Below are 72,089 nucleotides of genomic sequence, written 5' to 3'. Positions count from 1 at the left end.
GCTGTAAAAATGTGTAGAATAAATATTAAATGTAATGCTCATTATGTATTTGTAGCCTACTTAGTCATTTTGACTGTAGGCTAATATAGACTTCTCACTGTCGGGCAGAAACCTTGTATCTCCATTCTCCAAGTTTCAAATTTGTATGTTTTTTAGTAAAGTCCTGCTTCATCATACGAGACTGACGCACAAAACTAGTGAAAACAGTTTATCCCGTTTCCATCCTACAGAACATAAAACTCGCGTCCTGGAACTGTTGTCACACATATCCATACAAGTACAGATACAATGAAATGCTTGTGCCAAGAGCACTCTCCGCCTTATTACACACAGACATAGTCACAATGACCGACAAGAGTGTGGACCCACACATACCATGCAGGCCACACAAAACAAGTCCCAACAAACACCACATACAACACCATACAGTGATATGGGTCGTCGGGGGCGCGCGACCCAAGACTATGGCAACACTGGTCTTCACAATCCTCTGCAGCAGTCTACAGTCCTGGGCAGTAGGTTACCAAACCACACTGTGATACAACCTGTCAGAACAGAGAACACTTTCTATAGTGCGACGATAGAAATTCACAAGAGTCTTGGTGCTCAAGCCAAATCTCTTGAGGCGCCTCAGAGAGTACAGTCGCTGCTGTGCTTTCTTGAGGATACATTTGGTGTTTTTTTACAGTCTATAGTCGTCACAATCGACAGTCCCCATACACTACATTTAGGTGTTATATTAAATAATCTCTTTAACCAATATACACCCTTTGTAAATTAAACTTGTCTGAGTGTAAATGACCTCTGGTCTCCCTGTGTGCAGCTTCCGTCTGTTTGATGAACAGAAGGACGTGTTGATCCTGGTGTTTCTGGAGGACATTCCAACCCACCAGTTGTCTCCCTACTATCACATGAGGAGGCTGGTGAAGAGACACACCTACCTGAGCTGGTCCCAGGCTGGACAGCACCCTGGACTGTTCTGGGAAAACCTACGCAGAGCGCTTAATACTAACCTGGAAATGAATAACCTATAATTACGAATGATGGAACATTTTTTGTCAAGTGACCCAAATAGTTTAATGATAAGAAACTCAGAGGTTCAGTGCCCAGATAACCTCGCCTACCAGGCTTTCTGGGGGAAAGCCTGGTGTTCGTTCACAACAGGCCGTTTGGTTTCCGCCTAAAGCGCGGAAACCACTAGAAGCGACGTCGCTTTGATTTGGTTCCCCCCGTTTGTTTCCCCAATCCCTATTAAAATGCTTGAGTAGTCTAGTGTAGTCTTGCCAGTCGCTAACAGTTGGACTAAAAGATGCATATACCAAACAAATTTTTCAAAAGCAAAACTACTCCACATCAAGGAGTTTATTAGGTAGGCCCTAGAAGTATGTCCTTGAGCGCAGGGGAATATTTTGGGTTAAAGCTGAATCCAGTTTGAAATTTCTGGCAAATTGTAGTCCTTTGAGTACTACACCATGACGTGTTGTGGTTTCCGCTCCAGACCGGCTACAAGTTAAAACCCAGAAAAGTGAAGTGATCCCAGACTAGTGCCCAGATACCAACTACTTATAGACTGTTCTGGCAGAACCTCAGAGCTCTGGACACACCACTGACCAGGCTGAATGAATAATCTGCTGTTTCATGTAATTATGTTGCGGTGAATGTGAACTAAATGGGAATCTGGAGAGGAATTTTAATAGATATTTAAGGGTGAAATCGTCCTGTTGGGGATGGGAGGGGGGAGCGCTTGTTTTGTTGTCTGTTAACATTAACATTTATTCAATGTGAACCTTTAAAGCACTTCGTAAGTCTCACCTCTTGAAGTAATTGTTTGTTTCTTTAAGTAACCCTATTTATATTATAATTGATTTTTTTTTTATCTGACTTCATATTTTACCCTTGATTGGATTTTATAATTTTGTTGTACTCTGTATTAATTACATTGTGGGTAAAAAGTGGATTCATTCAAAGGTTGTACTCCAGAATACAACCTCTCACTGAGGTTCTATTCTCCATAACTTTACATGTACTTTCATGTCTTTCTTCATTACTCATTACCATATTAATCAGCTTTGATATGCATGCATGATATATCATTTTAATTAATGGAATTATTTGCTCATGTAAAGCATGCATTATTTTCATTATACTCTTTTATATATATTTTACAGATCATGTTCTTTTACTATCATATACAATTTGCATTGAATATATGTCTTTGGTCATTAAGGTGAGACATGGCAGGTGAAAACATGTAAAAATTAAAAAATATATTTTGCTTCCTAAACATGTCGTTCAAACGTTCAAAATACACATATAGATGTTCATTTCATACGTTAAGGTGCCGAGTTAACAGCATTTGTTTCCATACATTTTTTATAAAATATAGATAGCCCCCTCATGTATTAGCCTAATTCACGGCCCGCCCACCTACTTCCGTTTCTCAGTTTTCCCCGGGTGCTGACTTCAATTTAGAAGGGGAAACTATACTGGACTTAAAGCCAACAAATCATTATTTCTAACAGTAAAGTAAATTATAGTGCATTGTGCCGTTTAGTATCTTGTGTTCTTGATCATGCTAGCCGTATTTTATACTTTACTATTCGGAAATTGCATTAAATTTGCGATTTCTGTGCCAACTCCATAGGCTATGGTAGGATTTACCCCTTCAAAACGGGACTTCAGCACCCGTGGGATGCTGAGTGGGCGGGTCGTGAATTAGGCTAATTAGGAGGGCAGTATGAGTCACCAGAACCGAAGACAGGTGTTTTGATGAATCTATCATGATTAAAATTGAGTTTGAAGTTACAATTGGTTTGTATAGGCCATATATCGGCCACACCACACTAACAGAATCCATCCTGTATCTGTGTGGTTCTACGGACAGGGATCTCCATGTATGGTCATAAAAGGGATTGTATGTATGATGTCAGATGTCATAGACGTCATAACAAATATAGGCCTAACTGTAAGCATGTTTGGGCTCTCACAGCATATCTCCATATATAGTACATGGATCTCCATATATGGGTAACAGGGGTCTCCATATATCGGTAACTGGTCCGATATACAGTACAGTACATCACTGGCCAGATGGCCAAGACATGGCGTGACCTCTGGGTCGCTTGACCTCTGGGTCGCTTGTTACCCTGAGGCGTCTTACTAGGTATTTGTTTTACTGTGGTTAAGGTTAGGAATAAGGTTAGGTCATGACTGTGGGATGAATATAGATGACTTTAGGATGACTATGGGATGACTATATGGGATGACTTTAGCATGACTTTAAGATAGGCTGACTATGGTGTGACGGGGATGGCTTTAGGATGTCTATAGGCTGACTATGGGATGACTATAGGAGGTTAGGTTGGGTATTCTAGGGTTAGGTTTAGGCATATTATGGTTAGGTTTAGGAGTAGTTTTACTGAGATTAAGTTTAGGAATACCTGGTGATGACCATTCCGACGTTGCCGGATTTGACCCGAGCACTCTGGAAGCAACATGTACACAAGTTGGGACAGTCACTGAAATCCAGGAATGCAGATTTGTTATCTTAGTCCACTAGACCAAATCATCTTGCCATCTCCACAACCACAAATGTATAGATAACATCGGCCGCGGTGGAGCTGAATTATTCATTAACTTTATATTTGGATGAAGAGGGCACTTTATGATATTGTTATTGACAATTATAGATATATTATTTTCTTCTAAATATCCACAAATGGACAAATGCTATATAGTTTTCTGGTTATAGGCTAATCCTCATATTTATCCTCCCTTCAAGTCTCATGGTTCAGATATTTCTAAACAAGGCTAGCCTGGCTCCAGCCAATAGACCCGCCCACTCTCTGAGTGAACTGCATCTCTTGGTCTGGATATGTCATATGACGAGTCTCTTGATTCGGTTCAAAGCCGTATCTTGGCGAACCGACCAATGAATTCAAAGCAAGACGGAAAAAAATCTACAGAAACAGTGGAGGGAGGGGTGGCTGCGTGGCTCACCAGAGTTCTTAATTGCTCCCTTTGAACTTCAAAAGGACTCCGAACTTCAGGCATTGATTGAGCCATACAAGTGTCGAGTAGCTCGTTAGTGATTCTCTCTAATCAGTGAAACATCAAAGACACTGACCTGTTGGGTGCATGTCATTGAGGGGAGGGGGAGGAGGGATTGTTTTGTGTGCAAAAGTCAAACACAACCCTCCCACCAGATCGCTTGTGATTGGGAATTTCAAATTTTAAATCCCCTCCCCTTTGAAATCTCAACACAATGGCTCAGGCTCAGACTCTTAAGCTCCAGCGCAGAGTCTGAAATCAGGCTAAAACAAGGCTGCCCTCTATGGGTGACATTACAGTATGGACAAAAACAGTCTCCATGCACTGAATGGATGCAAGATGATAGGCCAGGGGTCTTCAACAGGGGGTGGGAGAGCTGAAGAGTTGTAGGCTACATACATTAATTAATTACTTAATTACTCGACTGAGCTATATATTTAAAAAAAACATAAAACTAGAGACCATGCCATGGTGGCTGTTTCTGTAAGACAAATACACAGATGAATGTATATCATTTTGTGTTTATATCTAATATCTACTATATACACACAGTATATATATATATATATATATATATATATATATACGTACACACACACACACACACACACACACACACACACACACACACACACACACACACACACACACACACACACACACACACACTGTATAGGCTATATGCTGTCAGGCATCCATGCTAACTCCAAAATAACTATATTTTCCTTCCTTCACCTCATGTGAACTTTGACCTCTGAGAGGAGTCTTTAAAACCTTGAAATAGAGGCAGTTAAAAGTATACTACATTAGTTCTATTGATCCAGTCCAGAACGCAATTGATTGACTGATCGTTACAAATCTAGTTCAACCCAGATTTGGCTCAAACAAGAGGTTACATTTGTTCTCCACCATGCCACAACAATGTGGACCGCTGTTTACTGTGTATGTTTCCTTTTGATTTCTAACTGTTTATATGATGTTTGTGTGGGTCACAGACCAATTTTTATCGGGCACGCCTTTGTACCTGTATGTGTTTTAGACTTGTTTGTACTGGTCTTGTAATTGTCTGTAGTGTATTGTAGTTTGTCTGTATTTGTCTTGTGGTTGTCAGTGCCTGTCTGTACCTGTCCTATGTTTATCTGTGTTGGTCTGTGTGTGTCTAGTGCCTGTTTGTATTGATCTGCATGTATTTCTTTTATTTTTTTATTTTACTTTTTTCTTTGTCTTGTTTTTGTTTTGAGTTGGGTCACTATATGGTGTTTGTACCTGCATGCAGTTTCTGTGGGTTCATTGTATTGCTTGCTTCGTATGTACTTTGTTGTGCCTGTGCATGTATGTATATGCATGTATGTAGATCTATAGATATGTATATACTGTGTATACAGTATATTCATGTATGTTTTCGTCTGTTTTCATATCCTTGTTGTCCCTATATGGCCACTTTACTCTGCTGTATTGTTGTTTTCCTTAAAAATAAATACAACCCTTGTCACACTGTTTACACACAAAGGGTTTTTGTCCAGTGTGGACACGCTGGTGTGTCTTCAGGTTAGCTAACTGCCTGAAACCCTTGTGGCACTGTTTACACACAAACGGTTTTTCTCCACTGTGGATACGCTGATGCCTCTTCAGACTCTCTAACACACTGAAACCCTTGTCACACTGTTTACACACAAAGGGTTTTTCTCCACTGTGGATACGCTGATGCCTCTTCAGGGAACCTAACTCACTGAAACCCTTGTCACAATGTTTACAGAGAAAGGGTTTTTCACCAGTGTGGATACGCTGGTGCTTCTTCAGACTCCCTAACACACTGAAACCCTTGTCACACTGTTTACACACAAAGGGTTTTTGTCCAGTGTGGACACGCTGGTGTACCTTCAGGTTACCTAACTGATAGAAACTCTTGTCACACTGTTTACACACAAAGGGTTTTTCTCCACTGTGGACACGTTGATGAGTCTTCAGGTGACTTAACCGACTGAAACCCCTGTCACACTGTTCACACTGGAAACGTATTTCTTTGGTGTGGACATGCTGGACAAGCTGTGTCGATACCTCAATGAAACTCTTATCGCATAAGACGTTTTCTTTCCTGTGTAGGTCATCAAATGTTTCTTTACTTCTCCTGGCTGCGTTTAAGTCCTCGCAAGATCTCGGTTGGTCTGTGTCTCCTTGTTGCTGGCCGGTTACACAGCTTGTGATTGTCCGACAGGAAGATGAGGGCAGCTGTCCAGTGCTCATCGTTTGACCGTAGAGGTTGTTGTGACTCCTCGTCATGTCTTCATGGAGGGTGACCCGAGACGTGAAGGTATATGGACACTCCACTTCTGCTACTTGGACTGTAAATTGGGAGGCTTTCTTTGTCTCTTGCAGGCTGGAAAGACTAATATATTCTCTGACAATCTTTTTCTCCCCACTATCTCTGACTCTCACAGTAGACTCTGTCTGAAAATACCTTCTCTTGGTGGTACCCTGACTAAATGTGACGTCTAGAAACTGCACCACTTTTTATTCAGGTCGACCAGAGCTCTGGTCTGACGTCACACAACACAAACCATTGACATCATTCCAAATAACACCGATTTGCACATCTGACAGTTGCAAATCATCCATCTGTGAAGTTAGTTGAATCATTGAATCTAGTTGATGACCAAACCCGTAAGTAAAGGCAGCTGGCAGTCTAAAAAAAAATCACACCCAATATGAAGTGAGCGGTGGTCGTGCTTGCATAACGTCTTCAGATTAGGATTTGAGTCTAGGATGTACAGGGTATGCTTATGCTACACACAAACGTTTTGCTATGGCAAAACGCTGAGGAAAAAGGCTACAGACAAACGACATATGACATCACTAGACAAACATGATGCTACGTACACACATTTTACTATGGCAAAACACTGAGGAAAAAGGCTACAGACAGACGCACAGCCACGTATAGGAGCGGTTTACCACCGTTAAATAATAACTACAACTGCACTCTGTCGAGGTGCCAACTTGCGGCTTGTGCACAAGTAGGCACGAGTATGGCCTACTTGTGTGCCAGCAGAGCGTGCCATGAGGTGCGCTCACCACTGGCATCACCACTGGCATCACCAGGAATACTGGTCCCTCCTTGGCTGTTAATGATGACGTTGCCAGAAATGCTGGCCCCTGATTGGGCTACGGGCTTAAACACTGGCAGACATCGACATACGTACATACGTACATATGCAGCCGAACGCAGTACTTGCTCTCTCTGCTGGCACAAGTAATACAAGAAAAATCGCACCCGTGCGAAGTGAGCGGTGCAAACTAATTCCTGCAAGGGCGCCTGCGCGAATCAGTGTTGATAGGCATGCATGGCAATATTCTTTTTGTTGTGTATGATGTCATTCTAGAGGTCTGCTCAGACTATATAAGGTTTTCGTGTGTCCTGACCTTTACACCGGCTCAAATTGAACAAAACCCAGGATTCGAAACAGCAACCATAGTCTGCGAGGGTAATGTAGCGTGGTCGCTGTCTTGAATCCTGGGTGGTGGTCGATTTGTGCCAGAAAGGTCCAGGATATGTGGTTGGTCAGACTTTTCCCTCTATCTTTGACTGACGGCCAACGCGAAGAAGTGCTGGGTTGCCTCTTGGAAACAGATTATGTCGGTTACACCATCAGGAGTATATTATGCGCAACATACCAGCCAGGTATGTGGAAGCATCCAGTAATGTAGACATCCCTTTTGAACCTGTTATGTCACTGCAAAGGGTGGAGACCAAGTCTGGTGAGGAGGATGAGGAGTTCCTCTTCAAAGATCAGACCAATCACTGGGACCGGGACAATCAGTGGACAATCAGTGGAATGGGCAAAATCTGAATTCTCTTTCACCCTGTCAAACACTTCTACCACATCCTGATGAGGCGTGAGCAGGTGCTGAAGGTGTGTGAGATCATCAGCCAAAACCTTGGTCTGGACCGCCAAAGACTACTCAGAGGGCGAGGGCCAAGTAGAACAGCTGTCAACTATGTTCAAGACCACTGACTTGACTGAATCTTTCAAGAAGACCTTCTGTAAGTGCCCGAAGAGCATGGACCAGCAGGCTCCGGAAACACAGACCCTGGGCAAGAATACAAAAGAACCACAGACCCTTGTCGAGGAGATTCCAGAACCACAGACCTTGAGTCAGGATGTTCTAGAAAAAAGATCCTTCTTCAAGATGGTGCAGAACGACAGAGGCCAGAAGATGAATATTTTAGTTTGTCAAGATCTGTTCGTCAACAAATTCAATGGCCTAAAGGGTGAACCAATCAGGTGCCTCCGTGTCTATGACATTACTTTGTTATAACGTATTTTCTGCTGCCTAAACGCGTTCTAAATCAGAGTGAAGCATCATTTTTTTTTCAAAAGCTGTTTATTTGTATTTTAAACTTGTATTAGTTGGCTATCATTTATAACCTGTAAGATTTTCCACAGTCTGTCTAAAAGTGTGGTTATTTTATCGCTTATCAATGATATTCATCTAATACAATTTTGAAATTCAAAGTCAATGGCCTAAAGTGTGAACCAATTGGGTGCCTCCGTGTCTGTGACATAATATTTTCTGCGGCCTAAACGCATTCTAAATCAGGGTGAACCAATTGGGTGCCTCTGTGACTATGACATCATGGACAAATCAACAGAATCGAAGTGTTTCATTGGTCTAGTTAATTCATGTTATCTTCATTAGTGACATCATCATTTTTTTCAAAAGCTGTTTATTTGTATTTCAAACTTGTATTAGTTGCCTATCATTTATAACCTGTAAGATTTTCCACAGTCTGTCTAAAAGTGTGGTTATTTTATCGCTTATAAGGGATATTCATCTAATACAATTTTGAAATTCAAGGTTAGCACCGCTCAATCATTTTTTATGACGTATTTTACGCTGCCTAAACGCGTTCTAAATCAGGGTGAACCAATCGGGTGCCTCTGTGACTATGACATCATGGACAGATCAACAGAATCGAAGTGTTTCATTGGTCTAGTGAACTCATGTCATCATCATTTGTGACATCATAGTTTTGGTAAAAAAGCGGTCTATAGGAGCGGTTATCACCGCTCAAAAATTTCCCTTTTATACCAGCTTGCACCTTGTGGAGCAGTTTAGTGGAATAAACTGGGAACTGAATTCCGTCTTACCATTTATATTATAATAATATCTATCTATAACTAGAAATACTATTCCTAAGAAACAGTGTCGGCTCGCATGTATAGGCACAAAGATCTACTCTTTGGCTCGTTGGCACCTCAATTGCAAGTATGGTTACCAACGTGACTATATTATGCAGCGTGCTAACTGTCATGTGAAACTCAACCAATACTCCAGCTAACACCAGGTGCAATTTCCAATTGCATCTCATTGGCTAAGGGCCCTGCCTTTGTACTGTCGTGGCAGAACTTGGTAAATAAATAATGAAGATAACATAGTGTTCTCGCCTTTCCTGGCGAGCCCACAACAAGAAATGCATTTTGGGGGTGAACTACTCCTTTAAGTTCAGGAATAAGGTTAGGTTATGACTGTGGGATGAATATAGATGACTTTAGGATGACTATGGGATGACTATATGGAAAGACTTTAGCATGACTTTAAGATAGGCTGGGTTATGGCATGACTGGGATGGCTTTAGGATGTCTATAGGCTGACTATGGGATGACTATAGGAGGTTAGGTTGGGTATTCTATGGTTAGGTTTAGGCATAAGGTTAGGTTTAGGAATAGTTTTACTGAGGTTAAGTTTAGGAATACCTGGTGACTTATATTTGAATGAACATGGCACTTTATGATATTGTTATTGACAATTATATTATTTTCTTCTAAATATCCACAAATAGACAAACTAGAGGTAATGCTAGAGTTTTCTGGTTATAGGCTAAACCCCATATTTATCCTCCCTTCAAGTCTCATGGTTCAGATATTTCTTAAACAAGGCTGCCCTCTATGGGTGACATTACAGTATGGACCAAAAAAGTCTCCATGTACTGAATGGATGCTAGATGGATGTACATTACAAATACTGTAGGCTAGGGGTCTTCAATGGGGGTCATCAGATTTACTACCAAATAACCCTAGCATCCCTATTCTGAGGAGCTCCCTGCTTCATCTCTCTCTCAGCTAAGGAGTCCTTGGCCTGAAAATACATTCTCTGTGTGTGTGTGTGTGTGTGTGTGTGTGTGTGTGTGTGTGTGTGTGTGTGTGTGTGTGTGTGTGTGTGTGTGTGTGTGTGTGTGTGTGTGTGTGTGTGTGTGTGTGTGTGTGTGTGTATACGTATATATGCTGTCGGGCAGAAATCCATGCTAACTCCAAAATAACCATCTTTTCCTTCCTTCACCTCATGTGAACTTTGACCTCTGAGAGGAGGTCAGGCTATATAGCTTGTCTTTAAAATCTTGAGATATAGGCAGTTAAAAGTATACTACGTTAGTTCTATTGATCCAATCTGGAAAACAATCGATTGATTGATCATTACAAATCAAGTTCACCCCAGATTGGGCTCAAACAATGTGTTCTCCACTATGCTACCCACAACCATGTGGAACACTGTATACTGTACATACTGTCTTTCTAGCTGTTTAAATTGTGTTTTTAAATGGTATTGTATATTGTCTGTCCTTAGATGTTTAATTGAGTACAAAGGACCCAAACAGAGCAGACTTTGTATTGAACTGAACCTTCCTGTGCTTCTTCCTGAAAACTGCTAATAATCAATCAATCAATCAATCAATCAATCAATCAATCAAAATTAACATGCTCTGAAAATACAGCCCACATATCTGTGTTAAGTGGTCAGATGGGTGGGCCTTTTAGAGCACCATTTCCCAAACAGCGGGTCGGAACGCATTTTGTGGGTCACAGGATTTGATATTTCAAAAGTAAAAATGATTGTATACATTTTAAAATAAACAAGCATAATTGTATACATTTTAAAACAAACAAGCAAATCTAATCTGCAATTAAGTAATCTGCTATTTTCACAAGTTTGGGTCCAAGGGCAAACGTCTAATCTCTCTTTTGGGTCTCGACCTGAAAGGTTTGGGAAACACTGTTTTAGAGATAGACAAGTGGGCCCTGAACCTGAACCAGTAATGGTCGGGAGGCACTGGTCTGTGCCGATGTGGTGAACTTTGACTGCCGTCCCTCTGTGCATCACATTCACCCAGGGGCGTCACAAGGGAGGGGGGAAAGTGGGACTGAGTTACTAGGGCCCAATCTGGAGGGGCCTTAATTATTTTATGCTTTAACTATTGAAAAATAGCAGATATACAAGCTCACAGTGCGGCACCGAGTGCCCCTCCCCCTATGAAGAACATTCATGGGGGGCCCGCTGTCAATCCTTGTACCCAGGGCCCAGAATTTGGTGCGACACCCCTGCATTCACCCACTTTGTTTACTGGTTCTCTGACACGTTCTCTGCGTCACTCATTCTTCATTCTTCTTAGTAGTCTGTTGTCAAACAGACGTAACATACACACTCGACCCCCCCACCCCTTCAACAGAGTTGAGGCCAATTCTACAAATGTCTTCTAAATCCAGTTTTCTGAGAAAAAAAAAAAAAAAAAAAAAAAAAAAAAAAAAAAGTATGTTTCAATATCAGTGGTGCTCAAACTTTTTAATGTCATGGACCCCCAGAATTGTGCGTGTGTGTGTGTGTGTGTGTGTGTGTGTGTGTGTGTGTGTGTGTGTGTGTGTGTGTGTGTGTGTGTGTGTGTGTGTGTGTGTGTGTGTGTGTGTGTATAAAAAGGACCATAAAGGGCTATAATTGCCATGGTACCATAGTATAGATTGTATTGTATTGCGTTGCAGCTAGGAGATATTTGTTGTGTAGGCTACAGTAACAACCATTCATTTGTTAAAATGAATGTTGTGGCACCGTACACTAAAGATAGAGGCAATGTACACTGCCTCAGATTTCTCCATATCTTTGCCTTTTCTTTTCAATCACCCATTATAACTTTAAAGCTTGAAGAGAAGCTGCTCTGCACATGAAATCGTCCCAAAGACTGTTTCTGAGTAATTGTAATATTGCACTCATCAGGAATGTGCTGAGAGTTCAAAATGGACCGCAATAACAGTGTCCCCAAGCCAGCTGCTGTAGTCCCTCTGACCCTTCTTCACGCCTGCCATGTGCTACTACGGTATGCTTGTGTGTGTGTGTGTGTGTGTGTGTGTGTGTGTGTGTGTGTGTGTGTGTGTGTGTGTGTGTGTGTGTGTGTGTGTGTGTGTGTGTGTGTGTGTGTGTGTGTGTGTGTGTGTTCATGTATGTACATGCGTGCCTGTACTGCATTTACACGTCATCACAATTTTGCCATGGTGAATGATCCATGGCAAAAGATAATTATGTGCATGAGTTCTGGAGAAAGAAACATGCAAAGATCATGATGATGATTGATTGATTGATTGATTGATTGATTGATTGATTGATTGATTGATTGATTTAATTATTCATTAGAAGTTTGGAAAAGGTACAGTTTCATGACAGTATACACTTCACTGGTACACGGTCAACTAAAAGGATATAAGCTCAAGTAAGCACATGACTTATTTAAATTGAGATTCTTTTTTAAACTCATATAACAATGAATGACAGACAGATAGAACACAGTACTATGCAGAGAAAATAATTAAAAAATAGGATGCAAAAATCAAATGGTCAGGGAGGCAAGGTTAGGCTAAGTTTACTGTTTACTGATGATGATGATGGTGATTATAATAATAATTATTATTATTATTAAGAAATCATATAGTGCCAACTGCATCTGAGCATATATCTTTCTTTATCTTTATGTCTGTATTATCTGTGTTGTCATGGCTGTCAGCTATAAACATCACTTCTACCACACACAATTCAGTCCGGCTTTCAGCTGAGGGGTTCAAGTTAGGTCTTAGTATGGAGACTATGTGCCGTTTCTGGTTTTCACACAAAATCAATCATAATAAGCAGGCACGCACACACACACAAGCACACTGACACATAAACACACAACAGCAAACCTACTGTATTACCAACAGCATTGTGTTGTGTTGTTTTTCTGTGTGGTGCGGGGACGGGGAGTGTGTCAGACCTGCAGCGGCCAATCGGAATGCCGGCCTCGTACCCCACCTACCGCTTGGCGCTCACGGGAGCAGCCATTGGTCGATGCGCCACACTCCCTCTTTGGCGAAGCGGGCCAATCGGGGGGCTTGGTGGGAAGTAGAAAAAGGGAACGGAGCCAAATAAGCCACAAAACTAGTGCTTCATGGAATCTGTTGATTAAATGTTCTCTGGGCAAAGTGGAGTCTGCACGGATATCTCTTATTTAACTAAATAAAGCAAATAGCAGATATGTAGTTCAGGGTAAATGTGCTCTAGTGAGCAGTTCTGCAATCACCAGGGAAGCAGGGAGCTGCAGGTTTTACAGCTCATGCTCATAGAACATTGTAAAAAAACAAACACACACATGCAGGCACATGCACACATACATCAAAGGGCGCTCGAGCTCCCTGCCCCTTTATCCGTCTGTAAAAAGTGCCCTATCCAGACCATGAATGCAGTTTTTAACCATGGCGAAAGAAATGCAAATGCGCTCTTTCCATGCCATACCTGAAGGCAGCATTCAAGAGAACCGCCTTGTCCAAACTCTCATGAACTTGAATGCAGCATCTTTTGTTGAAAGAATTGCCCTCTCTGTGTGGAAATCCTTGCTTGTACACAACCATCTCCAGTGTCGACTTGATTATATTTAGTTCAGTGTGGTATCAAGCACCGAAAATAGCCGACCTCCAAGCTCACAACACGCCGCAGCGCGACAGCGCGTTGTGAGCTTGGAGGTCTGCTATTTTCGCTATTTTCACCAAAAGGCCCCATTAGAAATGTCAGCCCCTGCCTCTCTAACATTCTCTGCATGTGCCTGCACACATACACAAAGTCTATCCATACAACTACACATTACGTATTTTCCTGAGCCTTCATCCAAAGTGCTTTGGCTACATTTCTCACATCGACACCAGAGGAAACCATGCAAGACATTGGAGGTTCAGTGTCTCAGTGTATTGTTGTGCAGAGTTGCTTGCATGACTAAGCAACACATGCCAAACTATAATCTCTCCGCAAACAGCAGCCCCTCCCCCCTCCCACACACTCACACTCACACGCACGCACGCACGCACGCACACACACACACACACACACACACACACACACACACACACACACACACACACACACACACACACACACACACACACACACACACACACCTGCTCTCCTCCAACATTTGCGATAAAAAAGGGCCATAAGTGGGACTGGCACGTTCCAGCTTCATCTGCCTGCTGCCATCCGGATGGGACTAGTTAGTAACCACACACACACACACACACACACACACACACACACTGTGAGGGGAAGGGGGAGGGGAGGGGGGCCACAGGTCCTTGAACCTGAGGAAAAACAAACAGGTGTTACTAGTCTGTCCCCGACGTTCAATAACTGTCCTGTTCGTTCAGGTTTGTGTGTGACCGACCCATGACTGCAGGACTGACCGATCCTCAAAGAGCTCAGCCGCTCCGTTTGGGGTGGGGTGGGGGCGGGGGCGAAAGGGCTGCTTTTTATCCGTCCAATCAGCTAGAAGGAGTGTCCTTCCTGATCAGGTCACAGTACGTGATTATGGGATGGAAGTCGGACACAGCGGTGATCTCCGTCTGAATAGTGTTGGTACTGTGGTGGAATTCAGATCAATCAATAATCATGAGAAAATGAGGAGACAAGACTATTATATTAGGTGGTGGTGGTGGTCAAGTTTATGTAACATGATATCATGGACAGAAGTGCAAATTAACACTCTGGGCAGTGGTAAGGTTCTGCCCCGAGGTGTTGTGAGACACAGGTGTTATACTGTGTAGCCAAGGCCTCTGGGACGAGCTGTATCATAACAAGATAAGCTTTACCAAAACAATAAGTTACTGAGGCCTACTGAAGGCCTCTCGACTCCCAACTATCAAGTATTAGTATCATCATAAAGACCTAGATATTAACATAATCAATGAATACATGATCTACTCTATAACGTCACACATGATCAATCATGATAATCTCTAATCTACTACAGTTCCTACCAGGGAGAGACCCTCCCATACAAGATTTGTGTCATTTTAATTTATTCCAAGATTTTCAAACATTTAGGGTTATAGTGGTTAAAGTAACTAATTCTGATGGGGACCCCCTCAAGGACCCCCAGGGGGATGCATTGCATTAATGAACTCTCTCTCTCTCTCTCTCTCTCTCTCTCTCTCTCTCTCTCTCTGTCTCTCTCTCTCTCTCTCTCTCTCTCTCTCTCTCCTATTGATGCACACTCTTGCACACACATGCGCACGCACGGTGCACGCACACAGATGAATGCACCATGCACACAAATCGTAACCATTTATTTGTTTGCCCGGAGTCCCCAAGTGGTCAATTCATGGGTTGCATTTGTAGTCCTACACCAGCCATCTTGAGGACCAACACAGGTGTTTTGATTAACGTAGAACATTGGTTCTATGCCAATCAGACAAATTGAACACCTGTGTTGGTCCTCAATATGGCCGGTTTAGGACTACAAAATAATGCAACCTATGAATACTGGGCCCTGTACTTTTTTCCTCTTCTACACCAAACATCGTTTTACAAAATGGCCAATCTACAAGCTCAAAAGCACACATTGTGAGCTTGTAGATCTGCCATGAGTTCATATAACGTTCAGGACCCTATATGCTTCAGGTTATTAATCCCCGCTGAGGCTTGGTTGGACTCTTTGTAATTACGTTGCTACTTTGTCCCAGTTAGATTAGGAATGTCAAGCAACCTTGCCCTCCGCCCCGTGTCACTGCTCGGGCTGTCACAATCATCATCGTTTACTTGACGATTGACTGCCTCACGATGAATTGAAATTAACAATTGGTTTGTGTTTTCTTTTGGCATTGAACCGTTTCTGTTGACCCTTTAGGGTTGCGAACACGCGGGGCCCATATGACAAATGTACAAAGAAACGACTGACAACGACTGATGCCAATAAATAAAGTCACCAAAATAGATCACATATCGTCACTGTCGGGCAGAAACCTTGTATCTCCAAGTTTCAAATTTGTAATTTTTTTCGCAAAGTAAAGCACTGCTTCATCACACAAGGCCGTCGCACAGAAGTAATGAAAACAGCTGATCTACAAGCACACAACACCTCGTGGTGCGAGGCGTTGTGTGCTTGTAGATCGGCTGTTTTCACTAGTTTAAGTCATTTTAAAAATGATAAATACAAAACCATCGGTTTTGGACATACAAGGTTTCCACCCGACAACGACGATATAATAATTGCACACTTTCAAATGTCTTTAAAAATAGCAGAAAGAGCTGATCAGCTGTGAGCTTTTTTGCAGCAAGAGCCGCTGATACAAACGACCTACGGCCTGGTCGCGACTTAGGCCACGACTTGGAGGTCGTAGGTCCCGGTTCTGGAGGTTTTGCGCGATCTCGGTCGTAATTCAGCGACCTGGGAAGTCCGCGATCGAAACTCTACGCTTGCTAAGGGAAGGGACGCGAGTTTAGAAACTCTACGCTTGCTAAGGGAAGGAGCGCCGCGATCGAAACTCTACGCTTGCTAAGGGAAGGGACGCGAGTTTAGAAACTCTACGCTTGCTAAGGGAAGGAGCGCTCGTTTTCAACAGCGTCGGCAGGTTAGCTACTCAGTGTCGGCAGGTTAGGGTTAGGGTTAGGGTTAGGGTTAGAGTTGGGGTTAGGGTTAAGGATAGGTTTTGGTGCACCTCGCGCGGTCCAAGTGACTACAATGGAGCGCTTCCTACCTCCGGTTCAGCCAATCACAAGCTTCAAAAGGTTGAATAGCGCTGCTGCTCTAGAATATTCTGCAAAAAGACCTTTTAAATACGACCGCGGACTTCCCAGGTCGCTGAACAACGGCCCGATCGCGCAACAACGGCCCGGGGACGACCGAGGTGGCGCAACCACGGCCGGGGGTCGCGAAACTAGACCGGCCGCGACCTAACAAGTATGTACCGCGAACTACGACCTCCAGAACCGGGACCTACGACCTCCAGGTCGTGGCCTAGGTCGCGACCAGGCCGTAGGTCGTTCGTATCAGCGGCTGTCTCTCCTTTTTTGCCTCAATTTTTCTACATTTCGATAATGTTCGACATGGAAACCATTATGACGATTACACAAAATCATTGAGATCATCTCAAATAACTGCGATGATAAGGCGATTATGTAATAATTGTGAGTGAGGTATCCCTTCAACCCCATGTTGTTGAGTCTTCTGACATAACCAGAGGATGGACGTTGGCTGGTGTACTGTCATGGTTAAACAGTTGTGCTTGCGCCATCACAAAGGTCACAATGCCAAACTCTGTCAGCAGCCCCCAACCTCCTGGAATGAGTTTAAAAAAACCTTGTCATTTATGTTTGTGATCGCAGCTGTTTTAATTAAGTTATTTCGCTTTTTGCGACCATATAGTCACTATTTAGTAAGAAAACCTCCAGCTCATGTCCGTCTGTCTGTCCGTCGGTCTGTCACACCTCATGCTCTTCTGACATCACAATGATGTTGCAATTGAATGGCCAAGACAGAATTCATTTGCACTGACCTGTTCTGACATCACAACGCCCTGGGAATGCCCATATATGCACATAGCCAATCTGGGAATGCCCATATATGGAAGTATTCTGTCCAGACTCCAGTCTCATGTGGTCTATGATGTCAGACATCAGTCATCACCATATTTGGGAAAATATGGCCACATTTTGTCCAAACATGTCTGTGCATTTTTTTGGGTCAAAGTCGATCCCTTGCCAAAGCACCAGCGCTTGCCCAGCAGTCTGCTGTCACCCAGGCGGATGCGTGCACGTGCCCATGCCCTTCAGGGCGAGGTCGCTTCTCGCCCTTAGGGCGTCTTACTGGTAGTTGACTTGTTTATGTACTGTTTAAGTTATTTTATTTTGTAACTGTAGCCTACTCTACTGTGTCTATTATTGTGACCTCACCTGAGCTCCCGAGTCTAAAGAAAGTTTGGGCCTTCATCATTCTTTGTGGTTAGCGCCGCTTCTTCTTCCTCAGTGGGGTCCACTGGCTCTAGGTGGACATTTCAGTCGGGTTTGAACTTTGAACTTCATTCATGGCCGCACTGAGTAACCCGTGGGTTTCATAAACCCACCGCCTCACAATGGACCCTCTGAACTGATAAGAAGAACGCTTGTGGAGGGCCTGAGATAAATTACTGATGAATAAAGATAAAATATTATGTCAAAACAAAAGCGGATTCTACCCTCCAACTCAGGTCCAGTTTACTAAAAGTCTAGACATTAGCCATTCACTCCATGGTGGCCTGTATGTAGTGATATATTAAGTAGGCCACTTACAGATGTTAAACTGAGTTCACTGTAAGTCACCATCGGGTTGAATGTATGTACAGCTCTGAAGCAATGTTTCACATCTATTCATGAAAAATAAGAAAGAAAGAAAGAAAGAAAGAAAGAAAGAAAAAGAGAAGCAAACAATTCCAATACATTAATGGAGATGTTAAAAAGATAATCAAAAATAGTTATATTGGTTGATAGTGTAACGACCCTGCAAGAGATAGGGCCGTAACTCGCCATGCCAAGCGAGCTAGCTCTCTTGGCGTTGCGGGTTGCTTGCCTTGTCTGCTGAGTGGGGGGCTGGGGTTCTCTCCCCGAAAACAAGCCAATTAACCCCAATCCCACCCTACTTTTTACTTTTGCAAAACTAAGCATGTGTGCATCATCAAAGCTTAACCTAATAGTTAAATGTATGTATGACCGACCGACCGACCGACCGACTGACTGACTGACTGACTGACTGACTGACTGACTGACTGACCATGCACAGGGAATGTACATTTGACAATCAGGTTAGACCCATTTGATGATGCAGTTCAGTGTATTTATTTCGGCCCCAGGCCCGCATCATGCAACTGACTGGGTTCTTTAGAAACAGAATAATATGCACAAACATACGATGAACACATTTCATTGAAAGCAGAGATCACACCAATTTGATATGGTACATGCAAAATGTTTACTTTTACTTGTAACGGAGTATTTCTATATTGCAGTATTGATACTTTTTACTTAAGTAAAAAAAACAGGGTACTTTTCACACCACTTGGTTGCTGACTGAAAGGAGAATGACAGGTTAGAGAGGCAGGGATATTTGATTGAAAGGAGCACAATCGCTGATTGGCTGGCCGCAGATTGGTTGTAGAATTCGATTGGCTAGTAGTAGTAGTGCTCACGTTCAGATTTGTGAATGAAAGGATTCTGACAGCGTGGGAAAACGGAAGTGACGCTTAGCCAAGTGCTGCCAACATTGAACGCATGAGAGTTTAGATCTTCCGTATTGAATTCACGCTTAGAGCTATATTTGTAGTGTGTAAGCTGTGAGGCTTATGAATGACCTTTCAGGGTTTGACACGTCGTCAAAGCGTTGACACACGGCCCCTCATCGTGCGATAGCACTTATCTTAAGACTTGACACCAGGCCTGGTGTATCTTGGGTGATGATTACTGGACACACACACCGACCTCTGCCTTTTCCTCCCCCAGCTCTGTGACAGTCCAGTATGGTCTTTGTGCGGAGCTAACTGCTCCTACATCAGGCCTTGTCTGTTTGTATTTACATACTTACGTATGTACATTGGTCAAGCTTTGTGGGACGTCTAATGAAATGAATTCATAAAAAGCACAGCTCACTTCACACTGGGTGCGATTTTATTTATATTAGTGTGGTTGCTATAGGCAACCAGACTATACATTTTTTGTTAACCTTTCTGTAACCCCAAAAGTCCATTGAGTTCAATGGACTGCTGGCTGCTACATGCACAAACATACGATACGATTAACACATTTGTGAGGGTTGTGAATTGGTTATATATAGCTTATACAAGAATGCACTATTCACCAGTAGAATCTACCAACAGATGATGCTACAGTACCTGACAGCCTCTCTGATGGACAGCTACAGAGAAGACAGGCAATCAACCCGACGGCTTTCCAGCACCTAGGACATGGACACCGACTGGTTGTTGGACGGTGTCGACAACTTGGGATGGCCAAAGACAAGGCAGAAAGGCTGGCACAGTATTGTGCCGCCTCTGCTGCCATATATGGCAGTAGAGGCGGCACAATACAATGTAAATTTGAAAACCAGGTTAGACCTATTTGATAATACAGTTCAGTGTATTTCAGTGTACTTTTCAAGTTTTGAAAGTTTTCGTCAACGCGGTGACACGCAGCCCCTCGTCATACGATGGCACTTCCCTTAAGACTCGATACAACTCCTATTGTGGTTGTCAGTTGTATACACTTAAACTCCATAATCAGTTGACCGGAGGTCATAGATAGATAGATACCTTTATTATCCCAAGGGGGAAAATCAGTTGCCCAGAGGCAGCACAGCAGTATAAGGTTATTTACAAAGTTACAGAGAAGTATGAAAAAGATAAAAAGAAAAAAACAAGAACAGAGTACAGAGTACAGTAAGTACAGTAAGAGCAAGGTACATCAAGAAAGGGAACGAATAATATATATATATAAATAAATATACATAAAGTGTCCTAAAGCACAACTATCAATATAATACAGTGCCCAAATCAAAGTGACCATAACAGTCAATGCTAGTTAGTGCAACAAGTATCTCAACATCATGTGAAACACAAGCAGAAATACAAAAAAAAACTACTAACACAACCTAATATAGTGCAGTGTCCAAAGGTCAGAGCGATAAAAACAACTAGCAAAAGAAAAAAAAAACAAGAAAGGGTGGAGTGCCCCAGGGCAGTATACTAGGGACCCTGATGTTCTCGCTCTACACTGAATATCTTCGATGAATATAGAAAATAGAAGCTCACAATGTGTTGTTCCCTCTAGCACAGGGACACAAGTATTCCTGTGGTTAAAGTAAGTTTAGTCACCGCACTCTCCAAAAGGCCTTCCTCAGTGTTCTACTTTGCCACTTTCCCAAACTTTTTAGCTCGAGACCGGAAAGCGAAATTTGAGATGTTTGTCCAGGAAAGACAAGTTTGCCCCTGACCCAAACTAGTGAAAACAGCAGATCTACAAGCTTACAACGCGGCGCGATGCGTTGTGAGCTTGTAGATCGTCTATTTTCACTACATAAACATTTGTGGAATTTCTTCTGGTTTTCTTTGATTTATTGATGAAATGATTGAAAAGATTGTCGAATTTTGTTTTTAATTCATGAAAAAATGTTGCTTCTTTGAGAATGTTTATTGAAAATGTGTGACTACGTAGGTGGTGCACCTCTTTCTGAAGTTCCCTGATTTTGCAAGCATGTGTTAACAAAATCAGGGAACCCGAAAGCGCAGCCCTTTAACTGTTTTTGTGCAAATTTGGTTAAATCTACTTTGACGTCAGTGTTCCTGACTAAACTGAGGAATAGCCATAACTCCATCACCTGTAAAACAGCGATGAAACCGATTTTCTCCACAGCTGGTGTCTTTCTAATGGCATCGTGCTTATGCTGGTCCCAAGCCGTCAGGGAAAGAAATGTTTTACTCCATGCTAAAAGCTGGAAGCCACCTCAAACCCAAATGAGAAGCAGATGGGAAAGATGATATGTGCCAGCCCCAGAGCCCCAGTTTGTGTTACAGTGAATAAAAGATTTGCTCTATTAAACGGTGCATTTATATAGCGCTTTTATCCAAGGGACCTTATATAGAATGTGCATTACATTCACCCATTCACACACATTCATACACAGATGGCAGAGGAAACCATGCACTCATCGGGAACAACTAGGGATTCAGAGTCTTGCTCAAGGACTCTTCGACGCTAAAGCCCTTTGCACACAGGACCGTTGCGTTTTTTCCGTTTGCCGTATGAATAAAACGCATTGGATTTGGTGTGCAAGGCTGTGCGGAATCCACACTGCGGATCCGAAAAGGAGTCATAAAATGAGTCAAGGAGTTTTTACCGCATGCGACAAGACGCACGAATCAAACTGGTTTAGATCTAGAAAAGAACGCATGGCCGCAGCCACTTGTCGCACGGCAAATTCGGAACCAGTGTGCATGAGGTCGTAGAGAATCATTGTTTTCTTAAAAAAAAATGCAATAGTCTGTTTTGTCCGTGCGAAAGAATGTGTCTGTGTGCAAAGCCCTTAACTCTGGGGAAGCCCGGGATCGAACTGGGAACCCTTCGGGAACTTCTGTGTTCTAGGACGGCAACTCTACCCCTGAGCCACTGCCGCCTCTGTTACACCATGTTGAAGTACTGTATACAGTGTGTGGTGTTAATCTGAAGCTGATAATGGATCACAGAGTAGCTGCGAAGACGTCAATGTTTTGCCAAAACGGATTCCACATTTTGTGCATGTCCTTAGATGGCCCCTCCTCCGGTTGTGTGCACGTGTTTATGTATGTGTGTATATGTGTGTGGCTTTATTTGTTTATTCTTGTTTTATTTCAACTTTATTCTACCAGGAACAGTCCCATTGGGAGTCCTATATGGCCAAAACAGCAGCACACATTTACCGTTGTTCCCTATTGAGCTTGGCACATTTCCTGGGGCAAGCTGCCCAGATCACACATGTCACACGTGTCTTCTTATTTTTTCACTCTCAAAAAGCGCCTGCATTGTAGTGCATTTGAAACTACATTGCAGTGCACTGCACACCATGGGGTGATCACTGCTTGCCTCCTGTGAATTGTTTTATTTAAATTTTTGTTTATTTTCTGTTTATTTCGTTGCTGAGTGAGGTCAGCAGACGAAGTGACGCGAGTGAGATGAGAAAAACCTGGGTGAAATGTGCCAATCTCAACAGGAAACAATGGTAGGTCTACGTTTCACGTAAAAATAAACACGCACCAAAAAACCAGAGGCCCCCCTCACTTTGTAGAACATACCATTTATTGCTAAATCAGTCTATTTGAGCTGTACACAACAAACCAATAAAGTAAGCCATTTACCATGAGAGGGAGTGGATTGTTGGCTGATTTACCACTGTTTCAAACAACCATATAAATGAAAGAATATAAATGAAAGAAAACACAGTTGTAACTTGCAAGGTGACTTAGTTACAATCAACTGCAACACAACAGTGGGCGGGGTCCATGAGCCAACTCAAGGTTGTTGACTGATTTACCACTCTTTTAAGCCAATCAGAATCCAGTATCTGAACATGTGACCACAAAAAGTGGTAGAATGCTGAGTATTGGTCTGCACCTGGTGACAGTAGCATTTGTTTAAGGGTGCAACAGTCAATCGAACTAATCAATTCAATTGCCATACCTTAGCTTTTTACTGAACTGACGCCACTGCACAACACAACCCCACTACTGGGGATGCTGCTGTGTCAGTCACCCTGTCAGCGTGCACACAAGGGGTTAAACTGGGAGTATTCAAAGAGGGAAAAGCCCTCCCATCAACAACACCCCCCTGGAATGGTCTATCCCCCACACACACACACACACACACCAGTTCACATGACGCATGTGCTTGTGTGTGTGTGTGTGTGTGTGTGTGTGTGTGTGTGTGTGTGTGTGTGTGTGTGTGTGTGTGTGTGTGTGTGTGTGTGTGTGTGTGTGTGTGTGTGTGTGTGTGCGTGCGTGCGCATGTCTTGGCCATATATAGGACCATGTGCACATAGACGTGCAGTTTTTGTAGGATAGATTTTGTATTGCAGCAGGGAGTGCTGCAACTCTCTCTCTCTCTCTCTGTTTTGTCTACCTCTCTCTCTCTCTCTCTCTCTCTCTCTCTCTCTAAATCCTTCCAGACACCAGTAGGATTACTGTACCAGAAAGCTGCCTCCACTCAACTCCCTGGGCTGCAAGTTTGTGTGAACCGAGGACAGTTTATCTACTTCTCCCTCGGAGTGTTTTATTTTTTTTGCGAGCCGTCCAGTGTAACCTGGTGGTGTTAGAAGATGAGTGACTGCCTGGAGGATGGGTCTTTCATGTTCACGTCAGAGTCTGTGGGAGAGGGGCACCCAGGTGAGGCTACAACAACAACAACAAACAACACAGAGAAGCGCTTACTCAAACCACTTTTCATGTCAAGGAGTGTGTATTTGGACCACGGACCTACCTATCTGAATAGTTGGTGTGCCAAGGAACTTTAGAAATGTCAAAAATATTCAAGCATTTTCAAAAGAATGACAAGTTTTTAAATAGCTGGGGCATACAAGGGCCCTGGGGGTCACCAGAAACCCTCTTTGAGAAGCGCCAATGTAAAGAAGTGGCTCTTTTTTCCAATTTCAAGGACATGCATCTCTAAACTCAAAGGGCGCTTTTCGACCGGCAAAGAACCGGTTCTGGTTCTTTCTCCCGCCTATGGGATGAACCAGAGGTGAGCTTTTCCACCGAGAACCGAGTTGGTTGCGAACCGTAAAAGTTGGAACCACAAAATCCTTGGTTCCTCTGGTTCAATCTGGTTCAATCTGGTGGAAACGCAAGCCGGTTCGCGTCCGGTTCGCAAGAACGAACCAAGGTTCCAAGAAAGTTGAACGGCACTGGTTCTTGAACCAAGGTTCTTTTGGTGGAAAAGGCCCCACAGAGTCACAGCCCCGTAAAGGAGGGTCCATTTGGAACCCCCTCAACTTAAGGACCCCTTCCTGGACCCCACTTTGGGGCCTTTTCCACCAAAAGAACCTTGGTTCAAGAACCAGTGCCGTTCAACTTTCTTGAAACCGTGGTTCGTCCTTGCGAACCGTCCGCGAACCGGCTTGTGTTTACACCAGATTGAACCAGAGGAACCAAGGATTTTGTGGCTCCCGTTCCGGTTCGGAACCAACTCGGTTCTCGGTGGAAAAGCTCACCTCTGGTTCATCCCATAGGCGGGAGAAAGAACCAGAACCGGTTCTTTGACGGTCGAAAAGAACCCCAAGTGAACCACTTCTGTAGAGAAAGTTCCAGTGTTATTTAGTTCTCTGATGAGCGACAGTCACTGTCAAAGAGTTCAGTTGACGTGACTTTTGTGACAAAACTCTATGTTTCCCTCTCTAAACCAAATCGAAAAGAAAAGACCTACAAGCTCAACAACGCTTGGAGGTCTGCACCAAGAATAGGGATCATATGGTTTCAAACCAAACACTTTCAATATGGTTTCAAACCAAACACTGCACTGTACTGCCTAAATTACACATGCAGTCTCCTAGGCTAAACTCCATTCACTATCCAGGCTTGAATGAACGGTATTCCATTGATATACGACTCTTACTCAACATGTGTTTACTACAACCCCCCCACCCCTTTCTTCATGGGCAGTAAGGAGGAGGGGGGGTATAGGGTTGCGTGCTTAAAAAAGAAAAAAAGGAAAAGTCAGCCGAGGAACCATAGCGTCAAGATGACATGCGGTCTGTGTTGAAAATAGCGAGCCAGTAGTGGCATGCTCACATTTTGCACACAGTTGCACTCAGCTCCCGGCACTGTGTACACATATACAGTAGGTTTTCGGAGCTTAATCGAAGTTCTATTACAAATCCAAACATGTGTAAGGCATAATAAATTATCTGTCACAGCAACAATACAAAGCTTGTAATTACGCTACAGACTTAGAGCCACAATTATGGACTATAAAAATGTCCTCCTTGAAGAATGATGAATTGTGACTCTGCTGTGTGTGTGTGTGTGTGTGTGTGTGTGTGTGTGTGTGTGTGTGTGTGTGTGTGTGTGCGTGTGCGTGTGCATGTGTGTGTGTGTGTGTGTGTGTGTACATAGTTCTTTTTTTCCTTTTTTGTGGCCTCCTGTCTCCTGAAACCACGTTGAGTTTCCTAGTTTGTTTCAACCGTCCAATGAGAAATGTTAAAATGCACTCTGCCCTCTCTCCGCTGTTTTTGGACTAAACAGTGTTGTAACACTCCTGGAAATATGTAACCTTATTCAAAGCCCTGCCGGGTCAAAATGATAATCTGTTAGATTTTAATCACGGCACGCGGCTGGACAGTTAAGATTTGGACGTTTACTATAAGTAGTAGTGAAACATTCATGACATGTTATGAAGATTCGTAACCTTTTAACAGTAAAATAAAATATTACAATCAGAGAGGTTCACAACTACAAGTTTACAGATACAGCAGAAAAAGACCTTTAGGGCTTTTAATAATCATAATTGTTCCATTTCCACAAAAAGCAACACTAATGTTGTGCCCTGTTAATACCATGTGCACAACATTGCATGTATGGTGTCACCGTATCCCTTGCAGACAAACCTACAGTATTAAAATATTTTATTTTAATATATTGTCACTGTCGGGTGGAAACCTTGTATGTCCAAGACCGTTCGTTTTGTATTTATCATTTTAAAAATGAAAAAAAAAAATAAAAAAAATAGCAGATCTAAAAGCACACAACACCTCGCACCGCGAGGCGTTATGTGATTGTAGACCGTCTCTTTTCACTACTTTTGTGCGACGTCCTTTTCTGATAAAGCAGGGCTTTACTTCGCGAAAAAACCTACAAATTTGAAACTTTGGAGATACAAGGTTTCTGCCCGACAGTGACCATATACAGTATATTTCTGTTATGTGATTGCCATTATGTGAACATGGAGTCCAAGTGAACCCACATCTAATGATAAGATTCCATGGGCCCCTTAGTCTGTCCCTAACGTTGGTGATGGGACCAGAAGCTGCTGGGTCAGCTGCAGGCGGTCTGGCACATGGCAGCGTGGCCTTGGCTGAAGGCCACCGCCAACAGGTTCACACCTGATAACAAACCTTTGAGGTCTGGACTGTTTCCCACAGACAACTGGGACGCTTTCTTGGGACTGTATGGAAATAGCATTAAATACTCAGTGTTTGTTTTCAGTATGAAAATGACAGAGAAAAGATATCGGAACATAAAACATATCGTCGTTGTCGGGTGGAAACCTCGTATCTCCAAGTTTCAAATGTGTACGTTCTTTTGCAAAATAAAGCCTTGCTTCATCATACAAGGCCATCGCACAAAAGTTGTGAAAACAGCAGATCTACAAGCACACACCGCCTCGCGGAGCGAGGCTGTAGATCGGCTGTTTCACTAGTTTAAATCATTTTTAAAATGATAAATGCAAAACGAACGGTTTTGGACATACAAGGTTTTCACCCGACAACGACGATATGATCTGGGAGAGGTACGTGGCCCGACAGCAAGTGACATCTGTTGCAACATTGCATCGGACGACGCACAGTGATATTTACTCAGATAGTGTAGAGATTACCAGTAAGAGTTTGTTTCATTTGTAATATAAATGATCCCGTGTTCAAATCTGTATTTGCAAAGCAGCTCATGCGGACGAGCAAATAGTCGGCGAAGAGCAAATAACTGATGTTTCTGATGTAACCTTTGCATTGCATTGCTTCAGCTGCGTGGCAGAGAGAGAAAAGAGATAGAGAGAGACAGAAAGAGAGAGACAGACAGAAAGAGAGGGATGAATGGAGGGGGTATTGTCTGGTTGCTACCCTGTTGTCCCACAATGGAATCCAACTGAGGGGGACAACAAAACAAAACTCTCCCCTGTTCAAAAAACAAACCCAAATTTCCATAATTTTAGAAGTAATCACCAGCAAATGCTCGCATCCAGGCAGGGGCGTCAATTGGGTATGGCAGGGGTATGCATCTGCCATACCCTGGGTCCAGAGGAGAGAATAAAAGTTACTTTTAAATATAAATCCACGAATGTCTCTTTTTCTATCTGTGCTGGTTATTATGTTGTTAAATTACAGTAAAATAACTACAAATGCAAAATGGTCACTTTAACAATATTATAATATTCTCCCCATCTTGACAGGACGGTATATTCCCAGGTTCCGCCGGTCAGCTGCACAGGTGCAATGCCATTATTGTTAATTGTGGCACGTTTACTAACATGCCAAGTTTAGCTGCACTTGAACAACCGTTCCAGGCTGCCATATCCAGCCCAAGAAACCGTAGAAGCCTGTGTAAAAAGCTGACAAAAATCATTTTTTTTCAGACATTGTGAAAATAGCCGATCTACATGCTCACAACGCCTCGCAGCGCGAGGCGTTGTGAGCATGTAGATCTGCTATTTTCACAATAGAACCGTGTTATACAAAATGTAATGCCTCTTTTCCATGAGGACTCCCATCTTTGCCATACCCTAGCTTTTGCTGAACTGACGCCACCGCATCCAGGCCTCCAGGGGTGTCACACCAAATTCTGGGCCCTGGGTTCAAGGATTCACTCACATTTTGCGAGCTTGTAGATCTGCTATATTTTGAAAGATTTGTGCAAGTCTTTGAATATTTCAAATCCTTTTTGAAAAACCTATGTTTCTATGTCAGTGGTGCTCAAACTTTTTCATGTGAAGGACTCCCAAAAATGTATTTGGCTACGGACCCTCATCCTCAAAATATTTAGTTCCAGGGACCCCCCAGAAACAAAATTTGAGTTACAAAAGTTCGCTTAAAAAATATATATATATTCAAAGATTTGCACACATTTTCAAAAACAGCACAGCACTCTGTGCCGCACTGTGAGCTTGTATATCTGCTATTTTTCAATAGCTAAAGTATATAAAATAATGAAGGCCCCTTCCACCTTGGGCCCTAGTAACTCAGTCCCACTCCCCCCACCCCGCTTGTGACGCCCCTGCTCGCGTCACTTTAAGCATTTAGCAGAAGCTGTTGTCCAGAAGAGACATTACAAAGTGCAAGATCAGATTAAATGCCATGATGAACCCTCACCTGGTCAACAAACAGAAGGGTAAAGTAAATAACACGTGCAAAGAGAAGGGATTCAGTCAGGGACGTGCTGGCCATTGGGAAAAGCGGGACAACTCCCGAACGGCCGGTTCATTCCCGGCCGGTCCAGGCCGGCCATCAGGAAAAAATTAAACTGTTTGCACAAAAGTAAAAATTAAACTGTTTGCACAAAAGTAGTGAAAACAGCCGATCTACAAGCACACAACGCCTCGCACCGCGAGGCGTTGTGTGCTTGTAGATCTGCTGTTTTCACTAGTTTAAATCATTTTTTAAATGATAAATACAAAACAAACGGTTTTGGACATACAAGGTTTCCACCCGACAATGACGAAATATAACTACCTGTAATGTAATTGGCCCACTGGCTTGTCACTTGTCATGATCTGAAATGGCAAATCTTTGAGTAGCAGCAGCTACTATATCTCTCTCTATAGCGCTTAATGAGGGCCTCTCCAATTCTTTTTCCCGGGCTGAATCAGGGGCCCAGCACGTCCCTGGATTCAGTGCTGCAAAGACACGAAGACACCAGGTTAAAATCAAACCTATTAGTTCATCTGTCTGAACAACATGCTATCACCATCCGACCCTTACGCAGCTTCACTAGGTCGGATTTTGATTCGGAAACTTTCTGTGTGGCGCCTGTATACGTTCCGGTGCCCATACCGATGGTGGTTTTAGACGATCAAGCACGAATTGAACAGGATTGAGCTCAGATGGCGACCCGTGGGGCTCCTACTTTGAGTCAATGGAGCGACGTCACTTTCCCATCCTTTACACATGGCTTTATACATGACTTCTTCTACAGTCTATGGTTTTAGTGTTACGATGGCACACTCTAGTGGTCTTTTTGTGGTATGGTATATCATCATGGCGTTGAAAACAATGAAATTAGACCCCATCATGATGATAAAATATAGCTATTTCCTGGCGTTATTAGCGCACATTCATATTTTAAGTTGGCTGGCAAAGGGTTTTAAAGTACCAAAAGTACTCATTAGGCAGAATGTCCTATTTCAAGTTATCAAATGTATAAAAATCTTTTGAAAATAGATGCGACGCATTGTGGTGAGCTTGTAGATCTGCTATCTTCAAATGGTTGAAATGTATATTTGGTTAATGTATATTTTGTGATAATAATCAGAATCTACAAAGTAGGCCTAACTAGTAACTAAAGTTTTCAAATAAATACGTATTGGACATCGGAAATACTCAAGTACAAATACCTCAAAATTGTACAGAACTTAAGTAAATGTACTTAATTACTTTACGCCGCTGGTCAAGAAAACTAAGTCTAAGTGACAAATGTAAACGAACGGACGAAGCAATGTCATGCTGTGAAAAGAACCACAAGCTCGTACATGCGCTACTATTATCTTTTTATTTGATTTTTCGCCTAAACGTGGGGGGAAAAAGTGCTTAATTAATGTTCATGAACATGTGAAGAATGAATGCAGTCTTAAAATGTTTGCTTTGGCCGTGGCACCGTTAAGCCAGGATTATACTGGCTGCAAAAGTGCAGCTCAAAGATTTACTGGCCTACAAAATCATGGTGTGACTGTGCACGCAAGCACGCATGCATGCACCCACACACACACACCCACGCACCCACGCACACATACACACACACACACCACACGCTGCAACCGTTTTGTTCAACTGCTGCTTATATAACCCAAATCCAACCGGTCGATACGTGGTCTTTAAAGATGAAGTGCCATGATTTTTCACTCCCCTATAAAACATGATTATCAGGTATTGTGATTATACCATGAAGGAAGATTTTTCCCAAAGGTTTTTATGTGGCCACACCCACCAGTTCATCAAGTATGCCTGGTTGTTCACGTGGGTGGTGACCCAGCTGAAGTTAGCCACACCCACAGTGTTGGGTGAATGGTAAAAGGGGAGGGGATGATTATATGATGTCATTATATCTGTGTTTTTGGATTGGCACTTTTGACCTATACAAGGTGTCAGTCAGCCTCCAGGAAGAAACCCCAAATACAAAGGGAATACATAATTGCTCATAACAACCACAGCAGGGGGTCTAATGAAGTACTGTCAACCTCCTAGACACAAGGAAACCAGAAAAAGTACAAAACTATGGCACCGCCTCTTTAACCTTGGCTTCTCTGTCTGTCCTTCTATTCTCCACAGACAAGATCTGTGACCAGATCAGCGATGCGGTCCTGGACGCCCATCTGAGGCAAGACCCCGACGCCAAGGTGGCCTGTGGTGAGTGGCACTCTGTCACGCTCACCTAAACACACCTATAAAGCAGTGGTTCTCAACCTGTGGGTCGGGACCCCCAGGGGGGTCGCCAAATTATTTTGGGGGGTCCCCAGATGATTAACTTAATGTGCAACATTGTTTTCTCACTCAGCAGTAAACAAACCAACATAAAGCATAAGACAAATGACAATTTGAGGACTTTTTAATGCATCTTAAATGACAAATTTAACCTTGGCCAAACTGTCAAATATTAGAGACATCATTTGTGAAAATAGCCGATCTACAAGCATGTAGATCTGCTATTTTCACAATAGAACCATGTTATACAAAATGTAACGCCTTAACTCTAAGTGCTTGTCAGGGTGGAGGGGTCCCCAGTTAAAATATGACTATTTTGGGGGTCGCGGCCTGAAAAGGTTGAGAACCACTGCTATAAAGGACCCCCCAAATTGATTTGTATTTAGCCACGGACCCCCATTTTGAAAAGATTTTCTTGCCAGGGACAACTTTCAAGATTATATACAGGTATATATTTTTTTCTTTCAATTCAATATCTTTATGGCCCCTGGGGCCCTTGGGGGTCTCCGGAATCCACTTTGAGAACCACGGCCAAAGACGATCAGAGATCATCATCTCATTCTCCGCCTACTGACTAACAAACCTACGTCCTACAATAATGACACCATACCAACATGAAGGACCAGCCTAATGTTTCCGCGTTGGTACTGCAGTGCAGTTACATTATTTTCCACCTGTTTTATCCCATTTTATAGAAATTGAGTTGAGTTGAATTCAATTGAATTGAATTGAATTGAATTGAATTGAATTGAATTGAGTAGTGATATACCAATAAATACAAATAAAATGAAGGGGAACACATCTATTAGAGTCAAATAGACGTCTAATAATTAGGCAGTTCACCTATAAGTAAAAAAAAAGACAGGCAATGTAACATTCTACAGCATTCTACTTTTCACTGACATGCCCAAAATAGGGTAGATTATTAATAATTTCTATTAAATTATATATTTATATATTTTTGAATTAACTGTTGCACCCCTAATCACAAGACACTCATGAATCCGTTGGATGGTGCACGATGCCACACGTACAGTAGAGTACAGTACAGTGACATACACTAACCAGGCTCATGGCTTGGCCCACAGAGACGGTGTGTAAGACGGGCATGGTGCTGCTGTGCGGTGAGATCACCTCTCGTGCCAACGTGGACTACCAGAAGGTCGTCCGAGACGCCATCAAACACATCGGCTACGACAACTCTGACAAAGGTGAGAGGATAACTGAGACGCAAAACATCCGCTCTCTGCATCAGTATTTCATTTAGCTTTTATAAATATGCCTACAAATGTGATCGTCAGTGTGATTGGCCAATGGGACCCCTGGCCGTACAACAAACTTTGAGCCGTTTGTGCCAAGATGTAGGCCATATCTAGGCCAGATGTAGGCCATATCTAGGCCAGATGTAGGCCATATCTAGGCCAGATGTAGTAGGCCATATCTAGGCCAGATGTAGTAGGCCATATCTAGGCCAGATGTAGGCCATATCTAGGCCAGATGTAGTAGGCCATATCTAGGCCAGATGTAGTAGGCCATATCTAGGCCAGATGTAGGCCATATCTAGGCCAGATGTAGTAGGCCATATCTAGGCCAGATGTAGGCCATATCTAGGCCAGATGTAGGCCATATCTAGGCCAGATGTAGTAGGCCATATCCAGGCCAGATGTAGGCCATATCTAGGTCAGATGTAGGCCATATCTAGGCCAGATGTAGTAGGCCATATCTAGGCCAGATGTAGGCCATATCTAGGCCAGATGTAGGCCATATCTAGGCCAGATGTAGTAGGCCATATCCAGGCCAGATGTAGGCCATATCTAGGTCAGATGTAGGCCATATCTAGGCCAGATGTAGTAGGCCATATCTAGGCCAGATGTAGGCCATATCTAGGCCAGATGTAGGCCATATCTAGGCCAGATGTAGTAGGCCATATCTAGGCCAGATGTAGGCCATATCTAGGCCAGATGTAGACCACGCTGCAGAGTCTGGACATTTTTGGGGGCCGGAGATTTTCTGGGAACCAGACAAAGCCAGATGTTGGAGCTTATCTCCTTCCAGGAGCACCACTCAAAAAGAACATTAAAGGGGAGAACCACCCATTTTCAATATTGAACTATGTCATTAATATACCTTTGAGTTGTTATGTGGAAATAAGAAAAAGGTCCCCCCCTGCAGGCTTCGACTACAAGACGTGTAACGTGCTGGTGGCACTGGAGCAGCAGAGTCCCGACATCGCCCAGGGCGTCCACATCGACAGACTGGAGGAGGACATAGGAGCTGGAGACCAGGTGAGGGAGGACTGTCGGAACGCCACTCTGTGTCTGCTGTAACGTTGATGTACAGAGAAGAGGTGCCTCTGTCACCACATACACTATAGGCTATAGCCTGCCTGCAGTGGTGGAAAGTATAACCAACTACCTTTACTCCAGTAGTAGGCTAACCGTACAGTATGTATGTAACCACTTAAAGGACAACTTTGTCTTTTTACAACGAGGGTTCATATTTTAAATTGTAATAAGAGAAAAGAAAAGGTGAGTGTTAAGAACACATCGGATGCCCCTGGATTGCCCCATTTATCCCCTCTTGCTGCCCAGGCCCACCACCATTGTATTGAATCCGGCCCTGCTGCGTCAATGCATGCGTCATGACGTCACTTGGTCACATGAGCGCAGACAGGATGTTATTGTGTAACTTACTGTATGGGCCAGTGTTGATCATAGCTGTTCATTGCCGATCAAATTTTGGACATTTTGCCGCACCACGCCACAGTTTTAGCCATAAAACAAACATCAGAGATAAAGGGCGTTAAAGATGGGAAAATGCATTGGAGTATACGGAGAAAAACGGCCGCGCGATGCTCTCAGCGTCGACTCGAAGCGACTAGCGGCTAATGGACTACATCCAGGCGCAGCCCCAACCAAGCGGTGAGATTTAAAGTTAATACTGTAAATACAGTAAACACGTCAACGCGTCGTGGGCCTCCAGAGACATCAAAGAGATTGGCGTGTAGACACCTTGTGGGCACCCGCTGAGTTAAAATGTTTTCATTGTTTTAGCACGTTAGTGATTTCTTTCTTTTTTTTTTAGTACTACTACTACTACTACTACAATATGAACCCTTGTAAAAAAAACAAAGTTGAGCTTTTTGCTGAAAACAGCAGATCGACAAGCTCGTTGTGAGCTTGTCGATCTGCTATTTCCTGCGAAAGCTTTCCCCACAATACGGACGGATGCTGGGGTTTAAGTGGTTCAGTACAATTTTTAGGTGCTTTTACTTGACTGGAGTATTTCCACTTTTACGTCTGTCCACTACATCCGATTGGAAAATATCACCCTTTTTTCCTCCACTAAAACATAAGTTACAAGTTACTTTGTATATTTAGATTATTGTTACAAAACATACATTAAACCAATTAAGCCCTAGTTTGTACTTTCTCTATTCGAAAGTAACTGATCTACCAGCGCACAACACACCGCAATGCAACATATTATATCTCTGCTGTCAGGCTGAAACCTCCTAACTCCCAAATTTTTCATTTTCGGGAAAATGAACTCAAGTGGAGTTAGAAGGTTTTGACCGAAGTCCTTTTTACTACTTTTCATTGGTTCGTTATTTTAACCAACACGCAAAGGTAAAGGGTGTTCAATAGCACATATTTATGAAAAAAGAGAGGGCCAATCGGGTGGAGTTGGTTTTGCAGGTTTTGTACCAAGCACTTTTTACTCAAAAATGTAGGTTTTGGCCAGTGACAATATAATATTCATGTTTGGATATGCAAAGCTAAAATAAAAGCCCTTTGTGATGGTTGAAGACGGTTCAATCAGTGTTTTCAGTGGACTGGACACTTTAAAAAGGGTCTGCCTGTAGACTGAATAAAAGCAAACTAGGGGGAAGAATATTACAGCTTTACTACATTGAAGTGGTTTGAACTTTGAAATATATATTCATGCACTGGTATTTTGGAGCTCCTGGAACAGGAGTTATAGCACCAGCGGCTTTATCCGGTCAAAAACCGATGTAAAAAAAGTGTAAAAAAAATGTGGCCTACATCTGGCCTAGATATGGCCTACATCTCGGCACAATTGGCTCAAAGTTTGTTGTACCCATGGGCCAAGCTTCGCAGGACGCGCTGTGATTGGCTAGATGAAATTAACTCATAAACAGCACCGCTCACTTCAAGCTTGGTGTGATATTGTAAGTGCACTGTGCAACCGGTGCAAGGTAAACCCTACTGGAAACTTGTGTTGCAATATCAGTATTGACTGATTCTGGCATGCAATTAATCGGTTATCGGCCAAGATATCAATACCGTGTTATCCCCAATTATTTGATTGATGATCATTTTAGGGGCAAGGCCACTTGGCCTTTGGTGTTGGCCATTTTCTAAGGGCACAAGGCCAAATGCCAGGGCAGGAAGGCCATCAAATAACACATTTTAGGGGGGTTAGGGTTAGGGGGTTAAGATTTCAGAATGACACTGGTGTCTACATGACAAGAAAGAGACACCGGTGTCTACTGTCTTCATATTGAAAGAAAGAGACAGAGCAGAAAGTAGTACAGTCAGCTGGGGCGTTAAGGCCACTGTGGCCTCAGGGCATGCCATTTCTTTGAGGGGCACAAGGCCAAACTGAGGGGCAACGCCGGCCATGGCCTTCATGGCCTCCATGAAATTCCTGCCTTGATCATTATCATCGTTATTATCATCAGATGGTGACTCCTACCCTGTCTCTTTAACCCTCCCCACCTACCTAGGGCTTGATGTTCGGCTACGCCACAGACGAGACAGAGGAGTGCATGCCACTCACCATCGTCTTGGCCCACAAACTCAACTCAAAGATGGCGGAGCTCCGACGCGACGGCACCGTTCCTTGGTTGCGCCCCGACTCCAAGACACAGGTGAGACCGGCTGTTCCCCGCGGGCTTCATGAATCGGCCCTTTGTTTCCAGGTTGGGTGACTTGCGGGGATTGGTTTGGGTGCCAGTGGACACAATTGGATCAACACGCAGCCTCTGGAAAAAAAAAAAGGCGTCAAGTTTATATTCTCTGGAAAACAATAGACGTTTGACTGCTATAGACGAATCCACAGAGCGCTGCCCTCAGGGTCGTCATAAGAGGGGGGTAAAGTGGGACAGAGTTACTAGGGCCCAAGGTGGAGGGGCCTTCATTGTTTTGTGCTTTAACTATTGAAAAATAGCAGATATACAAGCTCACAGCGTGGCACATGCTATAATTGATCTGCTATTTTTGAAAAGTCGTGAAAATGTGTGCAAATCTTTGAACATATGTATTTTTTAAGCGAACATTTGTAACTCAAATTTTGCTTCTACGGGGTCACTGGAACTAAATATTTTGAGATGGGGGTCCAAATACATATCATTTTGGGGGTCCTTCACATGAAAAAGTTGAGCACCACTGACGTAGAAACATAGGTTTTTCAAAAAACCTTAGAAGGATTTGAAATCTACAAGCTCGCAGCGCTGTGAGCTTGTATATTAGCTATTTTTCAATAGTTAAAGCACAAAATAATGCGTAATAATGTGTTCCCAGTCAAATGGGGGGCCCGCAGTGCATCCTTGTACCCAGGGCCCAGAATTTGGTGCGACACCCCTGGCTGCCCTGTAGCCGCGGCGTCGCGGTGCCAAGCGGTGCCACTTGACACCGCGGTTATGATCGCCGCTCTGCGGATTGATTCGACTATAGAAGCAGTTTATGAAGAAATGTTGACTTAATGCTCTTACACGGCGAGATCAAAAAATGCGTGAACAATGGCTTTTGAGAAAGTGGTTCATAACTTCAGACCTTAAATCAGTCAATCGAGCAAAAAGCTTTTATAGACTTATGTCAGATTGTGCTGTATGGCATGCGTATTGTTACGGTGCCAGTTATAGTATTACTGAATTAACGGGCCGGCACAGCAGCAGCAGCATGTGATGCAGGAACAGAAGGCGACATCGTCTTGTACTGAGGATTTCTGCTGGGAAAGCAGAACAGCCAGGGGACGTTTAGTAAGGGAAAGTTAGCCTATTGCTACATCAATCTGAGAACTAAATCTAAATCACTAGCTTTCTTCACAAATGTGTTCATAAAGGTGTCTACTATCACCTCTGAACTTTGTCAAACCCAACTCCCTTGACATACTTTGTGGGAGCCAATCAAAGTTGGGGGTATCGGGATACCCAGGGCCTGGGATTAAAGGGGGAAAAATAAAAAATGGCCAATATGAACGTATGAAGTATGTAATTAGGGTATTGTTGGGCTGCTGAATCCATTCCAACCATTAGTTATCAGTAAAAATGACTCCTTGACCATAAAAAAGGCCTAATTGGCTAAGGCTTAGCCAATCATGTCATTCGAGTTCACCTGTGTCCTGTTAGTCTCTATGTTTTAAACCCTGTGTTTGAGTGTTCCTTGTCAGATTGTATCATGTTATCCTGTGTGTCATGTGTGATTACCCACCTGATCTTGAATAGTTTTCATGAATTCAAACCCTACTCCAACCTTTTTTTATTGCCAATATTATATGTCTCATGGACACACAAAAGTAAGTGTGGCCTATTTTATGGCCAAGGAGTCATTTTAACTGAAGACGAATGGTTGGAATGGATTCAGCAGCCCAACAATACCCAAATTACACAACTCATACGTTCATATTGGCCATTTTTTTATTTTTCCCCCTTTAATCCCAGGCCATCAGGATACCCAATAACTTTGATTGGCTCCCACAAAGTATGTCAAGGGAGTTGGGTTTGACAAAGTTCAGAGGTGATAGTAGACACATTTATGCACACATTTGTGAAGAAAGCTAGTGATTTAGATTTAGTTCCCAGATTGATGTAGCAATAGGCTAACTTTCTCTTACTAGTTTGATTACGTTTGAGTCCTGCATGCAGACACAACACAATGTTGGATAGTAGTATCAGTATGGAACTAAGTTAAAGGAGTCGTTCAGCCCCAAAATGTCATTTTTTTATTATTTTTTTCTAAGCCAAGCCAATAATTTGATGAGACTTGTAGGCCAATTGATTCTGGAATCAATGGGGGTCAATTTATTATAATCAAAAATCAATAGAAAAAAAGTCATTTTGGGGGTGAACTACAGTACTGAGAATCACCACAACGCACAAGTAAATGGTAAATGGTGCATTTATATAGCGCCTTTATCCAAGGTACTTTACATAGATTGTGCATTACATTCACCCATTCACATACACATTCATACACCGATGGTGGAGGAAACTATGCAAGGCACCAACCTGCTCACCGGGAGCAACTAGGGGTTCAGAGTCTTGCTCAAGGACTCTTCGACAATAACTCTGGGGGAGCCCGGGATCGAACTAGGAACCCTTCAGCAACCCTCTGTGTTTAAAGTCGGTTTCTCTACCCCTGAGCCACTGCCACCCCACGGGTGAGGGAGTACATGGCAAAACAGCTCAAGGGGTACATGAGACAAATGAGCACAAATCTTAACTCCCATGTCCCAGACTTATGCCTAGCACTAGTAGCAATGTAACAATTCACAATTAAAGTTATATACTGTGTAATTTGCTCAACTAGTGGTCAGTAGCGTTATAGCAAACCGCGATCGCGTCTGTTTTTTTCGGCCGCTTTTCGCCGCGGACCGGGCCTTCAGACCACCGCGTCCGCCTCGCCGGCTCGCCCGCCTCGCCACGCATCCGTGGAGGTGTCTCGTGTCCCTCTGCGGACCGGTGTTGGGGAGTTACAGGCTAGACTTCTAGACCAGCGCAGGACCAGCGTAAACAAAGCAGTTGAAGCAAGCTATTTCCTGAAGAGACATGATTGGCCAGTAGTGTATCATGTGTGTATGATCTGCAATGTGATTGGCCAACGTATACACAACGTATACGGATGATGCAGATGACGTCATTTTGCCGTGAAATCCCGCCCCTGTCACGGCTAAGTAGAAAACATATAAAGAACAGGCTTTTGGGGCTGAAATGAACGGAGTGGGTGTTCTAAAACTTTAGCGATTTAATAGTTAGGACAATTTTAAGATATGTTTTATAAAAAAAAGTTACATAGTATAACTTTAAGGCATTTAGCAAACACTCTTAATGCATCAAATGCATAGACTTAACTTAACCCCACATCAATTGCAGCAATAATTGTCTTACTTGTATTGTTGCCGTGAAGGTATCCTCTTTGCGATACACACTTAGTTGTTGTTGTTTTTTTGCTTTTATGTTTAAGTCTTTATTGACAGTGATAGTGGTGAGCGAGACAGGAAACACAGAGAGACAGAGAGACAGAGAGACAGACAGACAGACAGACAGACAGACAGACAGGGAGGGAGCCAGGGAGGGAGCCAGGGAGGGAGGAATGACTTACATCCAACGATCAGTCCTTAGGGACTCGAACCAAGGAATTGAACCAGGTCTCGCTGATCAGGGCATCATGTCCGTGTGGTACGCACCCTAACCGCCTGTCCACTGGGTTGTCATCATTTCTTCATTTTGTGAACGGTTGGCCCAGTGTGCTTTCAATGTGGGAAAAAAAGTTTTTGTTCATTAAATACACTGGGTCCAATCAGTCTATACATTTCTTTTCATTGCCCTTCTAAATGCAAAACGAAACACATCAATTCAAGGATTAGCTTCACCACACCCCAGCCTTTTGGTCATTTATGAAGTAAGTTGTATTTTCCACTTGACTGACACTCCACAATAAAGTTATAGCCTCCAACATGCTGTGTCCCTGTGTGTAGTATGATTCATGTATATTCTAAGTACATAATATGGCAATAAAAGAGGTTTAAGTTACTGGTCCATATTTTCCTGCCACTTCCCCAAACATACTTCCTTTTTGCCCCATTCCCTCTCCCATTGACCTTCTTAAAGAGACAGTACAGGATGAATCAAAAATACAGCGTTCGTCTTCGCAGTGAATTAATTAGCATTAAAAAAGTGAAAGTATTGGAAAATACGCATAGGGGGCTTGACCACGCACGCACGCACGCACGCACGCACGCACGCACGCACGCACGCACGCACGCACGCACGCACGCACACACACACACACACACACACACACACACACACACACACACACACACACACACACACACACACACACACACACACACACACACATGCACACACACGCACACGGCAGATGGTGGCTGTTGGCGGTTGAATCCTGTTGAGGGCGGTTTGTAACTCCACATGGTCCCCTCTGAGGGGGTCCCTGGTCGAGGTCTACTTTTAATGTGACCTCCAGTAGACCCCCAGTCTCCATGTTCTCGCCTACGTAAAAGTTGAGAACCAATGGTACCCGAGCCATGTGCCATGGCATATCTCCTGATGTACAACACCCCTTTGACATGACGCTAGCATGTCACATGTCAAAGTAAACCCCTTGGACATGACATTAGTATGTCGCAGGGACTTACCCCGAATCCAACCAACCCTTGATGCTGAGTGCCAAGCAGGGAGGCACGTTCTATAGCAGGGGTCTTCAACATTTTCAGGCCAAGGACCCCTTAGTCGAGAGAGAGATGGAGCAGGGACCCCCCACAACCCATAGATACCTAGTTTCATCGTTTGATAGCTCAATCATCTGTGTATTTTGGGTTCATGTACATTTGTGTTTCCAGATATTTAACCAATTGAACCATCAATACTTAATAAACTTGACCTATCACTCTTTACTTTATCGCTCTTTTTCCCCTCTGCACCAAACCTCTTTGCCGAGGCGTTGTGAGCTTGTAGATCAATTAACCAATGTTTAGAACCTATAACTAGGGCTGTCACAATTATTACATAATCGTCTAATCGCAATTTATTTGAGGTAATCACAATCATTTTGCATAATCGTCATAATCGTTTCCATGTTGAGGAATGTTAATATACTTTCAAAAAGTAGAGGAAATAGCCGATCTACAAGCTCACAACGCGTCACATCACGACGCATCGTGAGCTTGTAGATCGGCTATTTCCACTATCAATGTTATTTTTTGCCCCAGGGGGGTCCAGGGGAAAAATCCGCCTAAAATGTATACCCAAATTGGAACAGTTGTGGACACAAAACTACAATGATTGTGGCTTCTCTTGACCCACCAAATGTCAGCTAACCCCTGAAAATTCACAAATGCATTGTAATACATCACATTTCTCTTACCAAATTGTCCTGCTGTGATCATTTACCTAGGAAAAGATGATTGACTAAGACCTCCGCCTATGGAAATTTTGCCTTCTGAATAGTGAATGAGCCTCAAGACCTCATTGAAAACATATATAGTAAATAGAGAAATTGTTCACCAAGGTGTCATCAATTGATAGGCAAAATTGTATGAATATATTCCAAACTATGTAAACTCTACAGATATTTTAGTGAGAGTAGTGCTGTAATATTTGTAATGTTAAAGTATAGGGTGAAAAATGACAAAAACAAGTAACAATAAGTTGTAATAATACTGTAATATGAGTAATGTATGGATGAAAAGTACAATGGCAGCTGATTACTATGCTGGAGGCCCACTGTAACAATAATCAACAAAGAAATTGTAGTTTGATTTGGTCTCAATTGATTTATTAACATTTATTGACAGCTATTCAGAGGTCAACACCTTTTGCCCCCGCCGGCGGGGGCAATGGGGTTCAAGAGGATATGTATAAAGTTGTGAAATTGTCATTTCTTTGTATATTTAGGTTATGTGTCTTATCTGCCATGTGCAACTTCAAAGCCTACAAGCCAAACAGAAATGTAATTGGCAACGACAGAAACGCAATTAAATCGTTAATCACATTTATTTGAGTGGCAATTAATCGCCATGTAAAATGTCATATCGTGACAGCCCTACCTATAACCAATTTTTATTTATTTTATTTTATCATCAAATCTGCACCCCAAAAATAATTATGTATAATCGTCTAAATCAATTGGTCTGACCGCATAGCAGGACGAGATATACTTGAGTCTACAAAGAGGAGAAAGAAAGAGTTCCTTGATGTTCAACACTCACAACGTGAGTTCTTTCCTGGCATGCCTACTCTAACTTCCCGGTATGGGGGGGGGGGCATTGAAAGGGATAGTGGCTTATTAGGTTACAAGGGAAACAGCCTGGATGGACTGCAGAGGAGAAATGGCTAAAATTAGGTGTGGTGTGAGGGGTTAATTTAGGACCACATGGTAATCCCTGCGGTCACTGGACACTGGAGCAAAGATATTTAATTAATGAAGATAGCTCATCCTCATTGGATCCACTAGAGTGCGACGTGGTACACAAAGCCTACAAATAGACTCCTAAGTGGGCGCCGGCTCTGACGGCAAATCTCGCGCACGTCCTGTTTACTGGTGCTATAGATCCCGCGAGAGTGTGTTGCTGGGACACTGTGGGACAGCTAAAGAGCAATAATAAAGCTGATTTTCTCAGTTGTTGTGTCGCTGAAAAAAGCCACTTTAGTATGACAATTTTGTTAATTATTATGTGGCTTGTGATGGTCTGGTCCAATATTTAGTTCAGTGACTATAGATTCTGAACTATTATTTTGCTCTGTGTTCACGTTAGCTCTCCCATTGTAAATGAATAGACTCCAAACATGCTTCCGCCTCCTAAAAAGATATCTACCTACGTCACACAGAAACGGGAAGTACAGGTCTTTTGCACCCTCTTGCTATCGCCCTCTTGGACTGGAGCACCCAGGGTCCCTGGTTGAGGACAAGGAAGCTAATGAAAGGAAAAGACGTCACATGACGCCAGGGTTGCGCCATGACACTCATGGGTGGCAAAACTCGCACCGGAAGTTCAATGAAATACACAGTGGACATGCAGTCCTGCGATACTTGGCACGTTCAGAAATGCACTGTGTGCTCTTTGGGTACCTCTATAAATGCATACAGTTTACACCTTGAAAAGCAACACAGCAGAAAACAACGGGTGACAACGTCTTATTTTCTTTTTTTATAAAGGTCTCTTTCGTTCAGAAATAGTGTCGGTTCATAAGCTGTCCAGCCGGCTCTCATAAACTCCAATATTATTTCACTGAACTCCCGGTGTGAGGTCGCCGCCCAGTATGACAAATCTGCCGGCTGGAATTGCAGGGTAGAGAAATCTGACGTCAGTGACCTTTCCTGTAAATATTCCTTCCTTGGTTGAGGAGACTCTCTGGTACGTCATCCTATGACCTCTGTGCCTCTGCCCCCAGGGGTGTCGCACCAAATTCTGGGCCCATGAGTACAAGGATTCCATCACATTTTGTGCTTAGCAGATATACAAGCTCACAGCCAGGGGCGTCACAAGGGGTAGGAAAGTGGGACTGAGTTACCAGGGCCCAAGGTGGAGGGGCCCTAGTAACTTTAGCTATTGAAAAATAGCAGATATACAAGCTCACAGCGCGGCACCGAGTGCCGCGCTGCGAGCTTGTAGATCTGCTATTTTTGAAAAGTAGTGAAAATGTGCGCAAATCTTTGAATATATGTATTTTTTAAGTGACAGTTACATTTGTAACTCAAATTTTGCTTCTGGGGGGTCCCTCACATGAAAAAGTTTGAGCATCACTGACATGGAAACATACGTTTCTTGGCACACATTTTCACGATTTTTCAAAAATAGCAGATCTACAAGCTCGCAGCGCGGCACTCGGTGCCGCGCTGTGAGCTTGTATATCTGCTATTTTTCAATAGTTAACATTCATGGGGGGCCCGCAGTGAATCCTTGTACCCAGGGCCCAGAATTTGGTGTGACGCCCCTGCTCACAGCTCCCACTCCCCCCCCCCCCCCCCTTGTGACAACCCTGGGTACGTCATCCCGTGACCTCTGTGCCTCTGCCCCCCCCTCCCCCCCCTCCCCCCCCTCCCGCAGGTGACGGTTCACTACGACCAGAAGGACGGCGCCGTGATCCCCAAGAGAGTCCACACGGTGGTCATCTCAGTGCAGCACGATGACAACATCTCCCTGGAGGAGCAGAAGTACATCCTCAAGGAGAAGGTACACATTACTGTTCTTGAGGGTCTAAATGCCTTATCAGAGTCTTTTTAGGTGATAAGGCTATCCACCTAAAGTGAGAAAACAGGTGGAGGCCATCATAGTCAGTCACGGTGAAGTCCTATCACTGCGACTGACTGGTCTAGATGGACCAATCAGTGAACGGGGGTGATGGGCCGATCTGTCTGATAGTCAAAACAGAGAGATGTGTCGGGGTTCGCGGTGGTATTGTGGTAATGACGTAATGTTGTAGTTTTATAACTTAAAAAGACTACGCCGCGGTGGATAGCTTATCACCGCGGTGCCTACTATGATAGGGGCTTTACGTGATGAAGGCCGTAATATCCAACAGTGGTGGAAAAAGTACTCACGTGTTTTTTTACTTAAGTAAAAGTATCAATACTGCACTGTAGAAGTACTCCGTTAAAAGTAGAAGTACGGAATTCAAAATTTGCTTGAGTAAAAGTACAAAAGTATTGGTATCAAAATGTACTTAAAGTACCAAAAGTAAAGGTACTCATTATGCGGAATGTCCCGTTTCAAGATTTCAAATGTGTACAAATATTTTGGAAAGAGCAGATCTACAAGCTTACAATGCGCTGCATCGCGACACATTGTGTGCTTGTAGATTGGCTATTTTCAAATGGCCGAAATGTACCGGTATATATAATACAGCTGAAGTTGTTAATGTATGTTTTGTAATAATAATCTAAATCAACAAAGTAATTAGTAACTAAAATATTAAATTAAATGTAGTGGAGCAAAAGTACAATATTTGGATCCGAGATGTAGTGGAGTAGAATTAAACTGGAAATTGGAAATATTCAAGTAAAATACAAATAAGGTACCTAAAAAATGTACTTAGTTACTTTACACCACTGCAAATCAATATGATCAGACAGAGAAGTGACGTCTAACTGTTTTATGGCCTCCTTCAGGTGATCAAAGCTGTGGTTCCTGCCAAGTATTTGGACGAGAAGACCATCTACCACCTCCAGCCCAGCGGGCGTTTCGTCATCGGAGGACCCCAGGTACGTGTAGTGGGAGAAATATGTGAAAAAGGTGTTCACTTCCGGCAGAAAGCGTGACAATTTGCACCTAGGGGTATTTTTGTGCGCTGAATTCAAAAATTGACGGTCCCAAGCACTTTTCTCAAATTCACTTTTCTCTAATTCACTTACCATACAGGGAAAAAAGACCCCCCGAAAATCTTCTTTAAATAGCATGTGAGGGGTCTATCTAGGGGGTTTTCATGATTCTGAATCCATTGCAAGCATTTGTTTTGCACGAAAAACATTCCTTGGGCTAAAAATGGACCCCACAAAACTATGGTTTAGTGATGAGTCATCACTTTTCACAGTTGTGTAGGGTCCATTTTTAGTCCAAGGAATGTTTTTCGTGCAAAACAAATGCTTGCAATGAATTCAGAATCATGAAAACCCCCTAGATAGACCCCTCACATGCTATAAGATTTTTGGGGGGTCTTTTTTCCCTGTATGGTAAGTGAATTAGAGAAAAGTGAATTTGAGAAAAGTGCTTGGGACCGTCAATTTTTTAATTCAGCGCACAAAAATACCCCTAGGTGCAAATTTTCACGCTTTCTGCCGGAAGTGAACACATTAGCCTATTTTTGTTACATATTTCTCCCACTAGTGTACAATATTCCCTCATGCATGGGTCTTCAACAGGGGGTCCAGGACCCATAGGGAGTCCTCAGAGTTACATTGGTGTTTTTTCCTCAATAAAAATGTAAAGTCAATGTAATATACATTAAGCGCCTTAGTTGAGGGAGAGATGAAACAGGGACCCCCACAACCTTTTCATAGATTCCATATAGTGTCATCGTTTGACAGCACAATCATCAGTGCATTTTGGATTCATGTCAATTTGTGTTATCAGATATTTAGCCACTTGAACCGTCAATACTTAATAAACTTGACCTTTCACTCTGAACTTAGTCTGCTCTTTTTCCCCTCTACACCAAACGTCTTAGCCAGAAATAGCCAGTCTACAAGCTCACAATGCCCCGCAGCGCATTGTGAGCTTGTATCTGCTATTTTTGGCTAAAGTTCTCACAATATGGACGCTAGGGTTCAAGTGGTTAATATAAAAAAAGAGAAAAAAGTTTCTATCACACAAATATTTGGAGGACCCCTTGTAATAACTCTGAGGACCCCCTAGGGGTCCCGGACCCTCTGTTGATGACCTCTGCATTAAGCCATCAAAGCCTACCACCAAGCTGATCTCACACAGACCTCCTTACCATATAGCTCTTCCCTCCATGACAGGGCGACGCAGGCGTGACTGGCAGGAAGATCATCGTGGACACGTACGGGGGCTGGGGGGCCCACGGCGGCGGAGCCTTCTCTGGCAAGGACTTCTCCAAGGTGGACCGCTCTGCGGCGTACGCAGCCCGCTGGGTGGCCAAGTCTCTGGTCAAAGCCGGCCTGTGCAGGAGAGTACTGGTGCAGGTGAGACCCAAGAAGATCACATTACTATACATTGTTGCTCCTATAGATCGGTGCTTTTCAACCAGTGGTCCTTGAGGGGGTTCCACATGGTCCCTGGTTAAATGAAGGAGAAGTCCATTTGGTTTCATTTTACACTCTCAAGAGTTTAATGATTGTTAGACACCTGCATTACTTAAAGTTGACCTCTACCTCTTGCTATGTGCTCTACAGGTGTCCTATGCCATCGGGGTGGCTCACCCTCTGTCCATCTCCCTGTTCACCTACGGCTCCTCCAAGAAGTCAGAGTCCGAGCTTCTCCGCATCGTCAACAACAACTTTGACCTACGGCCCGGAGTCATTGTCAGGTAAACAAGAAAGAGCGATATGCACGATAGTATATGAGCGATACAATTACTTTGCAGATATAAACTAAAATTAAAACATGTTGTTTCATTTGTACAATCTCAAGAGTTATTTGGGCCCTTGGAAATAAAACATTTGAGAAACGCTACCAGTAAGACTCCCTAATCGGGAGATAAGCGACCGTTGGTCGCTTATCTCCTGTCACACTGCTGACATCAGTATGACATCACACCGTACACAAACGACCCTTATATAAGACCGGCATTATCTACCGACAGATTAGTAACAAGATGTCAAAATCGTTGAAGGTTGAATCTCCAGATATGGAGATAACCGACGAATCTCACTAAGTCTGACCTCACAAGCCCCATATTTGGACACGAACAACATATAACTCCATATATAGAGACATAGCTGCTGACATCAGTATGACATCACACTGCTGACATCAGTATGACATCACACCGTACACAAATGACCCTTATATAAGACCGGCATTATCTACCGACAGATTAGATGCAAGCAGGATCTCGACTCTGACACAACTCATCGCTACTAATGTGGACTCATACGTGCCACAGTGTCATACATATTCTGAAGAGAACCTGGAGACTGACATTCAGTAACCTTCTTATCAAAATAAGAACATTATAATGGTATGTAAAACAGAAAATCTAACATTTGCCAGGGACGAGGTAAAATCTTTGCCACGGACACATTTTGTCAGTGTACGGACATTTTGCATTTGTAGCCCTACAGCTACGAAGAAAAACATCGATTCGGACAATACACCTATTAAGAGCGAGTTAAGAGCTACATTGTGTTTGTTTCGCTGGGGAATGTAAACAGACCCCACCACCGTTAAACGCAGCACTTCCGCCACTTCAGCTAGAACCAACCGGAAGTAATATATTGCCCAGGGTGTATGGACACCTACTGTAATTGCATCTATCCAGCAACTGTGAAGTGATGGCTCAGAATTCTCCCTCATGATGCAGTGCATGTTTGCTGTCCCCCCCCACCATGCAGGGAGCTGAACCTGAAGAGGCCCATCTACCAGCAGACCGCCTCCTACGGCCATTTTGGTCGCCCAGAGTTCACCTGGGAGGTTCCCAAGAAGCTCGACTACTAAACTACACCCCCTACTGGCCGAGACCTGCTCGCTTCGTTGGAGATGGAACAGAATGACTCTTTATGGGATACAACCACAAAAGAAAGACTTCTTTCTTTCTTCTTTTTTTTCTTTCTTTTTTTTGAATCAGTAAATTAATGTTGTCGGGTGTTTTTTATATATAAGAAGAAAATAAAGCCAAAGTTAGCGCAATGTTATTGAACCGATTCTGTAGGTTTTGGTTTGAGGTAGCGGTCTTATAATTGCCCCCGTGGTTGTACCCCATATGGGTTAGGGTTATCTCACTGCCATCCCTTTCTTTGTCCCCTCTGCCCCTCCTCCCCCCTCTAACACGCACGCACGCACGCACACACACACACTATGATGTCTTAGTCAAGGTGAGATGGTGAAGACTGTGATGAACCTAGAAAACATCATAATAGGACACGTGCATTCAGATATGGCACACATCCACAAATAATGTCTTAATAAGACGACAATGTCTTAACGCGACAATATCGCTAACTTACATTTGTGCTTAATTCACAGCCTACAATGTGCCACCACATACACACATTGCAAGTCTCTTGTTTTTCCTCTTTTTTTCTTTTTTTTTGTTTGTTTTTCATGCACAACTGTGAATCAAAGAGTTGGTATTGCACACTAAAAGCGCACAACAACAAAGCAATGTATAAACATCCATTTACAGAAGTCTTTGAAATGTAGTAGAGTGAAAGTCACATGCATCCCATAAATGTACTTAAGTACAGGACTCAAGTACATGTACTTTCGCCACTGCTATACAAATAGGGGAATTGGCATAAGTGACTAAATTGGGAGGGTAAAAGCTTTTTTTAAATAGTGAATATACTATATTCACTGTGAATTATATTGTATTGTTTGGTGACCTAGCAACACTAGCCTCAGCTGTTAAGGGTGCTTCTATGAAACCTGAAGATATTATACTTGACCTACACTCTCCGACTGGAGACTGAAAATCGATATATTAATATCTGAAGTTTTATTGTTCAACCAAAGTCTTAATCTTTTTTTTTTCTTTGCTGAAAAGGATAGCCTACACCCCACCTCCCAGCAACACACGTACATTTCTGAAGAAAACATGTTATCTTTTGTTTTATTTTATCATAGCTCTGTAAAAAGATATTTTATAAGTCTTTATATTGTAATGTATGCCATAGGAAAGTATTTACAGTGCGTGGTATATTATAACAACAATCAATGTGCAAGAACACAGGTCATTTATATCTTGGTGAGACAAACCTATCACTTATATGTTACAACCAAAACGGTGAAATAGCAATCTATATTCCATCTTTATTCTCTGTTTTAATCTTTCTGCTCAGGCCCCCTTTGTCAGTCTATCAAGTGCCTTGTTATATCGCTGTAGCCAAGCTGGTGGAAATCATTTCACTCAAGATGAGAAGGTTATACCCATGGGTATAATATATTTGCAATATGTTCTTTTTGTTGTTCTTGCTTACAACAGACTGGTTTTAAATGAATGCTCTCACTTTAACCGATGTTTGTACTTATTGCTTATTGCTGCGATTGCGACTTAATTGTCTACATTATGAACTGTTCTGTGGTGGACTGCGATTTAAGCCATCAAGCCTACAGTAGACCATATTTTGTGGACCACTGGGCAGTTTAAACATTGCTCCATTCTTTCGTTCTGGTAGTCTGTGGTGAGAATGACATTTAAGTTGCCTGAATGCGACGATAAACAGAATATCTTTCCCCACATTATGTGCTGCTGCATGTAGACTTCCTCTTTCCGTAGGGTTGACATTAATTTAAGTTTCTTTAATGTAGCATAGTGTCAAATTCTCTCTCTCTCTGAAAATGTGTTAGTTTGTTTACACTGTAGAGCAGACATTTTGAAGTACTTTAGCCAAAAACAAAATTATGTGATGTTTAAGATGTGTTCGGAAACAAATCAATCCTAAAATCTTTCGCTAGTGGATTATTACTATAGGTTTATTCCCTGACACAGTGGAGAATAATACTTGTATTTGATCTCGATCTGCCCAGCGTGTATTCTATGAGAGGTTATTCCTTTAAGTCATTTCAGCTCTTGTGCTGATCTGTTATTTTCTTGTCAACTTTATTCATTGTGAAGTTGGTAACGAAACTAGAAAATGTAAATAATTATTGACAATAAAATATTTTAAAGATAACGAAGCGTTTGGGTCATTTAGTATCGATGATTGATCCTGAATGTAACGCAGATAGGCTACTGTAAGATAAAGTATACACTGTGGGGCCTTTTCCACCAGCAAAGAACTGGTTCAGGTTCTTTCTTCCGCCTATGATGATGACTGATGATTTGTCTATGTGATATGTTTGTGTTGTTTCTTGTTTGAACAGACTGTGAAGACAAATTTCCCTTCGGGGACAATAAAGATTATTATTATGGGATGAATCAGAGGTGAGCTTTTCCACCGAGAACCAGAGTTGGTTCCGAACCGTAAAAGTTGGTTCCGAACGGGAACCACAAAATCCTTGGTTCCTCTGGTTCAATCATGGTTCAATCTGGTGGAAACGCAAGCCGGAACGGGTTCTTTGCCGGTCTTTGGGGCCTTTTCCACCAAAAGAACCTTGGTTCAAGAATCAGTGCCGTTCAACTTTAGGGGACTGCCCATAAGTCCGAAGGTTCATTAGTCCGAAGGTTCATTAGTCCGAATTTAGTTAGGGTTACTGAGGTTAGGGTTAGGGTTAGAGTTAGGCATAGCATTCTTAACAAATTCGGACTAATGAACCTTCGGACTAATGAACCTTTGGGACCAATGCCATGGCACCCAACTTTATTGGAACCTTGGTTCGTTCTGGCGAACCGACCGCGAACCGGCTTGCATTTCCACCAGATTGAACCAAGGATTTTGTGGTTCCCGTTCCAAACCAAACTTTACGGTTCGGAACCAACTCGGTTCTTGGCAGCGTGCTTCATGGCATTGGTCCGAAGGTTCATTAGTCCGAAGGTTCATTAGTCCGAATTTGTTAAGAATACTATGCCTAACTCTTACCCTAACCCTAACCTTAGTAACCCTAACTAAATTCGGACTAATGAACCTTCGGACTAATGAACCTTCGGACTTATGGGCAGTCCCCGTATAGGTATTGCTCAAGAGATAACAATTACGAAGAGTGGTGAAAACATGATTTCAAAGGTTTGCAATCTTTACATTGTTTTATTTTTTTAAAACATTTAAGGCAAATAAACAATCATTTTTTTCCTTTCATCAAAAACAGAACGTACAGCCCAAACCTCTTTGGTTTCCTTTAGATAAAAAACAACAATGATAATAAGGCACATAGGGAAATGTTCGAGTTTTCAGCCAAGAGATTGACACAATTTGCTTTTGAGGTGGTCTCACCAACCATGAATGGATAGCACAAGTCGACTGGCTTTCCTTGCAGATATCTAAACATGCTGGTGTGAGCAGCATAACCTACCAACAACTGAGGCAGTGGTTCTCAACCTTTTCAGGCCGCAAGCCCCAAAATAATCATATTTTAACTGGGAACCGCCCCACCCTGACGAGCACTAAGAGTTGAGGCATTACATTTTTGTATAACATGGTTCTATTGTGAAAATAGCACATCTGCTATTTTCACAGTGTCTGCCTCTAATATTTGACAATTTGGCTGACGTTTGATTTGTCATTTTAGAGGTATTAAAAAGTCCTTAAATTGTCACTTCAGAAATGTGCAGATACCCTGTATACACTTCAATGTTATGTTGGTTCGTTTACCGTTGAGTGAGAAAACAACGTTTCACATTAAGCTAATCATCTGGGGACCCCCCCCAAAATAATGTGGGGACCCCGCTGGGGGTCCCGACCCACAGGTTGAGAACCACTGAACTAACGTAGCATTGTCAAGCTTTGTAGAGCCAGCCCTGATTTACCACAGCACTTTTTTTGTTTTACTTCAAGGACCCCCATTACTCTGTGATGGTCTGTTTGGTTCCATATGGTTTCTAACTATCAATAATTGAGCTGGGGACCACCTGGAATCCCCTCAATGACAGCTGGCCCCCATAACTCTTGAGAGAGTACATACTGTAACCACACTCTCAGAGTTACAGACCTGAATGGGTCCATTTGGTTTCTAACTACCGGTATATCAATAATTTAACCGGGGACCCCCCTGGAATCCCCTCACTGACAGCTGGGGGTCCTCACGGCGGGACCCCACATTGAGGACCACAGCACCCATGATGGGACCAATGGCCGAATGACAATCACACATTTCACAAACAAGGACTTTTTGACGTGTAAAATCAATACAAGGATATACAAGGATAAAATAAACATTCCCGACCGGTAATATGCAAAAATATACATAAGACAGACCCCCAAAGAACTAGAGAATGGTTCAATAAAACTATGAAAATAAAAACATAAAAAAACTAAGAAGAAAAAGTAGACAGAATCCGCTGTTGATTTAGCTTTGATTCACTGATTGCAGCTGGTGACGTAATGTGTTTTCCTGAGTGCAAAGGTCAAAGGTCAATCAGTAAACAGAAAAGGACGAAAGTTGAAGGGAAAAGGTGAAGTGGAATGTATCAGTTCAGGATATGGAAGTTGAAATGTCAATATGATTCATCTGATCCATAGCAAATAGCAATCATATTAATTATATAAGTTACATATCGATGGCCAAAACGCAAAACCTCCAATCTGAAAAAATCACTTTGTTGGGAAAATGAAAAAGAAAATGTGTGTTCAATACCAAAACGTCCTATACTATTTCTACTATTTCTACTATTTCTAGGTAAAAACCTCATATGTGCAGTCAACAACATGCAGATAGGAGGTTTTTACCTAGAAATAGTTAGGCTATTTCTTTTGTTAAATAACACTTTTTACAGCACTTGAGATCAAGACAGGTCTGTTACAAGTATTACCATTAACATTTTTTATCAAAGGTTTCACCACCTGACACCAATCATTAGCAATCAACAAGGCAATGCAGATAGGAGGTTCTGAGCTTCATCATTTTTGCCACTTTTGCAAACCTGTCAAATCTGATGTTCTAGTCACTTGACATTTTTTGGCAAAATGAGGTGCAGAACGATCTTGCAGACAGACTGACTGACCATGTGCAGTCTGTTGTCCTCATTTCAAGTGAAATCCAAAAATCATGACATTTGTGTTTTGCATTTTGTATAATCGAAATCATATATAATCATATATATTGATGCATGTTTGGTACCATGAGCTGTTGGTCAATCAGCAAAAACTCTCCAAGTACAAAAACAAGACCTACAATGGTGGTAAAAAATACAATGCAATAGCAATGTGACCAGTAGGGGGGAGTAAGTGACCAATGTTTCCAATTCAGACTCCTCCATCCCTATAGGTTTTGAGCTAAAACGACCTCTGGGAATTCAGCTTGGTTTTGAGCATGTTCATAAGGCGCTCAAGGTCATACGACCCACACATCACATCTGACTGTAAAGTGTTCAGTGTGAGCAGACACCTGGCAGCCAAGACAAGCAGGGACGTGCTGGCCATTGGGAAAAGCGAACCCGAACGGCCGGTTCATTCCCGGCCGTTCCAGACATTTTATTAAAAATTAAATGTCGGCCTTCGTTCCATTTTGGGGGCTGGGCGGCCAACAAAGTAAATCGTCACTGTAGGGCAGAAACCTAAATTTGTAATTTTTTTTCGCAAAGTAAAGCCCTGCTTCATCAGACAAGGCTGTCGCACAAAAGTAGTGAAAACAACAGATCTACAAGCACACAACGCCTCGCGGTGCGAGGCGTTGTGTGCTTGTAGATCGGCTGTTTTCACTAGTTTAAATCATTTTTAAAATGGTTTTGGACATGCAAGGTTTCCACCCGACAATGACGAAATATAACTCATGTAATTGGCCCACTGGCTTGTCACTTGTCATGATCTGAAATGGCAAATATTTGAGTAGCAGCAGCGCTATAGAGAGAGATATCTCTCCATAGCGCGCAATGAGGGCCTCTACAACTCTTTTTCCCGGGCTGAATCAGGGGCCCAGCATGTCCCTGAAGACAAGGATGAAAACGAGTCAAACAACTGTCAGTCACATGTTTGCATCAATAACCATCTGATCTAATCTGAGGCAGTTTGTGTGTAGTGGCAGTACAGCGTGCCAACAAACCTGATGCTCTTGTAAACTCTGACTTGGTTCTTCTCAGCACGTGCTGGGACTCTCCGAGTTCACAAACTTTGGCACTTTTTTCTCTTAAGTCTCAAACGGACCAGTTTGGTACTATTCTACAGTGACTACGATGATGATGATGATGAGCACACCAAAGATTTGGATAGCCTGGTGAAGCTTCACGTCACTGTAAGCATTATTATGTTATTATTATATTGTCACTGTCGGGCAGAAACCTCGTATCTCCAAGTTTCAAATTTGTAATTTTTTTCGCAAAGTAAAGCTCTGCTTCATTATACAAGGCCGCCTCACAAAAGTAGTGAAAACAGCTGATCTACAAGCACACAATCAGCTGTTTTCAAATCATTTTAAAAATGATAAATACAAAACAAACAGTTTTGGATACAAGGTTTCCGCTTGACAACGACGATATGTTTGGAGACTTAGATTTAAAACGTAAATGTGTGTACTGTAGATGTGAATAATGACGACGTAGGCTTTATAACTGGCACTAATGTACATCAGGTAACAATTTAAACAGAAAAAACAAGATAAAGTGTCTTAATATGGCCACCAGAACAGCTTCAATACACCTTGGCATAGATTCTACAAGTCTCTGGAACTCTCCTCCCAGAGGGATGGAACACACATTCTAACAAAACACATCCCCTCATTTGGTGTTTTGACGATGGTCATCAAAATCTCCCATAAGTGTGCACTGTGTGAACGCTCAGGATAACTTGGCACTGATTTGTAGTGGTCTTTCAACTCCAACAGGGAAAACATACATAAATCACGCTAGGAAAAATGCCACCCACAGCTAAACAGATCCACGCACTAGACCAGGGATCTTCAACGTTTTCAGGCCAAGGACCCCTTAGTTGAGAGAGAGATGAAGCAGGGAGCCCCACAACATTCTCATAGATTCCATATTGTTTCATCGTTTGACAGCACAATCATCAGTGTGTTTTGGATTCATGTCAATTTGTGTTTTCAGATATTTAACCACTTCAACCGTCAATACTTAATAAACTTGACCTTTCACTCTGTACTTAGTCTGCTCTTTTTCCCCTCTACACCAAAGCTCTTTGCCAAAAATAGCAGACATACACGCTCACAAGGCGTTGTGAGTTTGTAGATCTGCTATTTTTGGCTAAAGTTCTCGGAATATGGATGCAAGGGTTCAAGTGGTTAATATAAAAAAAGAGAAAAAAAGAAGTTTCTATCAAAGATTTGGAGGACCCTGTGTAGTAACTCTGGGGACCCCCTAGGGGTCCCGGACCCCCTGTTGAAGAACCCTGCACTAGACCCCTCCCTGTAGGGGCCAAACAATTCAGTCCTGTCTCATTCTCTTGGTTGTACGCCACACATACACTTGAGAACACAGACTGAAATGCAGAGAAACTAGCCCGTTGAGGGTGTCACCTGCCATCTGTGTCCCAATAATGAGGCCTCTTTCATGGTCAGTCTTTGATCCAGGATCAAGGTTAACTGGGCCTGCTTTATAAATGACACAAAGCATGATGGGATTAACTGCTTTAGTGTTGTATAATATAGACTGGGTATGCGCGTGACATCATCATCATACCGGCAAGTTATGCGGGAACGCCTACTGAGCAGTGTTAATTCTTTCAGCAAGTTTTGATTTAGTCTTAGTCCAGGGTTCCCCAATAGGAGGCCCGCGGCCCGCGGGGGGCCGCTGTCTGGCCCACACCAACCCCAGTAATAATGGTGGTATGAGAGCAGCAACAACACTAGTATATCGTCGTTGTCGGGTGGAAATCTCGTATCTCCAAATTTGTACGTTCTTTCGCAAATCATACAAGGCCGTCGCACAAAAGTAGTGAAAACAGCAGATCTACAAGCACACAACGCCTCGCGGTGCGAGGCGTTGTGTGCTTGTAGATCGGCTGTTTTCACTAGTTTAAATCATTTTTAAAATGATAAATTTCTAAACGAACGGTTTTGGACATACAAGATTTTCACAACGACGTAAACTGTCGCTGGAGTAGTGGGAACGCCACCGTCGCCCCCTGCAATGTTGTGGCCCTCGGCTTGATACCCTAGACATAATTCGGCCCTTGGGGAAAACTAATTGGGGAACCCTGTCTTAGTCTTTTGAATAATACGCCATTAAGTTTTAGTCATGTTTTAGTCTTCTGAAATAGTTTTAGTCTAGTCTAGTTTAGTCCACCAAATGTACAAATATTTTTTAGTCTAGTCTTAGTCTTTTAGTCTTAGTCTTTTGGCCAAGTACAAAATCTCTGCTCTGCAAATAAAGTAACAGTATCAATCACCTCTGACACTGTCTGCTACTCTCTGTGCAAAATCTAAAGATAACATATGAATTTGGCTTTAATTCCATTGCACAGTCGCATATAAGTGTTAATTTTTTACAGCCATTGGTCTTAGACTTAAATTTAGTCTTAGTCTAAAGCCCTTTGCACACAGGCGCGTTTAACCGCACGGATAAAACGGACAATTTCATTTTTTGAAAAGAAAACAATGATTCTCTATGACCTCATGCACACCGGCTCCGAATTAGCCGTGCGACGAGTGGCTGCCGCCGTGCGTTTTTTTCTCGATCGAACCCAGTTCGATTCGTGCGTCTTGTCGCATGCGGTAAAAAACTAATCACTCCTTTTATGACTCCTTTTTGGATCCGCAGCGCCGATTCCGCACAGCCTTGCACACCAAATCCAAAGCGTTTTATTCATGCCGCAAACGAAAAAAACGCAACTGTCCTGTGTGCAAAGGGCTTTAGTCTTTTGAATAACACACATTTAGTCTCAGTCTTAGTCTTCTGAATTGTTTTTAGTTCAGTCTAGTCGACAAAATATCAAAATCTTGTAGTCTTTTAGTCCAAGTCAAAATTAACACTGCTACTGAGTAGCAACAAAACTACTTTCTGGCCTTGACAGCCCATACATCCAAACAGAAAAGTCCTATCTGATTGCATTAAACGACATTAAACTCACTTTGCCACTCGATTTGCCACTCATCTTATGCATGCGCATACCCTCCATACACGTACAGCTTAGAACACTTAGAACAACAGACTCACTCGCTAGCTTCCACCATGGTCTGAAGACTCCACCTCTTCAGACTCCACCTAAGCCCATAGCACTTACCCTAGCACTTGCCCAGCCTCAATGACCATCCATGAAAGTTAGATAGCATTTTTTAGGTTTTATATAACGTTTTTTTTTTTTTTACTGAATAGGTGCTTGATCTACCTACGTTCTTTTTTCTTAGATTACTACTTCTAAGTACGGCGCCCTGCTATTGCTTTCAGTTATCAAATCCCTACTCGTGCTAACCCATTTAGGCCTGAACACATTATGACGCAATATTTTATGCTTTAACTATTGAAAAATAGCAGATATACAAGCTCACAGCGCGGCACCGAGTGCCGCGCTGCGAGCTTGTAGATCTGCTATTTTTGAAAAATCGTGAAAATGTGAATTTTGACCCGATTCTATAACCTATGTTTCAATTAGCTGCGTCTCAAGTCCTTAAAAAAATCCTATTTCCTAGTTCCTATTTCCTATCTCCCACTGTCAGTGGGTGGGAACATACAAGGAAATAGGAAAGAAGTGTAGGAAATAGGATCTAATTTAAGGACTTGAGACGCAGTCAGCAATCTGGCCAGCCATCATCAAAGAAAATGTCCTTTTCACTTAACTGGAGCTTAGTTAAGTCTGTTCTTGAGAGACTACTGTGTCAGTGGTTCTCAAACCTTTTCATGTGAAGGACCCCCAAAATTATATTTATTTGGCCACGGACCCCCATTTCAAAATATCTAGTTCCAGGGACCACCCAGAAGCAAAATTTTGAGTTACAAACGTTCGCTTTGAAAATACATATATTCAAAGATTTGCACACATTTTCACGACTTTTTCAAAAATAGCAGATCTACAAGCTCGCAGCGCGGCACTCGGTGCCGCGCAGTGAGCTTGTATATCTGCTATTTTTCACTGGTTAAAGCATTCAATAATTCTAGGCCTAAATACAGAAAAAGGTTCAAGGTATTTTAGCACCAATTCCACATATTTGGCACATTCTGTAACTTTCACTTGCAGACAGGAGAGTGAATCCTAACCGATCGACTATGCATCAGTGCAGTGGTTCTCAACCTGTGGGTCGGGGGCCCCCCAGGAGGGTCCACACATGATTTTTGAGGGGGTCCCATGCAGATGACTGTTAAGTGACAATTTAAGGACTTAAGACCTTTTTAATGACTCAAAAGAAATCAAACAAAAAGACTATTACAGTATCAAAAGTCAAATTAATTTTCAATTAATATAAGAAAAGGGCAAAAGAAATGTTGCAAGGCGTTGTGAGCTTGTAGATCTGTTATTTTCCACAATATTTATCGGTGTAAACGAGTCAAACAAAATGTAATGCATACATTCCAAGTGCTTGTCAGGGTTGGGGGGGGGGGGGGGGGGGGGCAGCAGGGACGTGCAGAGAATGTTAGAGAGGCAGGGGCTGAAATAGCTATTTTTGGTGACACCACACTGAACTAAGCATAATCAAGTCAATACTGGAAATGTGGCATAACGACATGGATTTCTACACAGAGAGGGCAATTCTTTCAACATAAGATGCTGCATTCAAGTTCAGGAGAGTTTGGACAAGGCAGTTCTCTTGAATGCTGCCTTCATTGATGGCAGAGAAAGTAAAATAACTCGTAAAAACTACATTCATGGTCTGGAGAGGAAGGGCAGGGGCTCAAGCCCCCTTTGATTGAAGAGGTTGAGAACCACTGCATCAGCGTTTCGGGCAAAAATCGTGCACTTGCATTTGTTTTGCAAGAAAAACATTCCTTTCCGAAAAACGGCCCCCACAAAACTGTGAAAGGTGATGACTCATCACTAAACCATAGTTTTTTGGGGGCCGTTTTTAGCCCAAAGAATGTTTTTCGAGCAAAACAAAATATGCTTGCATTGGATTCAGAATCACAAAATACCCCCTAGTTTGACCCGTCACACGTCTCTATGAGACGCCGACTGTGATTGGCTCCCACAAGTTTCCCAAGACAAATCTGCGATGTCCCTATAGCCAAAAATGTTCCATATGGCATGTTCTAACTGTGTGCCAAATGTCATGCTTTTATCGTAAAGTGCACGATTCCATCAAAATACTGCCCGAAACGCCCGGACTATATCCCCCCGCTGGGATTAAAATAGACACGGGAGGCCTTTGTCTACCGACCTTTAAAACACTTATGGTTTCCTGTTATTTAAGTCAATTAGCCCAGAGCTCTGGCTTCAATTAGCTGGTATGCTGGTTTGGACTCTGTCTGTACGGTAAATGTCAACCATCCTCCGTACCTGGGGTCTTCAACGTTTTCAGGCCAAGGACCCCTTAGTCGAGAGAGAGATGAAGCAGGGACCCCCACGACCATTTCATAGATTCCATATAGTTTCATCGTTTGACAGCACAATCATCAGTGTGTTTTGGATTCATGTCAATTTGTGTTTTCGGATATTTAACCACTTGAGCCGTCAATACTTAATAAACTTGACCTTTTACTTAGTCTGCTCTTTTTCCCCTCTACACGAATCTCTTTGCCGAAAATAGCCGATCTACAAGCTCACAACGCCTCGCAGCGCGAGGCGTTGTGAGCTTGTAGATCTGCTATTTTTGGCCACAGCTCTCAGAATATGGACACTAGGGTTCAAGTTGTTAATATAAAAAGGATTGGAAGATTTGGAGGACCCCCTGTAGTAACTCTGAGGACCCCCTAGGGGTCCCGGACCCCCTGTTGAAAACCCCTGCTCTAAGAGGAATAATGTATGCAGCGCAACTGCAGCATTCGTGTGTGTTGGGAGTTCTGTCCGTCAGGGGGGGGAAGCCAACATTGTTTCCAAACAAATAGCATTTTCAGCTGTTAAAGAGGTTGGATTTGGTAAGGCACAATTTCTCCATTATTCAAAGAGGTGTGTAGCGTCTCGCCCATGAGCGTCCAAAGTGGGAGAAAAAAGGTGTTCTGTAATAGTAGAGTTTCTATTTTTTTGTGGAGGGAAACGTAAGTCGATGCTCAACCGCAGTGACGCATGTTCAAACTGAAAACATGACTGCAAGGATACTGACCTCTGTCCCATTTGAAGCCGGAGCAGCCAGTCAAATATTTGTCGACGTCCCGAACGGACTGATTTGACCTCCTGTCTCTCTTGAGTCCAACTACATCTTCGTCGGACGGTGGTGCCACTTGATGATAAGCGGTAATAGTGATTTTCATCGAGTGACACCGCCGCTTGTGTCTTTTACCTCATTCTTTCGTTCGTTCTCTCAGAAGGACCAGACAAGCCCCCAGTCGTGGCGTCTGGCTGTCTTTGCTCCCATTCGAACACAGACAAACAACGTGTGCAGGGGCGTCACAAGGGGGGGGAACAGTGGGTCCTAGTTACTAATAGGGCCCAAGGTGGAGGGGCCTTAATTATTTTATACTTTAGCTATTGATAAATAGCAGATCTACAAGCTCACAGCATGGCCGCGCAGTGAGCTTGTAGATCTGCTATTTTTGAAAAGCCGTGAAAATGTGTGCAAATCTTTGAATGTATGTATTTTTGAAGCAAAGATTTGTAACTCAAATTTTGCTTCTGGAGGGGTCCCTGGAACTAAATAGTTTGAGCACCACTGACATAGAAACATAGGTTTTTTCAAAAAAAAACTTGCGTTCCCAGTCTAAATGGGTTAAACCCCCTCCCCCTATGAAGAAGATTCATGGGGGGCCCTCAGTGAATCCTTGTACCCAGGGCCCAGAATTTGGTGCGACACCCCTGAACGTGTGGTCTGTGCTGCACTGTGGGTCTCACTATTCTAACAGGGTCTAGCGAGTGCTCTCTGCACGCGGGCTGTCCAGCAGCGTGTGCCATGTTAGCAGACATGATGGCACAGACATCAACCATAGAGACCGCTTCCCGGGGGTCTCTGGGAGGGTCAGAGCATCTGGCTTTTACCTTTATCCGATTGGTGTTCCTCCATTGGACAGGGGAGATACAAAGGGGGGCAGGGGGGGTTTCGAGGGGGACAGAAATGGCGAACTCCTCTCTTGGCGTGCCGTGCAAAAGTGCAAAGCAGGGTCTTCGCAGACACAAGCCCTCAGATATCCATACGATGCAAACCAAGATGTCCCCCTCCTTGTAGCCCGTCAACACACCCCAGAGACGGAGCTGAGATGGTACAGTCCACTCAGCCCCGGTCAGGCCTCCGCACTGGCATAGTTTAAGTCGATTCCTCAAGACGGGTGTGGCCAGAATTGTTGAAGAAATAAAACTCGTTCCCGCCCTCCCACGTTCGACGGGGAGTACGAAGCTACAGCATGGACATGTTTTCAGGTGGGTGGGGGTGTGGGTGGGGGTTGTGTGGAGGTCCGGACCCTCCTCCTCCCAACGCCTCCATCTTGTGTTCTCTGCCGGCGGGCCCGAGGGCGCCCCCTCTGGCCAGCACCATCACGGTGTCTCCGGTGACGGTGGCGAACTCGAAGGAGAAGGTGCCGTAGAAGAGCATGACGGTGACGCAGAACACCCACTCGAAGATGGCCGAGGCGTGCTGCAGGACGAAGCTCTCCTGGACGAAGAACACGCCGCCTGGAGGGCCGGGGGGGTTAAGGGACAACAACAACAACACTGGAAATGTGGAAAGCATTTACTTTACTTTTTTTTGTGAAGGACCAAGTTGCTTCGCCTAAAACAGTGGTTCTCAACCTGTTGGTGGGGACCCTCCAAGGTGGAGTGTTCAGCCCAAATTATTTTGGGCTGACATTCACACAACTGGAGTCCAGAGTCTGGAGGAACAACATCTACTGTATCTCACTTTTTCACTGAAGCTATTCCTCACAAAAACATATGTAAAATGCCTGTAATTTGTCTAGAACATGTACATATGTTATTATTGTGAAAGATATCCCCCAAATGTAAATTAGAGCATGATTTATGATTATGATTTTTTTTTCTTTTTTTCAAAAAACATTTTTTTTGCAAGTAGAAATTAATTCAGGTCTTGCAGGGTTAAATTGTTAATCGCAATCATTTGAGTGACAATTCATCGTCATGTAAAATGTCATAATGGTGACAGCCCTAGTCAGTGAGTGGTCTTGGTGAACACGGAGCCTCAGAGAGGAGGAAGAGGATACTGAGCACCAGGGCGGTGAAGGCCAGCAGGCTCATGGCCAGGCGGAGGTGGGCCACGCTGTACTCCCCCTGGGTCTTGGCCAGCCGGTAGGTCAGCGCCGACTGCAGGCACACAAACAGCATGCTGGTGGGGAAGGCAACGCCTGCTCCCACGTAGTGCAGCACCTTGGCATTATCCACCTGACAGAGAGAGAGAGAGGAAAACACATGCATGCTATCAAACAGGGGTCTTCAACAGGGGGTCCCCAGAGTTACTACCGGGCATAGGCGATTTTAAGGGGTGTCTATGGGTGCACTTGCACCTCTGGCCGGGGGTGGTGAACAACCTCATAAAGTCATTGCAAGCTACCACAAGCAACGAATTTCCACGGAGCAAAAAAGTGTCTGTTATTTAGCTCTGGTGGCGAATTTGGTGGTGAACTGCTCCTAAAGCCTCTCTCTTAAATGTATTTTACACACAAGTTGTTACAAAAATAAGTAAATATATATATAATCATATAGACACATGCTCATGGTGTCTAGAAAAGCACAGTTTATATTGTGTTACAATTAGGTAAAAAAGAAACCTTAGAAACCTGTTAAAACAACGGGATAAACCGTACAAAATCCAAACATTTTCATGATTAAACCAGTCTTGCACCCCCTGCTAGAAGGGGCTAGAATCGCCTATGCTACCGGGGGTCCGCCAAAGTTTTGTGATAGGCCAAGGACCCCTTAGCTGAGAGAGAGTTGAAGCAGGGACCCCCACAGTACTACATTGTATAACATTGTGTTGCAGATTAAAAATGTTCATAGATTTCTGAGACACCTTAGACTTGTTTGACAGCACTGTCATCATGTTGGAGTAATGTGTATTTTCAGACATTTAAGCACTTGAACCATCAAATACTCTGCTCTTATTTTCCCTCTACACCAAACCTCTTTGCCAAAAATAGCTGATCTACAAGCTTACAAGTTGTGAGTGACAAATAAAATGAATGGCAAAAATGTATTACAAGTGGCTCTGACATTGCCAGTTTGATTTTTAGTTGTAACTAAATGTTTTGGTTGGAGTGAACCTAAAGCCAGAGTTTGCGAGAGAAATAAGCAACCAGGTCGATGAAAACAAGACATGAGCATGTTAAACCTATTATGTATTGGCTATTTGAAAATAGCAGATCTACAAGTTAGAAAAAACATGTTGGGTCTTTACAAAAAACAAAGTTGCTTATAATAAGCAGAAAACATGGCAACGCTGAACACATTTGACTGATCCAATCTGCCACAAAAAAAAAATGAATGAATGAATTGGAGAAGACCATACTAGTCATGGTCAACAGGGGGCAGCAGTGGGCAGCATTTATAACAGCATATGAGAGAGAGAAGAAAACCTCCTTGCTCATGCTAGTCACCAGCACTGTCTCTAAGACAATAAACAAGAGAAAAGAGCAGTGCAGGACCCATGTGACCACAGGATATTATGCATACGCACGTGTGTGCGTGTGTGTGTGTGTGTGTGTGTGTGTGTGTGTGTGTGTGTGTGTGTGTGTGTGTGTGTTGGCTGTGTGTCCAGCAGACATAGCGATCAGACCCTGATAAGACACAGGCAGCATTAACCCATGAAGAAATCGAAATCAGAAGTTCTCAAACGTTTTCGTGCCAAAGATTTGGCCGATGACCGAGCCTGTGAGCTTGTAGATCTGCTGTTTTTGAATAGCCTATGCTTAAAGGAGTAGTTCACCCCTAAAATGTTTTTTTCCCCTATCGATTACTCACTCCATGGAGACTTGAGTTTAAAAAGACCGTCAGGTCGCAAGTTACCTCCACCAGCTCCGTCAGTCCCTCTGTCTGTCCGTCACGTCACACTTTTGGCCCTATTCTTATCTCTGCCACAGTTGCCCCGATCCATGCCAAACTTTGCATACACGCTCCTTGGCTGGCAAACCACAACCTCCGCCCCCGATTTCTCACATGCCCCTCTCCTAGCGCCACCATGAGGTTGCTTTTTTACCTGACGGTCGCTTATCACCCGATTAGGGAGTCTTACTGGTAAAAAATAAAAAAATAAAATTGAACTCAAGTCTCCATGGGTTGAGTAATCAATAGAAAAAAAAGTCATTTTGAGGGTGAACTACTCCTTTAAAATCCAAAACGACACAGATGCTTTCCCTGTTTTAATGTGTTTTAAACTTTTAACCCAGTGGTTCTCAAAGTGGATTCCAGGGACTCTGTTGGTTCCTTTAGGGGGGTCTAAATTGACTCGTGCAAGTCTGTAACTTTGACAGTGTAAAAATGGAACCATTTGTTCACTGTCAAAGTTAAGGGGAGACCTTGAAATGTACAAGTTTGAGAAACACTGCTTTAACCCATGCGGGGGGGGGGGGGGGGGGGTCTCTGGACCGGGCTATAATAACAACACACATCTTCCAAGGACGGCCCGGGCCATCAAAGCACATATGGACCAACCACAGTCTTTACAATAACAACAGTCTCTCCTCTCTTTGATTCTAAAATAAATAACCATTTTATGTTGCGCTAGCCCCTGGGTTCTTTCGCTTGGCGAGTGACTTTTAAGCCATTCTTGTCTACCGACCCGGGCTGGTACATTCTGTGAACATTCTTTGTGCAGTGGGCTAATCCTCAAAATGACCAAATAAGATTTTGTTGAGTAAGAGTTTCAGACTTGGCGAGCGGTGCGGTGACCGCAGGCGTGTCCCAGTCTGGCACAGGATTGTCCCGGTTTTCAGGCTGGGAGTCCCGAGTCACGGCAAATCTCTCTAAAGAAAATGGCCTGTTTTTCAACATTCACTGACGGTTTTTCAGACAGCACTGTTAAAACCCATTCAGGCCTAGAATTATTGAATGCTTTAACTAGTGAAAAATAGCAAATATACAAGCTCGTGAAAGTCGTGAAAATGTGTGCGCATCTTTGAATATATGTATTTTTAAAGTGAACGTTTGTAACTCAAATTTTGCTTCTGGGTGGTCCCTGGAACTAAATATTTTGAGATGGGGGTCCGTGGACAAATACATATCATTTTGGGGGTCCTTCACATGAAAAGGTTTGAGAACCACTGACAACGTAGCCTCTCAAGAACAGACTAACTGAGCTCCAGTTAAGTGAAAAGGACCTTTTCTTTGACGATGGCTGGCCAGATTGCTGACATAGGAACATAGGTTTTTCAAAAAACCATAGAAGGATTCAAAAGACACTTTTCACGATTTTTCAAAAATAGCAGATCTACAAGCTTGCAGCGCAGCACTCGGTGCCGCGCTGTGAGCTTGTATATCTGCTATTTTTCAATAGTTAAAGCATAAAATAATAATACACTATAATGTGTACCCTATAATACTTGTTTTGAGTGCTGACATATAGAGATGTTTATCATGTTCTGTTCTGCTGAAGGGTGCAGTCTTTGAGTGCTATAATAACTGCAGTGTGGTTTTTGACAGCAAATTTTGATTTAGTTTTAGTCATAGTCTTTTGACTAAAATGTAATTTAGTTTTAGTCATAATTTAGTCACCTGAAAAGTATTAGTTTTAGTCTAATTTTAGTCGACTAAATATCATAAGAATTTAGGCAACTAAATCTACAGTTGATTTAGTCAATTGAAATGTATTTTGGCAGGCCTTGATGGCATGGTAATGACTGATTTTACACTTGGTTGTGTGCAGAAAATATGTGTCGTGCGACGCGTTGTGAGCTTGTAGATCTGCTATTTTCAGCACGCAACACCTGAGAGCAACCAAACATAAAATGACTCTCTTCTCCACTAGTCCCTCCCTAATGTTTTAGTCTAGTTTTTATTTTGTTGACAAAATTGTCAATATATTTAGTCTTAGTCTTAGGGCACGTTCTCACCCAAAGTCCGCTTAAAAGGTCCGGATCAGGGACCAAATGTTTACATTGTTGCATTTTGAATTTGGTCCGGTTAGCGTTCACACGGGACTTTTGTTAAAAGAACCAAATATGTAAACAACTGACACGTGGTCATACAGGCGGCTGTTGATCTATTGACAGAATAGGCTATGCGCCTTATTCACGGCCCGCCCACCTACTTCCGTTTCTCAGTTTTCCCCGGGTGCTGACTTCAATTCGAAGGGGAAACTATACTGGACTTAAAGCCAACAAATCATTATTTCTAACAGTAAAGTAAATTATAGTGCTTTGTGCCGTTTAGTATCTTGTGTTCTTGATCATGCTAGCCGTATTTTATACTTTACTATTCGGAAATTGCATTAAATTTGCGATTTCTGTGCCAACTCCATAGGCTATGGTAGGATTTACCCCTTCAAAATGTGACTTCAGCACCCGTGGGATGCTTAGTGGGCGGGCCGTGAATTGGGCTAATTCCTATGGAAAATTACTTCACCCACTGCCTATTCCAATTAATTTTGTGTTATTAATCACAGCCGCTTCCTATATCTCTTTTTTTAAAAGAAGCGAAACCCGCATTTCAGGCAGTAATTAGCGATGGATGGGTGGAGGAATCTCTCTATCTCTCTCTCTCTCTCAAAACATAGCCTGTATAAAGCCTTCTCCTTGATTCATTTAACAATAAATAGCGCAAGAACGCGAGAACATAATATAAGCATCCCCGTTTCCACATCAAATCTCTCTCTGTCTGTCTCTTTCTTTCTTTACAAGCAAGTGAAGCAACGGGTCCGTAATGATATTTCCTATCCTTATCAGGTTGGAAATGTGAAGCTAAATGAATAAATAACCTAAATAAAAACAATAAAATAATGTATAATCCCAAATGTTGAATCTATATGCGTATGAGCCATAACTTTATATGCGGTGGCGCATGCTTAAAAAGAACATATTAATGTAACGGGATGCTAACCCACATCTCTCCTCATTTAGCCATGAAACATAACAGCCGTGCATCAGACACTCGGACAGTGTTGTAAGCTTTTAAATCCGTTATTTTTGTGCACCGCACCCGATGACATGGACATACTGCCGTCCCAGCAACAACGTGAAGAGTTTGACTCGTGCACGCCCGTCCTCAGGGAACAGCGAGAGAGCGAAAAGAGAGCCGAAAATCCTAATGCCTCGAAAGAAAAGCCAAGTTTGACTTTATTTTGTGTTGTGGTCGTTTGGATGGAGGTTGTGCGCGCAGCGCGCCCGCCGCGCCGCCTCCTCCTCCTGTGTTATACACAAGATGGTGACCTTACTTTTATTTGTGACTGTATTTGTGTCAAAACAAACAATGATCACCGTGTTCGGAGAGCGACCCCTGGAGTTACCGCACACAATGGGTCACCAGTTTCCATGTAACCTCGCAGTTTCCATGTAGCTAACAAGACACCGCAGCGCTTGCTCACATGGAGAGGAGCTGATACAATTATTAACGTGTAGCCTACTGCAGGTCATGAAGACATATCAGCGGTCGGGTCATATCAATAATGATTCCCGTAAGAAATTCATGCTTTTAGAACTAATTATTAATCCAGCTTCACAACTGCAGTTAACAAAGATTGATGAGTGTAGTCTCTTGTAGCCGAAGTTATAATTGCTTCACGAGTAGTCGTTTATTATTTTTTCCATATTGTTTTTCAATGAACAACACACAATGCAGAATGTAGTAGGCTGATCAGACATAAGTTTGGTCCTCTATAAAGTCCGGCTCCGTTCACACCAGCAGAGGACCGGACCATGGTCCGTTTGGAAGGGGACCGAGTCCTGCCTTTTCAAGAGGACCATGGTCCGGACCAAACAAAGGGACCATGGTCCCTTTGCACGTTCACACCAGCGGACCAAAGGAGAAAGAGGACCATGGTCCCTTTTAAGCGGACCAAATAACCCTGGTGTGAACGCCCCCTAAGTCATCACAGCTTAGTTTTTATTTAGTTTTTATTTAGTTTTCGTCAGTGAAAGAAAAGCAGTCAACAAACATTTTTCGTCATAGTTTTAGTGGACGAAATCAGCACTGAATAACTGCCCTCCCCCCATCCTGATTTTGGTTCCCCAAAATCTTTAGCTCGAGACCCAGAAGAGAAATCCCAGTCACCCGGGGACCCAAACTAGGAATGGGCTTTCTCCCTGAGCAGACTGAATACAGTGGGTGAAGACAAGGTTACGTTAGTGTCACTTTCCTGTCTTAAGGAGGAAAGTGTCCATTAGGAAACACATCACCTGCTCCCCTCCTTCACACCTCACTGGCTCTGCCCAGCGTTGCCAGATTTTGCGACAGATATAAGCCACCGGGTCTAGGAAAACAAGCCCAAAGGTAGCGACTGGGCCACATAAAGCGCTTTAAAACTACACACTGCAGGTTCAAATAGCCATACATTGGCTATTTGAAAATAGCCGATCTACAAGCTCACAACTATTAAAAATAAAATATCTTTAAAAAAAAGTGAGACATTTTGCATACAAAAATCTGGTACGGGGGTCCCTGGCACAAACTATTTTAAAGATAATCATCAGGTATTATGATTATTCTTCATAAAGGTGTACAGAAAGTGTTAAAATTATGTTTTTATGTGGCCACAACTACCTGCTCATTAAGTATGCATGGTTGTCAGGTGGGTGGTGACTAGGCCTGTCCTCTAAAAATCGACGCGTCGTTTTAAGCCCCCGGAATCGACGCCAATTGTTTGAGTCGAGCCATGTAATTCTTATTGAGTCCATACTTCCTACTACTAGACTTAAAAATAAAATCAGTTCACGTGACTTGAAAGTTGCCTTGATCATATAACAGGGAGCTCTTATTGGAGCGGTGAAAGCGCTCCCAATAGACAGGTATGTCCGTGGGTATGTGGGTGGCTGGGTGGGTGGCTGGCTGGCCGTGTCCGTCCGTAGCCTGGCAATACCTTGAGTGGCCACACACAACACACTAGTTAAAGGAGGGGCGCTGTTTTGTGCAGGCCAGGCACACTCACCACTCACTCACAGGCACAGTTTACACTCACTCACTCACTCACATAGGGTACAGCTGCTCAAATTCACCGCTCCACTTCGAACCGAGGCGACGAGTTGTTATTCTACTTGAGAGCTGGCCAAAGCAGCAGAGCCAGCGCGATGCGCTTTCACTTTCACTGCCGTGGGTGTGTGGTGGTTGGACTCAGGCTGAGGAATAGCGACGGGCGAACTGTTTTCTTTTTATTATCTCGCACCAGATCGGCAACATAGCTCTTTTGATACAGCAGCGGTGCTCTGAGAAAATACAACTTGTGGAAATAATACACGACATGCTGTCAAAGAGATGCATTATTCTCTCCTCCGTTGTTCTACTCTGCTTCACAATTACGCACGGCAAATTACGCACGGCTGGACGCAATCTTATCGTCATTAATGTCCAGTGTCCACCGCTATCATGTCTCAATATGCACGGTAGTTCATGGATCTAATTCACTTTAAAGGCTTAAAACATATTGCTGTTTTATTGTATTACGTTGACGTGGTTTAAAAGCTTAAAGCACCACTTTTTTTTCTTTTTTTTACATAAACGATTCGTCGACGCGTCGGATTAACCCCCGCGACTCGAATCGACTTGATAAATCCTGCGTCGAGGACAGCCCTAGTGGTGACCCAGCTGAAGTTAGCCACAACAACATATTCTCACCCCCAAGTAGTCAGACACCTGACGCCTTGTCAAGGACCCTACTGCGTCACAAGAGGGGACGCTTTGGGTATGCCAACTGCTTCAAGTGGGGGACGCTTTGGGTAAGCCCAGTGGTCTAAGAAGAAGGAAAAAAAATCATTCCTGAAGTGGGATTCGAACCCGCTATGTAAGGTTTACCATGCAGCCACCCGACGTTACCTATCACACCACTATCCACGACGGCGGCGCCACTGCACGGAGGCGCCGACACGTTATGGTTAGGCATAGTTTTACTGAGGTTAGGTTAAGGGTTTGGGCTAGAGTTAGGCATAGTTGAGGTGGTCGGACACGTTCCCTCCACGTTGTGTTAGAATCCACGTTGTCAAAGATAAAAGCACTGAAGGCGGTGGTTCACGTCCCACTGACGGTAGATACATGTTCCAATAAACATGTGTTGGCGAATGCGCACTAAGACTCTCCCTCCGCGTCTATTGGATGACGCTGAAAGCGTCCCAACGCGTCTGCACGGGTGACTCCGAAAGCGAGTCCGAAGTGCGTCAGGGGGGTGAAGCAGTGGGAGTGAGAACGGGCTGGCCACAACCTCAACCACTTGTTGGTGGATGGTGAAAAGGGCAGGGGATGATATATGTCTTATATCAGTGCTTTCAGCTTTCAGGAAGTAACCAAAAATACACAGGGAAGAAGGCATAGTTGCACACACCTGGGGGTTTACCAGTTCTATATGCTCACCCTTCCGCTCCACGATGCCAGTTTTTAGATCTGCATTTTTTTTCCCACACAAAGTACAGGACAGGATTTTAGTTTGTTTCGTGAACACAACATTCAGTTTATAATTCTAGAGTGCTTTTGAAGATTTATTTTATTTTTTTTGTCAACCTGCAACGCAAAAACAGCAATGATTCGTCTAATGAGTGTGATTGACAGGAGAGATGATCAGAGGAGCAGAGTTGGTACCATTACGGTTGACACATGGACTGAAGTATGGGTAGATTCTCTCAGTGAAGGTGCAGCCAGTGAAAGAGTAGAGGTGAACTCTGGCCTCCACATCATAAAAGGAGACCAGACCCTCCTCATAATCCACAAACACTCCCACTTTCTGGAGCTCCTCTCTTACAGGGAGGAGGACAGAAGGGCCAGGACCAACAAGAGCCTTGTACTCATCTCCATTCCTCAGCCATATAGTCCAGTAACCGTAGTCGGGCCTCAGATAGATTCCTCCCTTCCTGTTGAAGGACTCTCTGGCCACTCCTACTGTCCAGTCAGTCTTCCCTCTAACCTGAACCTCATAGTAAAACCTTCCTGAGGAGAAGCTTTGTTTTCCTAAGACACAGGGACATTTAGAGAATCTCTCTTTGTTGTTTGGGAGATTGATCAGTACATTCCCATCATGCACTTGTTTTCCATCCTCAGACAGGATGAGTTGGGGATGTGCTGTATCAGGATCCAGTGTCACACCCACTGCATATTGCTGGAAACTCCTCAGCTCAACATCACACAGCTTCTTCTCCATCTGTTGGCTGAGAGTCTTCTCCAGCTGAGCCACAGCTGTCCTCAGAGCTGTCCCCACGCATGAAGACAGTTGGACATTGACCTTTGTCCAGTCCTTGGTGGGTGGAGGGGTGTTGATGGATGTGAAGTTCTGGAGGAGGTGGAGGTGGTCTTCAGTGTGTGAGAGCTGCTTCAGCTCAGAGATTCTCTTCTCTAACTGAGTGATTTCTTGTAGCAGCTCTTTAATGAAGCCTTCAGCCTGTTTCTCTGCTGTTTCCTTCTTCTCTTCAATCACATCAATGAGCTCAGACTGGATTCTCTGAATACAGCTGATCAGAGCAGTGAAGACCTGCTCTGAATCCTTCTTGCTGAGCTCTACGGAGTGTTTGACCTCCTGAATCTTCATGCGTCTGTCCTGGATCATCTGCTGGATTTCAGCCTCAGTCTTTCTGTCAAATTCTTCTCTCAGCTTCTGACTCCTGAACAGTTGGACCATCTCAGAAATACAAATATTGACAGGTAGCCGTGGTCTCATATCGAAGGTTTCTGTACACAGTAGACACTGACGCACATCACTGGTGTCCCAGTAATGTGTGATACAGCTTCTGCAGTAGGTGTGTCCACACGGAGTGGAGACTGGATCGGTGAACATATCCTGACAGATGGGACACCGGAACCGATCTTCAGAAAGGAGAATGCTGGCCAACGCCATTTCGACACACTGATAAGAACTGGAAATATTATTGTAAAATTGCTACTCCAAAGGGACTGGTTTCTAGGGTGAGGACCCGCCGCAGTGGTGTCCGGTAAGAACTTAACCG

General features: G+C 43.2%; 2 protein-coding genes across 3 annotated transcripts in view; one reads left to right on the top strand and one right to left on the bottom strand.

Moving 5' to 3' along the window:
* Window positions 1-23,697: 23,697 nt before the first annotated feature.
* mat1a (methionine adenosyltransferase 1A) lies at window positions 23,698-50,124 on the top strand (the record flags this gene model as incomplete). Of its 2 annotated transcripts, XM_080740482.1 has the most annotated exons (10): window positions 23,698-24,047; window positions 30,911-30,988; window positions 32,152-32,274; window positions 33,236-33,348; window positions 35,814-35,957; window positions 43,880-44,005; window positions 44,941-45,033; window positions 46,291-46,473; window positions 46,684-46,817; window positions 47,845-50,124. In XM_080740482.1, the coding sequence occupies exons 1-10, from the start codon at window positions 23,981-23,983 to the stop codon at window positions 47,945-47,947; spliced, it is 1,164 nt and encodes a 387-aa protein (XP_080596608.1). In that variant the 5' UTR covers window positions 23,698-23,980. The 2 variants fall into 2 exon arrangements, with proteins under 2 accessions (XP_080596608.1, XP_080596609.1); XM_080740483.1 differs by lacking the exon at window positions 47,845-50,124 and having other exon boundaries at window positions 46,684-46,821.
* A 10,477-nt stretch (window positions 50,125-60,601) lies between these two features.
* Window positions 60,602-72,089, bottom strand: part of LOC308297082 (transmembrane protein 150A) — a 100,599-nt gene continuing 89,111 nt past the window's right edge. Inside the window, exons 7-8 of the mRNA XM_080740484.1 lie at window positions 62,229-62,406; window positions 60,602-61,683 (exon numbers count right to left, since the gene is read on the bottom strand). Of these exons, the coding sequence (XP_080596610.1) occupies window positions 61,409-61,683; window positions 62,229-62,406 (453 nt within the window). The 3' untranslated portion in view covers window positions 60,602-61,408. The remainder of the gene's footprint in view (window positions 61,684-62,228; window positions 62,407-72,089) is intronic.

This window comes from Nannobrachium achirus (genome assembly GCF_963921795.1).
Source record: "Nannobrachium achirus genome assembly, chromosome: 13".
NCBI lineage: Eukaryota > Metazoa > Chordata > Actinopteri > Myctophiformes > Myctophidae > Nannobrachium > Nannobrachium achirus.
Note: the sequence above shows the minus strand (reverse complement) of the source record. Positions and strands in the feature narration are given on the sequence as shown.